Raw genomic sequence first — 72089 nt, 5'->3', positions numbered from 1 at the left:
GAAGAAGAAAAAATGTGTGTAGAAGTGTAGAGATGACAAGGGAATAGGCTCTCTCACTTGCTCTCTCACTCTCGCACTCATTTTGTAGGTACTTAATACGTGTTTGATTATTGAATGACCACATTTCAATTATTTTTCCAGTTTAACTGGAGTCCAGTCGACAAATAAAAATTTAATATATTAAAGTTTACAAGGGCTGGAGCGATAGCACAGTGGGTAGGGCATTTGCCTTGCATGCAGCCTACCCAAGCTGACCCCGATTCTATTCCTCCACCCTTCTTGGAGATCCTGGCAAGCTACCGAGAGTAACTCACCCTCAGAGCAAAGCCTGGCAAGCTACCTGTGGCACATTCGATATGCCAAACATAGTATCAAGTCTCACAATGTTACTGGGCCCAGCTCAAGCAAATCAATGAACAATGGGAGGACAGTGCTACAGTGCTAAAGTTTACAATGTAATGATGTTATGGATTATATGTACAGTTGTGTGTACGTATATACCTTGAAGAGACTACAACTCAATCTAATTTATAGTGGACACTTATAAAGCAACACTTTAAGACATAAGACACAGCCCTTGTCTGAGTGAAGTTTAATCAGAACAAGGGAGAACAAGCAAAGGTATAGGACTCCTTCAGAGGAGGGAGACCAGAACATGGAAGATGAAATCTCTGAGTTACAGCTCACAAGGAAGACATATAAGTGAGACTGGAATATACATTGAAGAAAAAAAAACCCTCCGGAAAATATTTTATATGCCCCCTTGCCACCCTGAACATGGGACGTCATTAGACAAATGCAAAATCTATGGTTTAGTGAAGGGAGTCAGAGAAACAGTAAACTTTATGTTCAACTCATGGATGTTTAGCTTAATTCAAATTCTCTACAAAAGGGAGAGCAGAAGGAAGAATAGGCTCACTCCAGATGAAAAACTCCACTCTTTACTGCTCATGCAAGATATATGACTGTCAACAAGAAACTAATGAGGCCAATGAAAAGGCATGACAAAAATACCACACTCAAAGAAGAGCAATGAAGACTCAGCTCTGACACAGATGTTGAGATTATCTAATAGGAAATTTTAGATAGCTGTAATTAATATGTTAAAGACTTTAATGGAGAAAGTGTAGGAAACAAGCAAGATCAGATGAACAATTTCCTTACAGAGACTAAAATTTTAAAACGGCATTAAATACAAATGCCAGAATTTTTTTTAAGTAACAGAGGAGAAATTTTTCAAAGTTCTGATCAGTAGCTTTGGTCTAGCTGAGAAATGAATCAAAGATGCTAAGTCAATAGAAATTGCCCAGTCTGAAATACAAAGAAAAATTAGTGTCTGCACATACACACCCTTCAAACAGCATATTTAAAATTAAAATAAAGACAATAAGAAAATCTAAATGTCAGCTAGAGAAATAGGACAGATCACATACAATTGAACCAAATAAGAATTAATTGTCTTCTTATCAGAATTTATGCCAGCTAAAATATAATGGAGCAATATCTTTCAAGCAATGAAAGGATAAAAGAGCTATTAGCCAGAAATCTCTACACAACGCAATTTTAAATGAAGAAGAAATACTTTCTAAGTCAAATACTCAGTGAATTTGTAGCCAACAGATATGTTCTACAACAAATGTTAAGTGAAGTTATTTAGACAGAAGCACTATAATACAAGACAGAGATATAGATCTACCCCCCCAAAAAAAACTAGAAAAAGAATAAGTGAATTGATAATAGTGTTTCTTGTCTTTAGTTACTTTAAAAAATAAGTGACTGTCTAAAGAGAAAGTGTTATCCATGCATTGTCTTTATGACATATAAGAGAAAAATATATAACAACAATAACTAAAGATAGAGCAGAGAGCTGGAGATAGTTTAACTTCTAACTACATATGAAAAGGTATAATGTTATTCAAATGCAAAGTCACATTAACTAAATACACAATCTCTGTTAACTAACTGTATTTTCCACCCTACAGCAGTCACAAAAATAAGTTTAATGCCTATAAATCATGTCAATAGAAAAGACAGTGGCAAGTTCTAAATTTTCACTAAACATAAAAGAAATTAAAAGGAACTTATAACAAATACTGATGGAACACGTAGAAAATAACTAAGATAATCTATTTTTTATTTAGTTTGGGGTTTGGGACCATACCAGATGGTCCTTGGGTGCTACTCTGCTCAAGAGTTACTCCTACAGGTGCTGAACCTCAAATTAGGGTGTTCAGGGCTCCAAATATGTGGTGCCAGGGCTCAAATCAGGACCTCCCACATGGAAAACATTCACTCTAGACCTTTGAGTTCATCTCCCAGGTCCAAGATTATCAATTTTAAATTCAACCACGTCTGTGATGGCATTAAATATGATAGTCTAGTCACTCTAATCAAAGGACAAGATGGACAAATTCATTTTGTTTCTAAAAAGTAATAACATGATCTGGGCTGGAGCGATAGCACAGCGGTAGGGCGTTTGCCTTGCACGCAGCCAACATGGCCGACCCGAGTTCGATTCCTCCGCCCCTCTCGGAGAGCCCGGCAAGCTATCGAGAGTATCTCACCCGCATGGCAGAGCCTGGCAAGCTCCCCGTGACGTATTCAATATGCCAAACACAGTAACAACAAAGTCTCCAATGGAGACGTTACTGGGCCCGCTTGAGCAAATCGATGATCAACAGGAGGGCCTTTACCTTTTTTAATAACATGATCTAATAATAGGATGTCTACAAGAAAACTCCTTGAACTGTAAAGACAAATAGAGATTAAAAAGAAAAAAATGAAAAAGATAGAGTATCCAGGGAGAGTTGGGAGAGTTGTGTCAATGATAGAAGGTAGACTTCAGAGCGATGAAATTTACTGGAGTTGGAGATGCACATTATGGGGTCAGGGGAAGAGCTCAAAGGACTGGATCATGTGACTGGCATTCACAGGGCCCCAGGTTCAATATCTGACACCACTTTGCTCCTAATCATCTCTGGTGCTGCCCTGGTAGATCTCTGAGCCACTGAGAAGCTCCTGCCCTATCCCCAAAGAAGGTGGACATTGTCAGGGGTCAGAAAAATAGTACTGGCAAAGGACGTTTGCATTGCACACAGCAAACCCAGGTTCAGGTTGAATCTCTGGCATCCCATATGGTCCCCCGGAAACTGCCAATTGTGACCCCTGAGATCAGAGCCAGGAGTAAATCCTGAGAAGTGCTGATGTAGACAAAAATAAACACACACAAAAAAGGTGAATGTTGTCTAATTATTTATCTTATAGAAACTATACACAGTATATAAAGTATAATACAATAACAAAGGGGGCACTTCTCCAAGAAGAAATAAACAATCCAAATTGTGTATGTACCTAACTATATCATTGTATCACTGTCATCCTGTTGTTCATCGACTTCCTCAAGCAGCACCAGTAACATCTCCTTCGTCCTAGCCCTGAGATTTTAGAAATTGCCACATTGGAGGCTCTTTCAGGGTCAGGGGAATGAGACCCATCATTGCTATTGGGTTTTGGCATATTTTGGATATGCCATGGGGAATTTTCCAGACTGTCGTGCAGGCAGGATATTCTCGGTAGCCTGCCGGGTTCTCTAAGAGTAAGAACTATATAATAAGATGTCGCGCAGCCACTTCTGGGAGCTGGATTTATAGTCTCTGGGTCTTGGCCGTTGATGGGATAACACAGTCCCAGGGCACTTGGTGGATGTAACGCCTACCTACTGGAAGATGGGGGATCTTGGTGGAGGAGGCCCAGTCCTGACCGAGCAGGCTTGGAGGTCTCAGCCCCGGGTCCCACATGCCTGGGTTCTTCTGCCAGTTCCTTCATGCATGAAGCTCATCCGAACATGTGGAGTGTGGTCTTAAGCATGGCTGCGGCTGGTTCCAGAGGTTTTCGGCTTCTGGGGCTCTGCTCATACTTAACAACAATTTCAAATTATAAGAGGCCAAAACTAATAAAAGTGAAAGAAAAAACAGACAAATCCACAATTATAGTTGGAGACGTCAATGTTTTTCCCACAGCATTCAACAGAACAAGCAGAGAATCAGTAAGAATACAGAAAACCTAAACAACACTATCAATCAAATTGACCTAATTGATATTTATAGAAAGCTCTGCCCAAAAGCAGAAAACATGTTGCTTAAAAGCACATCCGCATTCATCAGGAAAGGCCATATTTAGGCCATTAAACAAACCTAAACAAATTTTAAAAGACAGAAATCATATAAAGTATGTTCTCAGACCATAATGGAACTAAACTAAAAATCAATAATAGAATTATATCTGTAATATTCCCAAATCTCCAGAAATAAATTGTATACTTCAAAATTATCTGTGAACCAGAGGAAATGTTAAGGAAGTGTAGACAAGATTTTACAATCAAAATTAAAACAGCATATCAAAGTTTGTGAGATGTAACTAAACTCACTTTTAAAAGGATCTTGTAGTACATGATTATATTAAGAAAAAAGAAAGGCCTCAAATCAGTAACATAAAGTTTATACCTCATCAAACAAGAAAAGAACAAATTAAACCCAACACAAATGGAAGAAAATAATTGAGAATGAAAACCAATGAAACTGGAAACAGAAAAATGAAAGCATAATAAATATTTTCAGAAAAGTAGAATTTGACCAAATTTATCACCATCAGAACTGCTCTAAAGGAAATTACTAAAATAAGATTTTTAGGTAAAAAATGTTCTTTTGCCAAAGGGAACACAGAGATACAATATATTGTTTTCCTGAGGCTGCTGTAATAAATGATTACGAAAACAACTTAAATATCCTATTATACTTTTAAACATTAAAATGGGCCTCCTGACTTTAAAATCATGTCAAGCAAAATTGCGTGCCCTTGGGGGACCCCAGAGGAAACCCAGAGGACAGCAGGTTCCTGCAGTCCTGAACCTCTTCAGGGAACACTCATTCCCTGCATCATGGCCCAGTCTCCATCTTTATAGCACCAGTGTTGGGTGAGTCTTTCTTACACCACCACGTCTCTCTGATCCCCCTTCCACATACAAGGACTCTGGTGATTACATTGGTCCCATCCCAAGCACCGAAGGAGAACCTACAAAAAAGGCAACTGAGCAGTGCAAGAGATTCCTCCACACACTGCAACACATGCTTTGCACGTAGCAGACCCAGGCTCCATCCCTAACACTACATAGTCCACTGAGTATCTCCAGGAATGACCCTGAGCACTGAACTCAAAGTAAGTCCTGAGCACCACCATGTACAGCCCAAAAACCAAAATCAAAAATAAAAAATATTGAACTGGTGAACAGAGAGGTAGTACAGAAGGTAACCTGCTGGCCAACCGATATAATTCCTCAGTACTATACATGGTCCCCATGTGTAGCAAGAAGTGATTTCTGAGCGCAGAGGCAGGAGAGAGTCCTGAGCACCACTGACTGTGGCCTGAGGCCCTCCATAAAATAATTACTATTTTTTCCTAATTTTATTAAGGCACCCTGATTCACATATAGTTGGTTTTCAGATATACCATGTTCCAATATCAAACTGACCACAAGTTGCAACTTCCCTCTACCAATGAATGTCCCCAGGTTCCCTCCCACCTCTCAGACTTCCTCCTTGACAGACACATTTTTAAGTTTGGTTGCAGTTTGTAAGTCATGATTAGATTACAGTATTGCTCGTCCTATATATGATAGATATATATCACTGGTGTGCCCAAGAAACGTGGCCCTTGGCCAGAAAGATTGCTCCATTGTTGGAAGCCTGCCTCATGAGCGGGTGGGGGTGAGTGGAGAAGACAGTTGGAATAGAGAAGGGATCACGAAGAAAATGAGGGTTGGAGGAATCGGTCAGGATGAGAGATGTGTGCTGAAAGTAGATAAAGGAGCAAGCATGATAACCTCTCATTACCTGCATTGCAAACCATAATGCTCAAAAGTAGAGAGAGAGTATGGGAAATATTGTCTGCCATGGAGGCAGTGGGAAGGTGGGAAAGGGAGGGTATACTGGGGATATTCGTGGTGAGAATATGCACTGGTGGACGGATGGATGTTTGATCATTGTGTGATTGTAACTCATACGTGAAAGCTTGTCACTATATCTCACAGTGATTCAATAAAATAAATATAATTTTAAAAAAAGAATCATGGATGGCCCTTGGCCCTGTTCTCACCCATCTGCCTCTTCTTACTTTCTCCCTTTATTTCTTTCCTTCACTGTTCATCTCATTTCTGTAATAAGGCAACAAGAGTAATAAATATCCCTCTTTCATTCCCTATTTCTATTATTCTATGACAGATAAGCAAGATAACCTGGTATTTGCCCTTCTTCATCTTCCTTCACTTAACTTGAGATCCTCCAGTTTTATTCAACTTGCAATAAATTGTATGATTTCATCATTCCTTTCACTTGAATAATATTCTATTGCATATATATTCCATACCTTCATTATCCACTTATACATCTTTGGGTTCTTAGGTTGATTCCTATCCTACCTAATTGTGCTAAGTGTTGCAATGAATAGTACTGTGAAAATGTCCTTTCCTGTCCTGAGAGTAGATACCAAGAATTACTGGTTTGTATGATCACTCTATTCTTACTTTTCTGAGAACCCTCCATACTGTTTTCCATAGGGATTGAACCACACAACATTCCCACCAGCAGTGGATGAGAGTTCCTGATGAGCACACCCCCACCAACACAGATCCTTCCCAGTTTTGTTTTTAATATGCACCATTCTCACTCTCTGAAGTGATATCTCATTGTCATCTTCATTTGGATTCTCCTGATAATAAGTGATGATGAGACTTTTTCATGTGCATATTTGTCATCCATGGTCAGTTCTTCTTCAGAAAAGTGTCTTTCACTTCATCTTCCCATTTTAGATAGGGTTTTGGGTATATGTTCTTTTGATCTCTGTGAGTACTTCATCTTGGATGTTACCCCTTCAGCTGATGTGTTGAGTGACAAAATTTTTCTCCTGCTCAGTTGAGTGTCTTATTTTTAATTCCTGTTACTTTAGCCATGCAGAATTTTTAAATTTGATATAGTATCATTTGTTTGTTTTTGTTTCTGTTTTCTCTGCCAAAAGAATTGCATGATTGGAAATACATTTGAGATCCAAACCTTGCACATTTCTGCCTATACTTTTACTCAATGTAGTTTATGGATGCTGGTCTGATATCAAGGTCTTTAAAATACTTTAAGTTGACTTCTTTGTAAGATGTGATATATGAATCCAGCTTCATTTTTTACATGTGATTATACAATTTTCCCAACACTTCTCGTTGAAGAGGACATCTTTATTCCACTTCATGTGCCCAGCTCCTTTGTCAAAAATTAGTTGACCAGAGATCTGTAGATTTGTCCTAAGACTGGATTCTAAACCATTGGTCAGAGAGTTTATCCTTAGTCTAGTACAAGGATGTTTAGATAATTATAGCTTTATAGTTTAGTTTCAACTAATGAGTTACCTTCAATTTCTCGTTTTTCAGGATGTCTTTTGCTATTCATGGTTTTTTATGATTCCATACAAGCTTTATTGTTGACATCCTAAGTCCTTGAAGAATGCCATCAGAATTTGGATGGATATTGTGAGAACTTTTTATCAATTTAGGTATGATAGTCACTATACCAGTATGAATTCTTCCTGTTTATGAACATGAAATATTTTTCCATTTCCTAAGGTTTTCTATTTCTTTCTTAATTTACTCATAGTTTTCATGATATAGATCTCACACCTCTTTTGTTAAATTGATTTCTATGTACTTGATGTTTTTGGACACTAAGAATGGAGTGTACTCTTTGAACCCTTTTTCTTCTTGTTCACTATTTGTATATTGGAATGCAACAGATTTTTGTGTGTTGACTTTGCAGCCAGATATTAACGTGTCATCTCTAAATGTATCATTTCTTCTTCTTTTCCTCTTATTACTTTTTATTTATTTATATTTGCATCCCTTTTATTACTTTATCTTACCTGATCACTATTGCTAGGACTTCTAATGATATGGTGAGTAAAAGTTGAGACAATGGACATCCTTAATCTTGTGCCTGATCTCGGAGGGAATACTTTTAGCTCTTAACCATTGAGAATGGAGAATGGTTAACTTACTATGGATTTTTTATATATGTTCATTACTATCCTGAGGAAAATTCTTTCTATCTCTACTTTGCTGATAGAGTTTTATCATTAACGGATATTGAATCTTGTCAAAAACTTTTAAACTTATATCATGAGATCTTATCATTCCTTATATTGGTGCAGTGTATTGTGTTAATTGATTTGCATATGTTGAACCATTTATATCCCTTGGAAGAATCTCACTTGATCATGGTATATGATTTTTTGGATATGCAGGATATGCTAATATGTTATATTAAGTTCATCAAGTTTTATTGAGGATTTTTGTATTAATGTCTGTCATTGAAATTTGCCTGGATTTTTCTTTTCCATGTTATCCCTTTTTTAGCAAAGAGCATAATGTTGGTATCATAAGAGCTATTAGGACAGATTCTTCAATATTTGGGAAGAGCTTGTAGTTGAGATATTTTCTTCTCTCTTGTTGCTTTAACTAGCCTGTCTCTCTCTTTGGTTCTTGCCACGTTAATTACAACATGTCTTGGATTTTTCATTTGAGTTTGTTGTGTTCAGCACTCTGGGCTTCTCAAATCTGTGCAGCAACTCTGTCAAGAGGCTCAGAAGTTCTGGTCTTTTATCTCTTCCAACAGTCATTATTTTCCTTTCCCTTTTTTCCTTTCCTTCTAGTATTTCTATAATGCGAAATTATTCCTCTAGCTGTTATCCATTAAGTATCTTCCATTCTCTGCCATTCTTTAACTTCTCTTTTCCTTTGTCATTTCATTATCGTTGACAGCTTGTATTTTGTCTTCAAGTTCACTATAAAATTCTCTGAATTCAGAATCTGTTGCTATAGTTTGCTATTGTATCCTCTACCTCCTCAATTCCACGTATTTGTATGGTTTCCTTCATTCTTTGCATCAACTATTCTTTGAGTTGATTGCATTTCTCTTCCAGTGATTGCTTAGTTTCCATTGCCACTGCATAGAGTGTTAATTTGAGGTCCTTCTTATGATGGCTCAAGAATTTTAAGGAACTTGAAGCTTGCCTAGACTTCCTACCTGCCAGTGCAAATAAATTCCTTTTGTTTTCCCATTGTTCTTAGAGTTCTGTGGATGCTAACAGTGTAGCTTTAACTTTCTGGTTATCTGAGTACTACCCTGATTCATTCTTTTACACTAACAGACAACTGCATGTGTCTCTGATTTTCTATTTCCATTCCCCTGTACTGGCATTTCAGTGGGTCAGGCAGATGCAGATATCATTCTTCCCTTTTAGCTGTTGGTGCTTTTATAGGGAGATGCTAGCACAGAATTAAGACCCTGCAGTTTCCCACCTGCACTTAGAGTGCATGAGGTGGATAGAGAAGTTTTTATTTTTAAAACATAGAGTCAACATTGGGGGTGGAGCAATAGCACAGCGGGTAGGGTGTTTTCCTTGCATGCAGCCAGCCTGGCCGAGCCGGGTTCGATTCCTCCACTCCTCTTGGAGAGCCCAGGAAGCTACCGAGAGTATCCCGCCCACACAGCAAAGCCTGGCAAGCTTCCCGTGACATATTCGATATGCCAAAAACAGTAACAACAAGTCTCACAATGGAGACGTTACTGGGCCCGCTCAAGCAAATCAATGAACAACAAGAGGACAGGACTACAGTGCTACAGAGTCAACTGAATCATAAAAATTCTGCATGAATCCTGACGCCTCTTGGTTTAGCATAATAGGGTCACAGTTTCCAGCACTTAGGATATGGGCATCTTTGAAGGGAGGGGACATAATTTTGTCCATCCCATACAGATGAAAAAGAACAGGAAAGGTCTGACTTTCTGGTAAGTCTAAAAGAATATGGACCGTTGAAACAGTAATGAAAATTTTTTTCTTCATAATGTTGACCCGTTTGACCATAAGATCCCCTAAGCACCTTCAGGAGTGATTCCAAACCACAGAGCCAGGAATTAGCTCTGAGCACAGCCAGACGTCGTCCAAACACCAAAATAAATAAAATAAAATTCATGAGAAGAATGGCACTAAGGCAATTTTGGAGGTAAATGGAGTTAAAGTTCAGATTTGTGCCTTTTCCAACAAGAGCCACATGGACAATTTTATGTTAGATATTAATAAAGATTAATAAGGATTTTAATAAAGATTTTACTACTATAATTTCTAGGTCCTTGAGATCCTATTTAAAAATGTATAACTTCATGGCTAATAAGGAACATGGAATAATCCTAAAATATCTAATTAATCAAAAAATGGTTAAGAACAGAGATGAAAAGGAAAATAGAACAAATGTGACAAATAGAAAACAAATTGTAAGATGATAGATTTAGGTTTGAAGAATGCCATTTGAGAAATTTATGGTGCAGAAAATTTACATTAATGACCTACAATCATGGGCCTTCTGATCAACAGGATGGTAGATGCCTGCTCACCCCTCTCAGACAGACCCACGGTGCCACACCCCAGCCACGGGGAGATCCCTCATGCGTGATGCACCAGGAAGTCTCCTGGGATGACCAACCTTGTTCTCTCAGTGATGAGACTACCACATGCTTGCGTACATACCTACACAAGCACACACGAGCACATGCGTGCTTGCACACACAAGCACGCACACATACACATCCATCGCACACATATGCACACCTTTCTGGGACTATTTTCTCCAGTAACAATGATGGGTCTCATTCTCCTAATCTTGAAAGAGCCTTGAATATAGCACTTTTTAAAATCTCAGGGCTAGGGCAAAGGAGACGTTACTGGTGCCTGCTCCAGGCAATCGACGAACAACAGGATGATTGTGATTGTGATCGTGATCAGGAAGCTGCTTCTGCAAGTGTACACTACACCCCTCACAATGGCAGAAGAGCGCCTTCATCTTCAAGAGCCCGAGCCAATATCTGCACGTGGGCCTGCAGTTGAGCCTGGGGGCAGGGGGCCAGGGGGTGCTACAGTGGCCACAGCCACACTCTCCACAGCAAAAAGCAGCAGTTGCCTGAGGGGTGTCACCGTTCCCAATACACACAGACTCACTTGCACCCGGAGCTTCCCACACACGTGGCGCTTGTGCACATTAACCACAATTCATCTCAGGGGGGTTCACACTGAGAGGCCCACAATGGGCTCCCTGGGACAAGAGAGGCAAGCGGAAATTAAACATGGGGTTTAGGGGGCAAAATGGGACCCTCAGGAGGAGAGAATAGGAGCTTACTGGCTTGTTAACAATGGGGGACCCTCCTGCCTTCCTTCCACACTTTGCTCAGCAAATCTTCTGCTTTCACCAGCTAAAGACCGGCCACCAAAGGAAGAGAGGCAACAGGGAAACAGTCTCAAAGCCAGGGCCGTGGCGTTTCAGGAGGAATGCCAACACATCAGCTTACTTGATTTCAGCCCCAGCCAAATTCAGGCAGCATCTAAAACTCCCACCACGCTAGTCTTCCAGATGCATGCAGGCAGGGAAACAGCGGGCCGTCAGGGTTGGGAGTAGCAGAGGAGTCTTTGGCGACTTGCATTTTTAAGAGCACGAGGAGCTGTTTTATGTGTGTTTCGGAGGTTTCAAACACTCCTCGCTTTTGGACTGACTTGTTTCTTGTTTGGGGGCCATCCAGAGGTGCTCAGGAATTGCTCCCAGTGGTGCTGTGAGAAGCACGGAGTAACTGGGGTTAGTCCCAGGTCTCCTGCAAGCAGAGCAAACACTTTCGTCTTTTGTGGGGTGGGGGTGTCTCTCTGGCAATTCAAAATCTCCCTTTAATAGGAGGCTTTGTCAGTCTTTATCCTCTTCACTGTTCTCCAACTTTACTCTGCATCTTTTTTTTGGGGGGGGGGGTTACACCCAGCGATGCACAGGGGTTACTCCTGGCTCATGCACTCAGGAATTACTCCTGAGTAACTGGGGGACCATATGGGATCACTTTATCACTTGACTTCCCATTTATCATCAATTTGCTCGAGCAGGCGTCAGTAATGTCTCCATTTGTCGCTGTTGCATACTAGTGTAGCCCAGTGGCGTCTGTTCATTCTAGGAACATGAAGTGCCTCAAACCGATCATTGACGAAGAAGTCTGACCATCTGGTAGGTGTGCGGCCATGCGGTCTTTTGACATCCCATGAAATCCAGTCAGTAACAGGTCTAGTCCAGCCGTCGTCTCCAAATCTCATTACGTGACCAGCCCATCTGATTTTCAATGCCTTGGCAAACGAGACAGCGTCCCTGATTCTTGACCGTCGATGGAGGTCGGAACTCCGGATTCTTTCTCTCATTTGAGTGAAACGTGATATTCCAAGCATAGCTCTTTCAATTCCTCTTTGGGAGACCCGAAGTGAATAGCGTTCTCATCCTGTTTGCATAGGTCTCTGAGGCATATGTTAATGTAGGAAGAACAGTGGAATCATAGAGATGTGCCCAGAGCCGGAGGTTCTTTGCCCTCTTACCATATGGGATGCTGGGAATCAAACCCAGGTCGGCAGCATGAAAGGCAAATGTCCTCCTCGCTGTGCTATCGCTCCAGCCCCACTCTGCATCTTCTTGCAGAGGAACTTCACAATCACAGATACCTTCTCTGCCACAGAGAACATGAGAAGCAAACCCCTAAGCATCTTCACCTTCCTTTTTACTGGTCTCCACCACCCAATCAGTTGCAATGAACACCCTGGCAGCTGAGAGCTCAAAGATGAATAGGACCCGGCCTCTACATCCAGAGCCCTTAGCCCAGGAGTGAGTCCTGGAGGGTCAACTCTGTGAAGGCCATGAAAGCCTGGTAGCAAGGGCCATGGCATACAGAGACTTTGGAGAAGACCTGGCATTGCCAGCCCATGACTGGTCCCGGTGGAGCCCGTTAGGCAACCCTAAGCAGGGAAAATCTTGTTCCTGTAAAAAACCCAGTAACCATTCTACGCTCACATAAGAATCCGTTTCACAAAGCAACTGGAACTCTCACACATTGCTGCAGAAATGCAAAATAGCTTGTCCAGCAGAATAAACTGCTTTGGCAATTTTTTAAAAAAACTGAATTGTTTTTGATTAATCACCGGCTTGCAATGCAATGTAATTTTCTGGAAGTCAGCTTCATACTTCAATGAGAGTATAGACCTCACCCCACTCACCCACACTCTAGAGCCACTTACAAGAGCAAACTCTCCACTCCTACCTATTCCTTCCATCCCTCTTAACCCCATGCCATCTGGGAAACACCATATTTTTGTTAGGTTGTATTAGTCTGTTCGCTTTGCTGTTTACAGTCCACACACATAAATAAAACCAATTGTCTTTCACACTCTTACTTCACTTACAATGATCAACCCATTTTGTCACAAGAGGCTTTTTAATAAGAAAGTCTTGGCTTTTTAATAACAAAGTCTTATTCCATTGAGTCTAGCAACACGGTTTCTGTATGCGCCCATCTGTCAACGGGCATCTAGGTTGGTTCGCATTTAGGCTGGTATGGATGATGTTACTGTGATCACAGGGTTGGAGATATTTTTAAGTTAGTGCTTTTATACTCTTCAGATTAATGCTTAGACTATATCATATCACATTTCCATTTCTATTCTTTTTAGGAAACTTCCTATTTTTGTCATAGAATCTGCACCAGCTCACGTTTCAATGCACAGGGGCTGGAGTGATAGCACAGTGGGTAGGACATTTGCCTTGCATGCAGCCAACCCAGGTTCGATTCCCAGCATCCCATTGAAATGCAACATTTCAATCCACAGTGTTTAAGAGGCTCTTTCCCCAACACCCTTGCCCACACTTTGTGCCCACACTTTCCATCTTCCCAACAGAGGCCATTCTCGCCAATGTAAGACAATAGCTAACTGTAGTTTTCATTCACATTTCCCTGATAATCAGTGACGATGAACAAAAGGATCTCTTTCTCATTGCAATAGTCTTGATTGGCACCATTGTCTTTGTTTCAAGAGTGTTTATTCCCATCTCTCGTAAGGTTGTCACACCATGTTCGCCACCAAGTGCCAAGATCCCTTTATCACTGACTATTGGACTCCCTCCACCTACCCTCACTGGTGACATTGTTTCTAACAATCTGAATCAAAGCATTGGTTTAAGATTGATATTGTCTGTCTTTGCTTTGTCTCTATATCCCATATATGAGCGTGAAAATATGAGAAGTGCTTTTTTCTTTCCAATTTATTTTAGACAGCATAATCCCCTCCAACTCTATCCATATTGTCTCAAACAACAGAATTTTTTTTCTTTGTTTTCCAAATTGTTTAATTTAAATATAAACTTACCACAGAACCAAGCAGCCCTACTCCTAGATTTTTGTGCACTAGAAATCAAAACGTATGGGTGGAACAAAGTGAGCATGAAAAGCATAATTGACACTATTGTAAATCATTGTATTTCAATAAAAGTGTCAAATAAAAATTTAGGGCTGGAGAGATAGTATAGTGAGGAGGCTGCTTGCCTGGTATGCAGCTGATCCAGGTTCAATTCCCAGTACATGTGGACCCCTGAGCCCCACAGGAGTAATTCCTGAATGCAGAGCCAGGAGTAAGCCCTGAGCACAGTTGGGTGTGGCCCAAAAAACCAAGAAGAAAAAAATTTGAAAATAAAATATTAAAATGTAAATCAAATGTCTGACCACAAAAGTATCAGTGCTTAAATGTTCATAGTAGCTATAGCCAGTGTTGCTATAATTGAAACATCTCAAATGTCCATCAACCTTGGGTAAGACAAAATTGTGGATCATTATAAGATCAGTATACTCATAAAAAAGGAATCAAACTAGATATATCAACATTGATGAAATAATATAGTGACAGAATAATTATTAAAGCACAGAGGCCACTTTGGATTTGAAATACTGTGAGAATTTAAAATTCTGAATATTTGAGAGTAAATGTTGAAACCCAAGAGCATTTCTTTTCTTTAATCAGAAAAGCAGCAGAATAATAGCCAGTCAAACAGGTAAATACTCAACAGACCATAAACCAACCCAGGTTTGCTCTCTGGTTGATGTTGTTTTCCTGAAATCTATGGCAAGCCTGGATACTGATAGGGTAATTTTAAAGAGGCCAGACTAATGCCCAGCAAATTACACTAATAAAATTAATTCATGCTATAATAAAATATATGACTCTGACTCTAAGTGTCTTATAAACAGCCTGAATGAGAGTTGATGTCCAAGCCTTTGCCTATATACATTGTACTAATGGCAGCCAAATACTGAAGTTTTAGGAGATCTAGACCAAAGGCAGCTTAAACTACTCGTTTTCTCCAACAACAGAATTCTAAGCAAAAGTCAACCCACATCTCTGAGTGCTAGTGTTTCGTTTAGCCATTCAAATGTTGGAATAGCCTGAGCGCTCAGCTGAATAGCTTCCGTGGTCTTGAATTTTCCATGGGCTTGGCCTGGCAAGGTTCCAGATAAAAGGTGCTAGTCCTTAGAGAAATAAATAGAGTTTATATTTTCCCCTTAGGGAGGAGACAGGAATTACATTTTCAAGCATCTCCAAAGCATCAAATATTTGCATATTTGCTTATACTCACAGTAAGAAAAGTATACTGTTATCTGAGAAGAGACATTTTCAGCATATTTATAGCTTATGAGATTTTCAGTTATTTAAGAGTAAGTGATTTTGGCCAGAGTCAACAGAATCTGAGGATCAGTCTACAGAACTGAGCTTTCCAAAGTCCTACGGGATGGTAGTGGAGACTTCAGGCATGCAAAGGGCCGGGGAACCTGGGAGTGGGGGAGGACAGAAAGGGACATTGAGACAATGGTGAAGGGGAGTGAGTGCTCTGGTAGAGAGTGTGATATTGGAATGCTGTATGCATGAAACCCAATCACAAACATTATCATGGCTTCTGGTGTGTCAAAAACAAAAAACCATCTGAGTTTTCTTTCCCCCAACTTTAAATTATACTATAAAAGCCGTAGTAGTCAAGACAGTGTGAAATTGGAATAGAGACTTTCAGAGTAATAGAATAGAATAAGAAATAGACTTTCAGGTATATAGTCAACTAAGAAGCTGGAAGTATGAAATGGAGAATGGAAAATCTCTTCAGCAAAGGGTGTTGGAAAAACTGGTTAAACACATCTATAAATTAGCACAGACCTTTACCTCACACCTTATACAAAAGTCAATTCAAAATGGATTAAAGACCTGAACCCATAAATTATACTTAGGAAAACATAGAATCTTTCATGAAATTGAGACTAGAAGCATCTTCAATGACTCAGTGCCACTGGCCAAGCAAACATATGCAAGAATTAAAGGGAAAAAGAATAGTACCACATCAAATTAAGATTCTTCTGCACTACAAAAGAAACAATTACTAGAATAAAGACATCACAAAAACTCAAATATTTGTTCTTCACTCATTTGATAAAGATATAATATCCAAAATAAATCACTTGTAAAATCTAGCAAGAACAAAGCAAATATCCCAATCCAAAAAAACAATGGGGAGAAGAAATGGATAGCCACTTCCTAAGGAAGACATACAGATGACCAATAGGTATGTGATAACATGGTCTTCATCACTTATCAGGGAAATACAAATTAAAACAATGAGTCATCACCTCCCACCAATGAGGCACGTAAAAACACACACATAAGAAAAAGAAAAAATAATTATTACTGTCACAGGTATGGGGCAAAGGAGCCCTCTTCTACTGCTTGTGAGAATGTCGACTGGTTCAGTCTCTTGGTCAAACAAGAACTGAGCTTCCATAGCCAGCAATTCCACTTCTTGGTATCTACCACAAGGGCCCAAAGACTATTTCCAAAAGATATTTGAGCTCCAAATCCATTGCAATACTCTTCAAAATGGTCAAGGAGTGCAGAAATTCACATTCACAAGAACAAATGACTGGACAAAGAAATTGTGGGAAAGAGACACAATGTGACACTTCTCTAGTATAAGGAAAGATGAAATTATGCAATTTGCCTGCATAGATGGGACTGGAGGATATTATGCTTAGTGAAGGAAGTAGAAAGATAAAGACAGACACAAAATAATTTCACCTATGGAACATTAAAGGAGCGATAGCACAGCGGTAGGGCGTTTGCCAACATGGCCGACCCGAGTTCGATACCTCCGCCCCTCTCAGAGAGCCCAGCAAGCTACCGAGAGTATCTCACCCGCACGGCAAAGCCTGGCAAGCTACCTGTGACATATTCGATATGCCAAACACAGTAACAACAAAGTCTCCAATGGAGATGTTACTGTGCCCACTCGAGCAAATCGATGAACAACGGGAGGACCGTGACCGTGACCATGGAACATTAAGAAACATAATTTTCTAAGCCATGGAGTAATCCTCCTGGTACTTATCTCGGCTATTCTTGGGTATTAATCTACTATTTTGTTACTTTATGTCCCCCAGATGAATGCAATCTTTTTATGTCTGTCCCTCTCTTTCTGACTCATTTCACTTAGCATGATACTTTCCATGTAGTACCACTTGTATGTAAATTTCATGACTTCATCTTTTCTAACAGCTACATGGTACTCCATTGTGTAGATGTACCAAAATTTCTTTAACCAGTCATCTGTTCTTGGGCACTCAGGTTTTTTCCAGATTCCGGCTATTGTAAAGAGTGCTGCAATGAACAAACAAGTGCAGATGTCACTTCAACTATACGTTTTTGCCTCTCTGGGATATATTCCCAGGAGTGGTATTGCTGGGTCAAATGGGAGCTCAAATTCTAATTTTTTGAGAATAGTCCATACTGTTTTCCAAAAGGGCTGAACCAGTCTGCATTCCCACCAGCAGTGAAGGAGGATCCCTTTCTCGCCACATCCGCACCAGCACTAGTTGCTTTTGTTCTTTTGGATGTGTGCCAGTCTCTGAGGTGTGAGATGATATCTCACTGTGGTTTTGATCAGCATCTCCCTGATGATTAATGTTATAGAGCATTTTTGCATGTGCCTTTTTGCCATTCGGATTTCGTCTTTGAGAAAGTTTCTGTTCATTTCGTTGCCCCATTTTTTATGGGGTTGGATGTTTTCTTCTTGTGGTGTTCAACCAGTAATTTATATATCCTTGATATCAACCACTTGTCAGATGTGTATTTGGTGAATATCCTTTCCCATTCTCTAGACTGTCTAGGGGAAAAGGCAGCTCTGATAGAGCAGGGAGCACCAAATAAAAGGTGTTTGGAGGATCCTCCCAGGATGGGAGATGCATGCTGAAAGTAGACTATAGACCGAACATGATTGCCACTCGATGGCTCTTTTGCAGACCACAACACCCAAAAGGAGAGAGATAACAAAAAGGAATGCCCTGCCACAGAGGCAGGGTGGGATGGCAGGGATGGGGGTGGAAGGGATACTGGGATCCATGGTGATGGAAAACGGGCACTGGTGGAGGGATGGGTGTTGATCATTGTATAATCGAAACCCAAGCCAAAAATTTATAAGTGTACAACTGTACCTCATGGTATTTCACTAATAAAAATTAAAAAACAAAACAAAAAAAAGAAACATAGTTTTGAAATAACATATGACCAAAGGCAACAGAGCTAAAGAACTGGTCTACAGAGCTGTGTTTACCTGGGGAGTGAGGGGTAGGAGGGGTCCTTGGAAAACTGGTGAAGGGAAGCAGACAGTCTGGTGGTGGACGTAGAGCTGGAACAGTATTTACATGTAATGAGCATTAATAGTACTGCAAATCATGGTATCTCAATAATAACAACAAATATTTTAAGACATTTTAAATATATATTTAAATATAAATTTAAAAAGTAAACTTATAGGCCTTTTGTTGCCTTTGGCTTGGTTTTTGTTTGGTTTTATGTTAGTATCTTTTATGTTGTTTTTTCCATAACCTCCCCTGAAGTAAATGTCTTAGGTCATTCCACAACTTCGCCAATAACCCTTCAGAATCCACTCACTGGACTAGAGAGAAGAGTACAGATGTGAAGTCACATGTCTCCCGTGAAGTGAGCCCAGTTCCCCAGTTATGGGGCCCCTGAGTACCACTGGGCTGAGCATGACTACCACTGCAGCCTATGTTGAGCATTGAATGGTAGGACCCACTGGCCAAGAGTCACAGGGACAGGGTTCCCAAGTCTCCTGAACACTCCGAGGAGGCTCTTCTCAGAGAAGCAAAGGGCACTTACTCACCTGGGATGGTTCTGGTACGTTTTCCTCCACTATAGGTTGCATTTATACCAAATCAAAGTTTCTCAAGTGTTAATAGAGATCAAAATCACCCAAGGAACTAATCTAAAGGCATATTCTAGGGATTTTTCCCCCAATAAGTTTATTTCTGAGAACAAAGCTGGGGCTAAGGAGTCTGCATTTTGTGCAGTCTCCTGAGCTCAAGTTAGCTCAGAGATCTAAACCACTCGATTAGATGATATTTGGTGTCCAATCCCACTTCAACTGGCATTTTATGATAATGTGACTTACAAGCAAGACTAAAGCTACAAGTGATAACACTGAAGCCAATTTACTGTCAAGACTTGAGTCTGAACAAAATTATAAATTTAAAAACAAATTTTAGGGAAATGACTTTGGGTCCATAGCAAGAAAATATGGATTACTTTTTAGCACTTACACTTAAACAACTAGACAGCTTAGAAATACATTATTTTAAGTGTCCTCTATATTCATTCTTCACCTATGAAAAAAATTGTTATTTTACAGAAAATCTGCATTTAATCTAACAGGAATGAAACATAAAATATTTTGCATGGCTATTTTCCTGAGAAATATGCAAGTAAGATATTAGATATTTAATACAGATAAAGACCATTGATCTAATCGGAGACAAACACCCAAGAATAGCCAAAATAAGTACCAGGAGGTTCACTCCATGGCTTGGAGGCCAGTTGCACATGCTAGGGGGAAAGGCAGCTCAGATAGAGAAGGGAGCACCAAATAAAGGGTGTTGGGAGGATCCTTCCAGGATGGGAGACGCATGCTGAAAGTAGACTATAGACTGAACATAATTTCCACTCAATGCTTCTTTTGCAAACCACAGTACCCAAAAGGGGAGAGAGAACAAAACGGAATGCCCTGCCACAGAGGCAGGGTGGGATGGGGGGTTGAGGGGTGGGAGGGATACTGAGATCAGTGGTGATGGAAAATGGGCACTGGTGGAGGGATGGGTACTCAAACATTGTATAATTGAAACCCAAGTACAAAAATCTGTAAGTTACAACTGTACCTCCTGGTGTTTCACTAATGAAAAAAAGACTATTGATCTTTACATCCATGGGCTATTAAGGCACTAGAAACTCTACAGACCATCGTTATGCCCAACTACCATTCTCCCCAAATGCGTCTACCAACTCTAGCTGAACCCTGAAATTCCACAATGACGGCTTCATTCCTTTGTTTTAGATTTTGCCCATGTCTCCAGATAGTCCATAAGTGTCCATGAGGGAGAGACACCCTAAATCCAGGTGATGATAAGTGGTTCTCATGTCCTGGCCTGTCCATGAAGATTTCAGTCATTGGTCTTGACATAATGACCAAAGTGAGACTACAGAGGATTTTCATCTCAAGTTGGGGGCTTCCTTTTGAGTAGAGTAGGCCTCCATCTACTCTGTCATTTTCAATAGTCTTTCACTCAACATTTTGTGCCAGAGTGCTCAGGTTTGCTGAGTAAGGGACAAAAACAAGAAAGGGAAAACACTTTTGAGGAATCATAGATGAACTGCACCCCACTTTACAAATTTGCCAAAAGTTGACAATGGTAGAAAAACAGACTGTGCCCATTTTCAGGCCAATTACAGGCTCCAGAACATGCATGCCACATCCATAGTGGAATCATTTCCACCAACTAGGAAAATTAATTGAAGTTACTTGTTCCACCATGGATAGTCTCAGCATGTGAGTTATTAAAAAATGGGGGGAACATCCCAGGAGACTACACAAGGAATGTGGAGAGAAGGATGAAAGTGCAGTGTACCAATAGTACCTCAGAAAATCAAGTACCTTGGAATCAGCTTAACCAAAGAGGTGAAGGACCTATACAAGGAAAATTACAAAACACTACTTCAAGAAATAATAAAAGGCACTAGGAAATGGAGACACATCCCCTGCTCATGGATGGGGAGGATTAACATTGTCAAAATGGCAATACTGCCCAAAGCACTATACAAATTCAATGTGGTCCCTATCAGGATACCCAGGACATTTTTTCAAAGAAATAGACAAAACACTCCTGAAATTCATATGGAACAATAAACACCCACAAATAGCTAAAACAATCCTTGGGAAAAAGAAGATGGGTGGTATCACCCTCCCCAACTTCAAACTGTACTACAAAGCAGTAGTAATTAAGACAGCATGGTATTGGGCTAGAAACAGGTCTGCAGACCAATGGAACAGAGTTGAATATTCTGTCACAGACCCCCAAATATATGACCAATTATTCTTTGACAAAGGAGCAAGAAATGTTAAGTGGAACAAGGAAAGCCTCTTCAACAAGTGGTGCTGGGAAAACTGGATAGCTGCACTGCACTGTCCTCCCGTTATTCATCATTTGCTCGAGTGGGCCCAGTAACGTCTCCATCATGAGACTTATTGTTACTGTGTTTGGCATATCAAATACGTCACTGGTAGCTTGCCAGGCTTTGCCATGTGGGCAAGATACTCTTGGTAGCTTGACGGGCTCTCCTACCTGCAAAAAAAATGAACTCTGACCTCTGTCGAATGCCAGGCACAAAAGTCAGCTCAAAGTAGATTAAAGACCTTAATATCAGACATGAATCCATAAGGTACATAGAGGAAAATGTAGGCAGAACTCTCCGCGACATTGAAGCTAAAAATATCTTTAAGGATGAAACAGCACTGACCATGCAAGTGGAAGCAAACATAAACAAATGGGACTACATCAAACTAAGAAGCTTCTGCACTTCAAAAGAAACAGTGACCAACGCACAGAAAGAGCCCACAAAATGGGAAAGAATATTTACCCAATACCCATATAATGGGTATTGGGGAAATACCCAAATACCCAAACAAGCAGATGCCATTGGGCTACACTAGCACGTGACAGGGACGAATGGAGACAGTACTGGTGCCCACATGAGCAAATCAATGAGTAACGAGATATCAAGTAACCAAGTGATCAAGTGCCCCATCTGATAAGGGATTAATATCCAGGATATACAAGACACTAGTAGAATTGTACAAGAAAAAAAACCTCATCAAAAAATGGGGAGAAGAAATGAACAGAAGTTTCCTCAAAAAAGAAATACAAATGGCCAAAAGGCACATGAAAAAATGCTCCACATCACTAGCCCTCAGAGAGATGCAAATCAAAACAACAATAAGATATCATCTCACACCACAGAGACTGGCACATATTCAAAAGAACAAAAGCAACCAGTGCTGGTGTGAATGTGGGGGGAAAAGGACACTCTTTCACTGTTGGTGGGAATGCCTACTAGTCCAGCCTTTCTGGAAAACAATATAGACAATCCTTCAAAAACTAGAAATTGAGCTTCCATATGGCCCCGCAATACTACTTCTGGGAATATATCCCAAGGATGCAAAAAAGCACAGTAGAAATGAAATCTGTACCTATATGTTCATTGCAGCACTGTTCACAATAGCCAAAATCTGGAAACAACTCAAGTGCCCTAGAACAGATGACTGGTTAAAGAAACTTTGGTACACCTACACAACGGAATACTATGCAGCTGTCAGGAGAGATGAAGTCATGAACTTTGCTTATAAATGGATAGACATGGAGAGTATCATGCTAAGTGAAATGAGTCAGAAAGAGAGGGACAGACATAGAAGGACTGCACTCATTTGTGGAGTATAAAACAACATAACATGAGGCTGACACCTAAGGACAGTAGATACATGGGATTGATAGATTGCTCCATAGCTGGAAGCCTGCCTCATGAGCAAAGGGGAGAAGGCAGCTGGAATGGAGAAGAAATCACTAAGAAAAAGATGGCTGAAGGAATTGGTCGGGATGGGAGATGTGTGCAGAAAGTAGATAAAGGACCAAACATGATAACCTCTCAGCGTCTGTATTGAAAATCATAATGGCCAAAAGTAGAAACAGATTTGGGGGAATCATGTCTGCCATGGAGGCAGGGGAAGGGTGGAAAAGGGGGATATATATGCACTGGTGGAGGGATGGGTGTTTGATCATTGTGTGATTGTAACCCAAACATGAAAGCTTGTAAATATCTCATGGTGATTCAATAAAAAAAAATTTTAAAAAAGAAGGTACAGTGTACAAGACTCTATGGTGGATCTTAGGTATCCATCCCATCACAGCAAATAACAAATACATGGATTGCAAATGAGACTATGGCATAAAATGAAAATCCGTTGTCTTTGCTGAGGTCCACTGAGAAGAAGACAGAAAACAATGTAGAACTTTGTCAAGACGGGCAGACTCAGGATAGAAAAAATACTATCTGTGGCCCAGAGGTCTAGGAATGGACTCACTATAAGAATTCTATGCAGCAGGAAAACTGTCTAGAACAGAGGTACTGGAAACAGGGGAAAACACATCCTGTTCAAATTACTAGGTTGAAGAAAGGAAAAAAAACATGTAGGAGCCAAAGGTTTTCTGCCATTTGTGAAAAATCAATTTAGGTGACTCATATTTTCTTTGCTTTTGAAAGGAAGTTTGGCATACCCTCAGGAGCACTTTAGTTCTGCAATTGCTGGAGTAAATAAAAGAAGTGTTACATAACTCATTTCTAAAAGAACAAGAGAACTATATTAACAGATTGACAGTATTCATAGGTTAATTAGGAAATCTGTTGGTGCTGTTAAGATACTTGGCATATTTTAATTTAGACTGACGTTCCTTGAGATATAGGTATAAGTGATGCGTGTTCAATAATAGTGAGATGTCACTATGTCTGAGAGAGAATGATGTCTGGAGACAGCCTAGACTTGAGCAGTATGGAAAATGTGATCTGGATCATTCTGATAATTTGCCCATCCAACCTCTGCCTTGGAAAGGTTGGACTATGAAACCGACACAGAGGACCAAGAAGAGAAGAAATGGAGGGGTGAAGGAGAGAGGGTTGTACAGCTGGAGTGAGCTGGTTCAAAGTAACCATCTACCAGGTTGGTTCACTGTCTTATCTACGGTCTTTACCACCAGAAAGAGTGTTGGAAAAGCATTCTTAAATATGCAGTGTGCAGGGCCAGAGCGATAGAATAGCAGGTAGGGCATTTGCCTTGTATGAAGCTGACCTGAGTTCTAATCCACAACATCCCATGTGTTCACCCCAAGCACTGCCAGGAGTAATTCCTGAATTCAGAGCCAGGAGTAGCCTCTGATCATCTCTGGGTGTGACCCAAAAAGGCAAATTTTAAAAAAATTTTAAATAAATAAATGTGCAGTGTGCTGTCCGTTAGACTGAAAATTATGGACACAAGGTAAAGGTAAAGGCCCTCCCGTTGATCGTCGATTTGCTCAAGCGGGCCCAGTAACGTCTCCATTGGAGACTTTGTTGTTACTGTGTTTGGCATATCAAATACTCTCGGTAGCTTGCCGGGCTCTCCGAGAGGGGTGGAGGAATCGAACTCGGGTCGGCCATGTTGGCCGCTTGTAAGGCGAACGCCCTACCTGCTGTGCTATCGCTCCAGTCCACACAAGGAGAACATAGATTTTTAGCAGGAACACGAAGACATTTCTAAACAGTCTCCTTCACACTAGGAGATAACTCAGAAATTCCTTGCCTCTGAAAAGAATTTTTATACTATCATCTCCCTCTCACCCACAATGGTCAAGGATGAAAGTTTGGAGCCAGAGTGATAGTGCAACAGGCAAGGCATTTGCCTTGCATTCAGCCGACCCAGGTTTGATCCCTGGAAACCCACATGGTCCCACAAGCACATCCAGGAATAACCCTGAGCATTGCTGGATATGATATAAAATGCAAAAAATATAACACACACATATATATAGATGAAAATTCTTATCCCCCTCAGAAGAGCATATGTTCAAGGACATAGAGATAGAGAGCCCAAGGGCTATGGAGAGGACCCAGACAATGGCATCTGAGTCATAACTCTTTGTTGGCAGGCCCAGTGGGCATCAGCCAAAAACTGACCCCATCAGGAGAGTCTCTGGATGGCAGACATGTAGCCCAGGACAGACTTGGGATCAGAGTTCTACATGGTTTTGTCATGGCCCCTGGATCCCTCTAGGCTTTCTGTCCTTCCATCTACAATCTCAGCTTTGCCTCCTCAGATGGTGGAACACTCCTACTATGCTCAGAAATGAGAAGCCAGGGGAGTGCTCCCCTAGGTTTATGCTCTGGGAAATTGCTCGGAAGCCACTTATCAAAGCTTGCTGGGTTCTATGTCTATTCAGCCTGCGTCTGGGTTCCTTCATAGGCAGCTAAGATTTTATTTCTCCCATCTGCAAAACAATCACACTTCCTCTTAGATGCAGAGCCTCCAAAATGTGGTATATTACAGAGATCATTCTCCCTTATTGGTCCTCTTGACTCTAAGCTTCTTCAAGTCCTTTATTATCATGTGAATGCCATGTTTAGAGGAAGCAGAGGTACCCCATTTATTCCATACTCCGTGCTTAACTGGCTTTTCTGAAACAGAAATACAGTTCATGGATGTGAAAAATGTGTGCGCCAGCCCTAATGTAATCGCAACATTACACTGAAACATGAAAACCAGGAGGGCCCACGAGCTCTAATCATAAACAGGTGAGATGTGTCCTCACTGAAGACATTTTCCCAGATATGACCACCCACAATTATATGGGCTCTTTTCCAGCTCAGAAAAGGAGACAAGAGTAAAGCCAGTGTCAGCCATTCTCGACTGTTTGTGTCTCCAGTAATAAGGCCATCATTTGCAGCCTGAGTTAGACCATTTGTCACAAAGCTTAGCCACTGTTATTTTAGGGTAAGGCTATAAAACGGCACAGCCAACTAAATTGTACCATTGCCAGCACTCTGGACACTTTGTCACTGCAGAATTCTGAAACTGTAAAATAGAGGATGAAGATTTCACCTGTAACAGGGAAGGAAGTCATTTCTTGTCATCAGCCTTTAACATCATGACGAAGCTAAGCAATCCCATTGTCTGGGTTATAGCTCTGTGGCCCTTCAGGAGCACTGGGCTGACTTAGGACCCTACCTAAATGAGCAGTGCTATGTTGAAGTCCACTCCTGACACGGGCACTAGGAAGATGAGCAAGAACAAAATTGACAATAACGACAAAGCCTAATGCCCTGGCATCATCCTCATGCCCACTAGAAGAGCAAAGCTGTAAGGAAGACAGTTTTACAGGAAGTCGCCTCCTTGGCTCAGCCCATGCTAGAAGACCTCCCATAACCCCCACCCCACCCCAGAACCTTAACTTCAGGGTGTCTTGAGCCTCATGCATCCACTTTCCTTCCACTGCAACTTAATGCTTACGTCATTGCATTTCCCAGAGAAATGTAATGTAAAGGACAGCAAAGAATAGGAACAAAATGTGAAGATGTTCTGCAAATTTTAAATATACTGTTTTCCTGTAATAGATTTAAGCACACTTGCTGCTACAGTAGTGGTTTAGGGGGTTCTTGGTTTTGTTGTGGGGGATTTGGGGCCACACCCAACTGTGCCCAGGGTTACTCCTGGCTCTGCACTCAAGAATTATTCCTGATGGTTATCAGGGGACCATACATGGTGCCAGGTGTCTAACCACATGCAGGACAAGTGCCTTGCCTGCTGTACTATCTCTCTGGTTCCCCCCACCCCCATAATATTGTTACTGGAGAATAGAAAAAAAACTGTGGACTCTCTAGGAAAAAGAATAGGTCTCTGATTGGGTTTCATCGTTGGCAATCATCTCAACAATAAAGAATTTAGTTAACATGTGCTCCATCCATTCTCATTGGAGAATTACAAATTTAAAGCTCCAGATACCACCCCCTGCCTACCTTAATGGTCAAAATCCAAAACGCCAAGGGCCAAGAGGGTGTCCAGGAGCAGACGGTGCTGGTGGGAATGCAGAGTGACAGTAACAATGGAGGTTACTGGGTTTCTCACCCAACTAAATACAGAGTCATCTTAAGAGCCAACGTTCATGAGCCTGGAAACTAAATCAATAGTCATGTGTGCAGGTGATGGGTTATCTTTTAGCACTGAAGAAACAAATGAGCTGGGACCGGAGACATAGCCCCATGGGTTGGAGCACATTCTTTTGCTTGCAGAAGTCCCAGGTTCAACACCCTCCACCACACACACACACACACACACACACACACACACACACACACGTTCAAGCCATGAGTTTAGCTGGGAGAAGCCAAAATGTGGATGACTAATGAACAAAGCCAGTCTGAGAAGTTTCTGGAGAAGATGGAACAATAGAGACATCATCATATCTCTGAAAAAAAAAAATCCCTATTTGTCAGAGATTGGGAAGCCTGGGATGAGCCTTGCTGTGAAACAATCTGAATGAGTCTGTAATAGTCAGGACAAGTCACTATACGTTTGTCAAAGCCCAGAGACTATTGACAACCAAGTGAACCCTACCGGAAACTATGGACTTGGGGTGGTAAGTGGGTGCTAGTGAAGGTTCACTGATTAAACAAAGGCACCACTTTAATGAGGGATGCTAAATGGTGAGAGCGCTACGCCTGTGTCTTGAAAGGGAGGAAGGGATGGAGGAGATGTCGGCTGTGCTTCCTGCTTAGTGTTGCTGTAGACACAAAAGGAACCTAAAAAGTAAAGTCATTTTCCTAAAGAGCAAATCCATCTCAGGGCCAGGAAGAGAGCTCCAATAGGAGAGCACCCACCAAGCATAACGAAGCCCTGAGTTTGATGCCCTGTGCCATAGGGCCCCTGCCAACCCCATTGGGTTTAGCTCTGTTGGTCCCTGAGGACTTCTACACCCTAAGCACCAAACCATCAGGTCCAAGTCACTAGGTTAAGTATTGTCTTAGATCCCTGCCCAGCTCCCTTGGATGTAGTCTCTATGTAGAATGAAATAAAATTTAATTTAAAACAATACTCAATTTGTCTTAGGGCTGGAGCAATAGCACAGTGGGTAGGGCATTAGCCTGGCATGCAGCCAACATGGCCGACCTGAGTTCGATTCTTTCACCCCTCTCGGAGAGCCTGGCAAGCTACCAAGAGTATCTTGCCCACATGGCAAAGCCTGGCAAGCTACCCATGATATATTCAACATGCCAACCACCGTAACAAGAAGTCTCATGATGGAGATGTTACTGGGCTCACTCGAGCAAATCAATGAACAATCAATGAATTCAGTTTGTCTTACCTAAGGGTCCGGAGTCTACCTGCTGAATTTCCCAAGAAGCCTGGTTCATTTTTCCACCCTGACACCCCTCACCTTTCTACACCATGCCATGGAGGGTGATTGTCTCTAGCCAGACGTTTGAAAGAAGGAAAAGAATTATTGGAAGAAAGGGAGAAAGGGAGGGAAGGAGAGGTGCCATCAACGGAGGACTGAGCCCTGGAGGAGGAACAACTAATAATGAGCAGATCTGGAGCGATAGCACAGTGGTAGGGCGTTTTGCCTTGCACGCAGCCAACATGGCCGACCCGAGTTCGATTCCTCTGCCCCTCTCGGAGAGCCCGGCAAGCTTCCAAGAGTATCTCCCCCCTACGGCAGAGCCTGGCAAGCTCCCCGTGACGTATTCGATATGCCAGACACAGTAACAACAAAGTCTCCAATGGAGACGTTACTGGGCCCGCTCGAGAAAATCGATGATCAACGGGAGGGCCTTTACTTACTTTACTTTTACCCAAAAAATGAAGACAAGGTTATTTTATGACTTCAAACAACATGCATTTGTGATTTTTGGTCTGTGTATATGTCAAGGCTTCTAGCTTCTCTGGCTAAGGGGCTCCCAAAGTAAGGATTTGACCAGGTTGCATTTCCTCTGAGGCTTGACTGGGGAAAGTTCCCTTCCAAGGTACCCAAATCCCCTTCCAAGAATTCATGTTCTTAGAGGGTCAGAATTCAGACCTTGACCTCTTCCAGGTGAGAAGCAAAGAGCATCTCTGAGCCCCAGAGAGGGACTTTCACCTGATTCAGTTGGACCCACTCCAGACCCTCTATTTAATTAACTCAAAATTATTGGATTCACTGTGATGTCCAAGCCCACTCAGATCAGGACTGGGCCTCCTCCCGCCAGCTTCCCAGTTTTCCTGGAGCTTGGCAGTCACACCCACAAACTACCCCCAGCGCCATGTTATCTCATCAACGGCCAAGACCCAGAGACTATAAACCAAAGCTCCTGGAAGAGAGCAATGCAGTATTTCCTGGAGCATGCGGCCACATTCGTGGCCACATGATCTATTGTACTCTAGCCCACTTACGCATCAAAAGTAGCACACGTTTGTTTGGCTTTAACATACTTTCTTGTAGTCTCTTTAACATGCTTGCTTCTATTCTCTTATATATAGGTTTAAATGGCTCCATATTGAAATACAATATACAACAACCTTCACACACTTCCCTCTTCTTGTGTTGGGAAGGTGCTCGATGGTGGCACTGGTGTTCGAATATTATCTGCAATGAACTTTTGTGAAATACTTTATGAAAATAAAATATAAAAAAATGCAAAAAAAGGTATTGGTTTTAGAATCTGAATAACAAAATCTGTTCATCTTTTCCACATAACATAAACACAGGAGGGTCAAGCTACCACCTTTGCTATATTATATGGACCAAAAGCAAGCCCAGTTCCCACAAACTCTCACAGAGGTTACTTCCTGGGAATCACCTCATGATACAGCCAAAATAAATTGCAATTTTTTTCTTAAATAAAAACTAAAAGGGAGAGTTGAAGAGATAGCACGGGGTGGGTGGGAGGGGGGGGAGTAAGGTAAGCCAGTCCTGATTCGATTTCCAGCACCACAAACAATCCTCTTCCTCATTCAGGCCCCACCAGGAGTCTCGAGTTGGGAGTAAGCTCTGAGCAGCACTGGGTGGGGTCAAAAAATAAAATAATAATGACAATAATAATAATAATAAAGAGAAGTGAGTTGGTGGTGAAGGAATTCTAATATGTCGCTCTCTTGAGAATTCCTATGTCATTTTCCCCACTGAATTGTAAAGGAGCTGAGAAATTCATTTAGGACCTGGCCAGGAGCGGGACACTCTCTAATCTTTAACCAAGAATTGAGTTTCCCACCTGGGAAAGAGGTGTAAATGTGGTGGCTACTCTGGTGACTTTTGCCCCTCAGACACACTGTCCTTTATAAGATGGGCTGAACGCATGTTTGTGAAATGCACAGGAATCCTATTTTCAGCAGGAGTCAACCACCTTCCCACCAGTCTTAATCAGCTCCATCCGAACCATCTATGTGCCTAGAGAGTGATCCGGAGCCACCAAGAGAAGCCAAGGGAAAGATTTTGTTTTGACACACACTGATGGGATTTTTTCCACCAGGAAAAAATCTTCAAGGGAGGCAACTACTGCTCTCCCAGGCCGGGGTCATCTGCGACCTTGTCTGGTTCCCTGGGCATCAGCAGCAGTTGGCAGTTCGAAGTTTCAGTGCAGAAACCAGGTGCTGAGGGCATGGGGGCCCAGTAGATACCGAGGGAGTGGCACACAGCAGCTGGAGGGAGAATGCAGCTGACAGCAACCCATGCCAGGGGGTGGAGGCAGTCGGGGGGAGCGGCCCCCACTGCACGCTTGGCACTATGAGTACCAAGAGCACACTGCTGCCAGCTCCAGCAGGGCAACTGCCCTCGCGCCAAGAGAAGCCAAGACGTGGGTCCCAAACATGTGACTCTGAATTAGAGATCACCATGTCACAGTCCAACCACTGCACAACACCTTCAAAAGAGACATAGAACAAGGACAGGCTTGGAAAGGGGCCACAAGGGAAGAACTACCCATGTAGATAACAGTGACCTCACAGGTAACATACCCATGTAACAGTTCTCCTACACGCACTTTCTGTGAGTATAACTCTGTAGAGGCAGAGTCACAGGAGCTGGTCCATATAGTTACCTACATACGAACCTGTCTCTACACCGAGGATTTGAACACCAGAAGTATGCTGACCCACAGATGCTTCAGCACACATGAGTTCAACCAACCACTCCAGCTGCAGATGTGATTTGGTTGAATTGGGGAATGCAGAACCCACAGAAAAGGTAGCCCCACTCTAAGTTATAAGCAGATTTGTCCACGTCGCTGGGACCAGTGACCACCACACCCCACCGCCACCACCACTGTTCAAAGATACAAACTTTTAATTTACAAAACTAAAAGCTTCATTTCCAAAAGGATCTTTTGGGGCCAGAGAGAATATAGGATTTAAGATACCTGCCTTGCATGCAGTTCACCCTGGTTTGATCCACAGCACTGCATATGGTCCCCAGAACACTGTTAGGTTTTAGCCCTGAGCACAGAGCCAGGTGTCAGCCCTGAGCACAGAGCCAGGAGTTATCCCTGAAAACAGAGCCAGAAATCAACGCTGAGCACCAATGGGCAAGGCCCAATCCCACCCTCCACTTCCACAAAATAAAAATCATTTGGGAGACATAGTCTTGAATGCCTGCCCTGCCCTTACCCCAACCCTTCTGAATTAGGCCCTTCAGGGTACTGGGACCAGGTCCTGCATTTCAAATAAGCATCTTGGGTGACTTTGTTGTGACGAAACCCAGGCCATGTGCCGACTGCCCAAACAACAGCTGCACGAGACTGTTTGTGTCGCGTTGATTAACAGTGCTTTATCGACAACAGGCATGGGCTTTGAGTCATGTTTGAATGATCTCATGATCCACTGAAGAAAGGGGGGGAAAAAAAAAGAAACACCTGTCTCCAGCTCCAGAAGAGAGAACATTGTGCAGGGAGTGTGAACTCTGCAACCGTAGGTTTCTCTGCAGATTCAGGCTAGCCTTGGGGTTGGGGGAGCCCCATTAGACTCCCTCTGGACCGTTAGAGCCCAGAACAGAAATTTCCAAGGCCCTCAAGACATGGAGAATGAATAAGCCAAGCCACCAACTGATTGGTGGATGAGGGAAGGAAGGAAGGAAGGAAGGAAGGAAGGAAGGAAGGAAGGAAGGAAGGAAGGAAGGAAGGAAGGAAGGAAGGAAGAGCAGAAAAAAATCGATTGACCTCCCTAACAACAAACAAAGCAGCTGGAGGTGGCAGGAGATCCGTGTGTCATCAAAACTTTAAAGGGCTCATTTCATTTCCTTTTTCCTCCGCTCAAATCCAAATAAAATCGCTGCTCCTTCAAATGCAGAGGGGCCCTGGGCACAACCTCCCTTCTCTCAGGCACCAACCTGGCACTCTGCCACCTACACCACAAAGAGACATAAACTTGACGCTGAAAATCCTTGCAAAGCCACATTTTTACTGATGACTCTCAAAGAGTCCCCCAAAGGGGCTCTAAAATGACAGATACGGAAGAAAACTGCCCAAACCCAAGCCTAGCTCCCTCGCTCCCTCACAGATGCTTTCACCCTGCCCCAGAGCCCACCACACAACACACACACACACACACACACACACACACATATACACCACACACCACCTTGCGTCTCTTTCCTCACCCCCAGCCAGCACTGGCTCCTCAGTGTTAACGGATCACACTCAGGCTCCCCACCACCATCGACACCCTCTGCATCTAAGGGTTCTCCCCTCGCCCACTTCCCAGATATGTTGCAAAAGGCCTCCTGGCAGGCTGGAGAGAACTCAGGAGACTGAGCACATGTTTTGCACGCAGGAGGCCGGGTTCAGTCCCTGTCACTGGAGGGTTGACCCCCTGAGCACAGGTATGGGGCAGTTCCCCCTCCAAAAATAAGGGGGTTCATGAGCTACAAATTCTCTGAGATGAGAACGATGCCTCTGATCAGTACAAACTTTCCCCACTCCAAACTTCCCCATCTGGTTCGTCTGGGAGGTTCAATCTACATTCCCTACTCACCAGTCCTGCCAGACTCTATTTCCACACGAGCTTCATTTTTCAGCCTTATGACATATTCTTCCACGCTATTCTTGGAGCCTCTGCAATTGCTCCCAGTCCACCTCATGGGTGTGTCCTCTGGGGCAATGAGAACATCCTTGAGGGCAGATGCTGGCTTTTCTCTGTCTTTCGGATTCCTTTTATAGCGAATCTCCATATATTTTCAGATTGGGTCGCTGGATAAATATTTGCTAATTTCTAAGAGGGCTCCAGATAGCACTTCCGCCTTTCTTTTTCCAAGAAAGAGCCTGCCTGGGAAATACAAAGGCAACCAGTCTCGGGTGAAGACAAAGGACAACGGTGTGTGTAAGTATATGATGGGGACAATCATTCGAACATGAAATGAATCCTTGTGGAGTCATAAAATAAACGGCGAGCGATCTGAACTTCTCCTGCAGATTGGCAGCGGATTAATTCTCCTGACACCACCAGGAAGGGTTTCAATGAAAGCAGGTTGAGGAAGAAGGTGGTGTTAGTCACTGCCCATGTCCAGGTACTCCAAACGAGAGCACTGTGACCGGCCACTGGGCTATCTCTAACTGTCCTGTCAGACTTGCACTGCAGTGCCCAAGGAGCACAGACTCGGGGAGTACATCTTTTCTTTCCAGTCCCCTAATATTCCTGAGAAAGATCTAGTAGGAAGGGCACAGAGAGCATCAGAGTGGCTCAGAGTCAGTCTCAGCTGGGGGCTTGAACTCATGAGTATTGAATGGTGCAAAAAAAAAAAGTGAAATGAAGGAAATGGCAAAAAGGGGGAGGGGAGGAGTGGAGAAAGGAAGGGATGGGGTGGGGAGGGAATGGGGGAGGGAAGGAGGGATAAAGTCAAATCCAGGCAAGGTAAAAGGCAAGGCAAGGCAAGGCAAGACTGGCAGAATCATATATGGGTTTGCCAAGGGGTTGAGGAGTGTCACACCCAGAAGTACTCAAGATATACTGTTGGCTCAGGGATCACTCCTGACAGTGCTCTCTGGTGGTACCAGGGATCAAACCCATGTCCAGCACCCCACTTCCTCTTTTCCTCCGGGCTTCACTATGTGTCCTGGGATGAGGGTGGGGGGCTATTCCGAGCTCTGCACTCATTTCTGGATATGCTAACCATGTGTGCTGGAAACCAAACCCAGTCCTCCTGCATGCAAAGCAGGCACTCAGTCCTCTGAGTTCTCCTTCTGCCTCCATCCTTCTGTTCACTGGCCACAGCCAGCAATGTGCTTAAAGGACCATGTGGGGCCAGGAATCCAACGTGTGTCCGTTGCAATCAAGGCTTGACCCTCAACCCCAATGCTATCTTTATTGGGTGGGGGGATCAGTCCCAGCGGTACACAGAGATTACTCCTGGCTCATGCACTCAGGAATTACTCCTGGCGGTGCTCGGGGGACCATATAGGATACTGGGAATTGAACCCAGGTCAGACACGTGCAAGGCAAATGCCGTACCCGCCGTGCTATCGCTCCAGCCCCCCAGTGCTATCTTTGGATCTCAAAGCAAAGCTATTCTTGAGGATCAACACCAATAACATTGCCGTTGTTGTTGTTGTTGTAGCCCCACCAATTGCAAAATGCAAGTCAGCATGCCAGGCTGGTCAGGGCCAGTGAACCAGACCGGACCAGAGCCCTCCCACCCTGCGGTCAAATGCAATTCACATCGAGCAACACTAACGCTGTCTGTAAGAGATGGAGCCCCTCTCAAATGGGCAATTACCTGTTCTCCTTTCATTCCTTTTCCCTCTTTCTCCCCGCTAGCATTAAGGGCTGGGAGGCCATGGAGGAGACAGAGGAGACAGCAGTTTTATTTAGTCTGGCGAAGAAGGCAGCTTTTATGCATTTTCTGAGGTGTGTATAATTACAGGTGCAGTTAATGTGCTTAAGAGCTTAGGGGAAGCAATTGTATATGAAAGATCACTTCCTAACCGACAGCTTTATTGCAGCTGGTCCCCGCCTCTGGCTCCGGAACGACGCACACTCCTCCAGTTCTTCCCATCCCTCTCGTCCTGGAGGTGCTTAGCGCTGAGAAGGTGCTGGAAACTGCGGAAATGTTTGAGTGACGTGCGGCTGGACCCTGAGACTTACCTGTGGGCTTAATACGCTTCCTCCAGCCCCTGCTCGCTCACTGGGGAGGAGCAGCTTAGGGAAGGGGGGCTGGGGGAGGTCGTCTAGGACAGAAGGATCTGAATAGCTGATGCCGTCCTGCAGGCAAGAACTGAGCGTCCATCTGTCCATCTGAATTTCCCGAACACAGGCCAGGCAGGAAGGCCCGTCAAGCCACTTCCCAGGGACGATGAGAGGCGAGTGGTATGCGGTCCAAGAGGCGGAAGGTTCTAGAAGATGCACCTGGGATGGAAGCTCTGTGCCCGGGCACTGCAGACGCATGTTTGTTTCTCTGTCATATGCCTTCCATGGAGGGCAGCGGAGCAGGCAGACACCTGCCTCCGTCCAGGGCTGCTGGACCCCAGGGAAGGACAGAAAAAAAATACTAGGATCCTCTGCTGTTTCCTGGGGCCAATGCAGAGATCCTGGGAGATGGGGGAAGGAAGCAGAAGGAAATGGAGAGAGAGAGAGAGAGAGAGAGAGAGAGAAAGAAAGAGAGAGAGAGAGAGAGAGAGAAGCGTGAGGGTGAGAAATATCTACCACGGAGGCACTGGCAACTCTCTGCCTCTGTCTGTCTTTCCTTTCTCTGTCTTTGCCCTTTTTGTCTCTTGTGAGTGGCACTTTCTAGCTATTTCTCCATCTGAGAGAGAGAGAGAGAGAGAGAGAGAGAGAGAGAGAGAGAGAGTCTAAACCTCAGCAGAACCACGACAAGAATACTGAAAAGCACAAAGATCCCCAGAGACAAGCTTCAACTTGAAGTGTCTGCTGCCCTTTAAAGTTTGTGTCCGGTGGGCTGTCACTTACAAAGTGAAAGCCTGTTGCATTTTTGTGAGTGCAAGCACGATTCCTGACCTCCTCTCTCTTGTCCTCACTCCATGTCCAGTGACATCCGAGCCAAGAGCACCCTGTGTCTTCCATGCAGTTGTAAATGCTGCAGGAGCAGCAGTGGCCAGGGACCGGGGCCAGGTGTGACCACCAGAGTCAGCCTCGGCCTGTGTCTCTCTTACTGCAGTTCTCTTCCATTTTCCAGAGAAGTAGAGACCGGCATCTGTGATTTATTTTCCAGGGCTCGTGCCTGGCTCCTTCCTTAACTAGGGTCATTGACATGGCTTTTCATCTGAATCCCTTTCCTCAAAAGCATGCCATAGTTTGCTCTACTTCCAAAATAGTTCATTGGGTTACGTCTCACGAACAAAAGAATGCTAGGATGAAATGTGCCCGTGGGTTAGGCAGGGCTACAGAAGAATCAATGACTCCTGTCTTTCTGCTTTTCTGTTCTAAAGGGTGGCTTTCATTCTCAGAGTTGCCTCCTGACCCAAAATGGCTGCTGAAGCTCCAGGCAAAGGACAAACATGCACATGCACACACACACACACACACACACACACACACACACACATGCACACACATCTATATTTGTATATATTCTTTCTAGATATATATATCTTACTATATCTATGCTTCACACAAATTACTAGTTCTATATAAGTTCCATACATATATATAGTAAGTTGTATAAGTTGTGTATATGTATATATACTATATATAAAGATTTACTATATATGTAAGTTCCATAAGTAGATATATATATATATAGTAAGTAGTATGGAACTTCCCAGAAATTTATAATTTATATCTATATACACACACATATATATACATACATATGTTTAGTAGGTTGTATAGACAAGATTGGGCGCATTCAGGGTGGTATGGCTATAGACATATATATATATGTATATATGTATATATATATGTATATATAGCACAGCAGGTAGGGCATTTGCCTTGCACATGGCTGACCAGGGTTTGATTCCTCCATCCCTCTCGAAGAGCCCGGCAAGCTACACAGAGTATCCTGCCCACATGGCAAAGCCTGGCAAGCTCCCCATGGCATACTCAATATGGCAAAAACAGTAATAACAAGTCTCACAATGGAGACATTACTGGTGCCTGCTCGAGCAAGTTGATGAACAATGGGAGGACAGTGACAGTGCTACAGGTTGTATAGAACTTACTATATATACATAATTATATATATATATGATGTCAAAATTTAGCCACATGATTATATTTACAATGGGGGAAGCCAAAATGACCTTTTTACTGGGTGAAAAGGTTTCCACAGTAAAATCAAGATTCCCCTTCTAAGGAGGAAGGGAAACAGAATAGAGGGGGCCAGGCCACACCGAGGCTCTCCCCTCTCTGCCTCCCCTGCCGCCCCACCCACAGCTCTGCTTCCCATGAGCTCCCATCCTCCTCCCCAAGTCCTGGGCCAGTGAGCATGTGCTCCAGCAGAGGCGTGGTGGGGGGCAGCCATCCCTAGAAGCCAGGGTGGTACAGGTTCCAGTCATCCATAGGAGGGCCCCTGGTTCACATTCCCGGTCACTGTGTCCTTGGTCCTCCCAATGCCAGCCCAACAGGTTGCCCCGTCCCCTCCTCCCACCACACACAGAACCAGGGTCTCAGGAGGCACAGCTGCTCCCCCCCAGCGCCCACAACTGTACGACTTCTAGCACTCAGATGCACCCCGATTCTGCATGAGAACCCTAGCCAGGGCACCTCCTGGAGAATGTTCTACATGATATGTGACGAGGCAGTTGGGCAAGGGCACCCACAGTTACACACACACACACACACACACACACACACACGGCAATTCCTTCCCAGGGCCATCCCGGGCAGCATGCAGAACGTGACTACTCAGGATAATCAAGCTCTGACCGCAGTCTTTGGGGCTCTAGTTGTAACACAGGGGCCCGGAGAGCAAGTCATTTGTCACGCGCAACTGTCCTGTGCTAAGCGGGAGAGCTGGTCCAGGGGCTATGGCACTGACTCACAAACAGTAGGTCCTGCTTCAGTCCCTGCACCGCATATTCCCCTGAGCACAGAGGCAGCACAAAGTCCTCAGCACCACAGGATGTGGCCCAAAACAAATGAGAAAAAACAAATGAAAAGTCACTGTCACTGTCACTATCCTCCCGTTGTTCATCAATTTGCTCGAGCGGGCCCAGTAACATTGTGAGACTTGTTGTTACTGTGTTTGGCGTATCGAATACGTCACGGGGAGCTTACCAGGCTTTGCCATGTGGGCGAGATACTCTCGGTAGCCTGCCGGGGTCTCCAAGAGGGGTGGAGGAATTGAACTCAGGTTGGCCGTGTTGGCCATGTGCAAGGCAAACGTCCTACTCACTGTGCTATATCGCTCCAGCCCCAAATGAAAAGTATCAAGATTAATTATTTTTCAAAGGGGGCAAGAGAGCTAGAACGGGGGGGTAAGACACTTGCCTTGCACACAGAATTCATCACAAACCTGCTTCAAATCCCTGGCACCTGCACCATCAAGGGTGACTCCTGAGCACAGATACAGGAGTAATCACTGAGCCTGGTGGGTGTGACCTCCCCAACCCCCATTTCCTCCAAATATTATCCTGTGATAATAGGTTTTCAACCCATCTGATTTCCAACACCTTGGCAAACTCTCCACACGCATGAAGGTAACAGCAGAGGAACAAAAGCATGCGGGTCCCGGGGCTGAGATCTCCAAGCCTGCTCGGATCAGGGCTGAGCATCCTCCACCCAGATCCTCCAAATTCCAGGAGGCAGGGGTCACACTCACCAACTGGCCCCCTGGCGCTGTGTAATCCCATCAATGGCCAAGACCCAGAGACTAAAAAACCCAGCTTCTGGAAGCGACATCTTATTATCTCATTCCTACTTTGGACAAACTGGCAGGCTGCCGAATGTAGCCTGCCCACACGGCAGAGTCTGGCAAACTCCCCGTGGCGTACCCATTATGCCAAATACCAGTAACAATGATGGGTCTCCTTCTCCTAACCCTGGAAGAGCTTTTAATATGGCACTTTTTAAAAAATCTCAGGGCTAGGATGAAGGAGACGTTACTGGAGCCTGCTCGAGGCAATCGACGAACAACAGGATGATTATGATCGTGATCGTGGCAAACGAGGCAGTGTCCCTGATCCTCCATTGTCGATGGAGGTCGAAAATCAGATGGGCCAGACACGTAATGAGATTTGGAGATGACTGCTCAACTAGAGCCGTTACCAAATGGATTCCACAGGACGGCAAAAGATCACGTGGCCGTCCGCCTACGAGAAGGTCAGACTTCTTCGTCAAGACCCTAATGAACGTTTTGATGCTCTTCATGTTCCTAGAGCGAGCAGACGCCATTGGGCGACACTAGCACACGACAGGGATGGATGGAGACATCACTGGTGCCCACTCGAGCAAATTGATGAGCAATGGGATGAGAAGCAATACAAGTAATAATAGATTGATAATTGATTAGATTGGATTAAATTAGAAACATAGATGTCTAGAGAGGCTGAATATTAAAAATAAATATATTGGAGCTTCTCTATCATAATATCTGAGATCTCAGACCATGGGACAATTAATAAAGACCAAGAGCATAATAATAAGCATCTTGCCATTACAGACTCCTCCTTTGCTCGGGGAGGTGCAGTTATTTGTTGGAGACACATGACAAACCCATTTTATGTTCCCGTACACTGAGTGATATCATAAAGGTAAGGTAAAGGTAAAGGCCCTCCCGTTGATCGTCGATTTGCTCGAGCGGGCCCAGTAACGTCTCCATTGGAGACTTTGTTGTTACTGTGTCTGGCATATCGAATACTCTCGGTAGCTTGCCGGGCTCTCTGAGAGGGGCGGAGGAATCGAACTCGGGTCGGCCATGTTGGCCGCTTGTAAGGCGAACGCCCTACCGCTGAGCTATTGCTCCAGTGATATCATACTCAGCACAAAACATTCCCAGACTGGTTCAATTAAACTTTAATTTTTTCCATTAAAATAAGGAAATGCATGCTTGCAATGTTGTTTCTTTGCAATATGTTAGCATGAAGATATTTACCTTACTTTAAAAATAATTTTCATAAATATAAGTGCTTTCATAAATAAGAAAACTATTACATTTTCCTTTGGAGGCATTTTTGTTCCTTAATTTTATGTATGAATTTGATTTCATTTTAAATTGATATGATGCTTATAGTATAAGAGCTTATAAATATTTCTTGTTTGGCAAACTAAGTAAATATTTAAACATTATCTTGACAAAAGCAATAGAATAGCATTTGCCAAGTGCTGTTTAACAAAAGAGCACCAAAAACTTACTTAAAAGGAGAATTTTCTTTTATCAAGTAGATGTAGAATATTCTGGATTTTAGACATAATTACAATGGAGCCAGAGAGATGGGTTCGACAAAGTCCGACTTTATCATAGCTGACTCTGGTCAATCCCTGGCACCCCATATGGTCCCCCAAGCACCACCAGGAGTGTTCCATGGGCAAAGAGACAGCAGAAGCCCTGAGCATTGCCAGGTGGAACTCAAAATCAAAACAAAAAAGTTCAAATTTAACTTTTTACTTCAAGAATTCTCAGTTTTGTATAATGGCATACTTAAACTCACCCAGTACTATAGAAGCAGGCTTCCTTTTCCAATTTTTGGCCAATGGAAACTTTTTCCAGTAAAATATTTTGAGTAGTCAGAATAATAAAGAACACACTTTGAAAAGCGTTACCTCCCCAACATCACACAATATCTCAAAACAACTGACCAATTTTAATCTATTCATACCCATGTTTTCTGAGCACGTTCTAAGCTCTAGGCTGCAGATTCCAGACAAGCGCCTGACCAGTTGTACAGTCTCTCCAGTCCTTGCCCATGTGGTTCTTCATGGCTGCTGACATAGTGTCTGTTGGTGGTGATGGTTGTGTTTGTCTCTGGTGATGGTGTGTGGGACATTTAGGCCACACCTAACAGTGCCCGGGGGCTACTCCTAACTTTGTGCTTAGGGGTCACTTCCAGTGGTGATCTAGGAATCTTGTGGTGCTGGGCATTGAACTGGGGTTTATCCCCATGAGAAACATGTACACACACCTTTGATTCTTTTCCCAGACCCCTGCTGTCTGTTTGGACTTATGTTTTATTATTGAGAACTCTGTTTTACCCTGACATCTTATTATTATTATTATTCTCATACACAAGAGCAATAGTACCAGAGAGGGGCCAGAGCGATTACACAGTAGGGAGGGTGTTTTACCTTGCATGCAGCCGACGCAGGTTCAATCCTCAGCATCCCATATGGTTCCCCAAGCACCACCAGGAGTAATTTCTGAGTGCAGTGCCAGGAGTAATCCCTGAGTACTGCCAGGTGTGACCCCCCCCCCAGAAAAAAAATAGTATCAAAGAACTTCCTAAAGTCAAATATAAGTAATTTGGGGGTTTTCAATTTACATAACACAGTAATCTAAGTAGCATTAATATGATATCTTCACCTGAGCTTCCTCTAAAATTAGCGCTTCCAAATACAGACGAAATATAGCAAATATCCTTTTTAAAACTCCAAGCTGAACTTTTAAGAAAGTAAAAATATATGCACCTACACCCAGTCTCAAAGGCTGAAAGTGAGCAGGAAATAAATATCAGAAAGTTAAGACCCTCTATGTTGGGGCATAAGTTACTTCGACCAAAATGAAGAACCATGGAGAATGTCTCACTGGTACAGATTATGTCAGTAACTCTGGGGCGGGGGGTGACTCTGAGACACCTGGATGGAGCCAGGACCTTGAATGACTAAATTTGGGGGGGAGGGGTAGAGCTTCCCTAGCAACATGTAGGGGATCTAGGAGCAGTTCCTACAATACTCCATCAACCTCTCCTGACAGTTCAAGGCTCAGACCCAGCAGTGCCTGCACACGCAAAACACGTGTTCCTACACCCTGAGAGCTATCCCCCTTGCCCCCCAGAAACTACACAAATAGAACGAATTTGAGGGGAGAGGGGAGACTCCACTTACTGACCAAGAGAAATCTCAAGGAATCTTTTAATAACTGACATGAATGTTGGCTGGATAAAGAGAAACTTAAGAATTTGCAGCAGTGAAATTTCCCTTACTCCACTTTTGGCTTAATTTTAGAGACACCACTAGTGCAGAAGCCCTACTACCAAGAAAGAAGATTTTAAATGTTTCCAAAATGCTAATGTTCTCAAGAGAGCTGGAAGAAATCAACTCAGAACAACCCAAAAGATGGACCCCAGGACAAGGTTGTCCTGTCACCACTACTATTCAATATGTACTGTAGTCCTTACCGTAGCAATTAGGGAAGAAAGATATATTAAAAGGGCATCCTGTTAGAAAAAGAAGTCAAACTCTGACTATTTTAGAATGAAGTATTACTGTACTTTAAAAAAAAAAAACCCTAAGGATTCCACCAAAAGAAGCTCCTAGAAACAATAGACTTACACAGTAAAGTCTACAAAATCAATGCCTGAAGAATTACACGTTAAAAGCTCCAGATACCACCACTCGCCTACCTGAATGGCCAAAATCCAAAACACCAAAGATCAGGATGGTGTCCGGAAGCAGATGGTGCTAGTGGGAATGCAGAGTGACAGTCACGATGGAGGCTACTTGTTTTCTCACCCAACTAAATACAGATTCGTCTTTGGAGCCAAATTCATGAGCCTGGAAACTAAATCAATAGTCATATGTGCAGGCAACGGGTTATTCCTTCAGCACTGAAAAATGAATGAGCTGGTACCGGAGACATAGCCCCATGAGTTGGAGCATATGTTTTGCATACGGGAGTCCCAGATTCAACACCCACCCCCCAACCACACACACACACACACACACACACACACACACACACACACGCATGCACACACGCACGCACGCATGATCAAGCCGTGAGATTAGCTGGGAGATGCCAAAACGTGGATGACTAATGAACTAGTCTGAGATGATTCTGGAGAAGATAAAACTGTAGAGACACCATCACACCCCTATTTAAAAAAAATCCGTTTGTCAGAGATTGGGAAGCCTGGGATGAGCCTTGCTGTGAAACAATCTGCCTGAGACTGTAACAGTCAGGACATATCATTGTACGTTTGTCAAAGCCCAGGGACTATTGACAACCAAGTGCACCCTAATGAAAACTATGGACTTGGGGTGGCAAGCGGATGCTGGTGCAGGTTCACTGATTTTAACAAAGGCACCACTTTAGTGGGGGCTGTTAAATGGTGAGGGGGCTATGGCTGCCTTGGAGGGGGAGGAAGGAATAGAGGAGATGCCAGAGGTGCTCCTAGAAACAATAGACAGTACAGTGGCAGTCTACACAATCAATGCATGGAAATCCGGGGGTTTTCTATATGCAGATAATGAAATAGAAAAGGGGAAATTTTAAAATGTAATATTATTTACAATGGTGCTAGAAATTTCCAATTACAAAAGTAACTCTTATAACTAGGAATCAGCTTAACAAAATAGTGAAAAACCTTATAAAACAAAAACTAAAAAACTCTACTAAGAGAAATAAAAGAGAGAAGCTGGAGCAATAGCACAATGGGTAAGGCATTTGCTTTGCATGCAGCCAACCCGAGTTTGATTCCCAGCATCCCATATGGTCCCCTGAGCATCGCCAGAAGTGATTCCTGAGTGCAGGAGTAACCCCTGAGCATCGCTGGGTGTGACCCAAAAAGCAAAACAGAAAAAAAAGAAAGAAAAGAAATAAAAGAGCATGAGAGAGAGAGAGAGAGAGAGAGAGAGAGAGAGTGTTGGGGTGGGGGGGAAGAGGTGCCTCCCAAACCCAGAAAAACAAGAAGCTCACTAGCACCAGCAGAGACATGCTAGTATTCCAGAATTTAAAGTCACTCCAAGAGGTCATAGCCAAGTCAGGGACAGGTCACAGACACAAACACCAACAGAGTTGATGGCCCCGGAATGCTTGGTGATCCAACAATTACTTTACAAACGAGTATATTTAAAATAATTAGTCACAGAAGGGGGAAAGACATGAAAATAAGAAACTATAACAAATGACATTTAAAATGTCACCCAGATAGAGTGTCTAGATATAAAAATATAGTCATGCTAATTCAAAACTCAGTGAACAGATCCAGAGATAACTCAATGTGCTGAACACTAGCTTTGCATGCAGGAGGTTCAGGTTTGACCCTGTGAACTGTGTGGTTTTCTGACCATCACCAGTAGTAAACTCCCCCACTCCACACACTCACACCCCTTTCCCTCACCCCCTCCCCCACCCAGCATAGACCCAGGAATAACACCTGAGCCCCATCAGGTGTGGCCCAGAAACAAAATACATAAACATAAAAGGTAATGAATCAATAAACTAAAAAAATACATTAGACACAGTTGAAGAAGGAAACTAAAGAAGGAAATATATTTCCAGGGAAATCATAAATACAAGGCAATGACTTGGATGAACACAAATGATACAACTAAAATAACCAACAAAATTTTTAAAACAGGTTTGGAGAAAGGTACAGAGAACGGAAAGAGAGAATATGTTCATATTTGAAGAGAGACAGAAATTCTCTAATTCAGGAATAATTGCAAAACATTAACCATCGCCTCGCTCCCATAGTTGCCGCCACGTCAATCCACCCACCCACTCTGCTCCTCAGATTCACAAGCTAAATCTCCCACCGCTGAAATTCAGGAACACAGCCGTTCCCTGGATGGACACTCTGAAGCACCCTCTGGACAGGAGCAAGCTGAGTTCCTGCTGAAGCTGACCCAGATTCGATTCCCAGCATCCCATAGGGTCCCCCGAGCACCACTGGGAGTAATTCCCGAGTGCAGAGCCAGGAGTAACCCCTGTGCATCGCCAAATGTGACCCCCCCAAAAAAAAACATAATAAATATAAGTAAGCCTAGGGGCCAGGAATGTATCTCAAGAGGTAGAAAGAACAATCCACCTAGAATGTTGGAAGATTGTGTTTGATCTCCAGCATCACATGACCCTGTGGAGCATTACCAGGTGTGGCACCTGTACAATGTTTTTAAGTAAAATTAGACTTAATACCTATAGAGAAAAACCTATTACAAAGAGAAATTATTTTTCATGAAGTATGCAGAAAACAAAAAAGTGCCCCAAAAGAAGAAACTACTAAGTTAGTAACTAATTTCTCAAGTTCAAAAATAGAACCTGAAAAATGAGGAAGTTTCTAAAACTGCTAATAATGTTAAACCTGGTTAAACTGTAGTTGAAGAATGAGGACAAATAAAGATATTTCTAGTCAAGCTAAGATAGTTTTTTTTTGTTCGCAATACATGACTAATAAAAATATTACTTCAGTGAAGGGAAAATTAAGATAGAGGGAAATATAGAAATTTAATAAGATGGAACAAAGAAACTGGTAATATTTGGTTATTTATAAAGAAGCATGGACTGAAGCAAGAATAAGAATGGCAAAAGTAAAAATGAGATAAAATTAAACTATTGGACCTATATATCATGAAATATAGGTGGGTAGTTTTCCATAACACCATCTTAGGTTTTAGTCTGATATTACTTGTTAAAAATATTATAAATATAAGGTTTAACTCTTCATGAATACAGTGAAGTACATTACACTTTGAGGGGGGGCAGTAGATTAACACATAATAGAAGCATCACATGCAAAAAAAAAAGTACAGGGCAGAAAAAATAATAAAGAAGATTTAAAAAAACATTACCAATAAAATGAAAACTAGATAAAACTATGTACAGGCTGATCAGTAAAAAGCAAAAGTAAATCTGTATTTATAATAGCTATGTGTCTACCAAGGAAAAGATTCACAAGTTACTTTCTAAAAATCAAAATCTGATTTGTTTATGAAAGTTTTGTAACTATATTTCATGGTGATTCAATAAAAATTTTTTTAATTTTAAAAAATCTGACTTGTTTTTACAAATCTCATTTGTTTTTATAAGGGCTAATCTTAAAACATAGTATAACAGAAAGATAAGAAATAGAAGTATAAAATTAAGAGATCCTAGAAAAACAAAACCAAATGAAAGCTGGTATTTTTTCAAGACATGAAAAAAACAAACTTTATATCAAGAAGCTTGAAGAGGAGGAAAACATGATCACAATATAGTAATAAAGGAAAATTTCATCAGGAAAACTTTACAAATTTGAAATTTATGTATCTAATAGTACAATTTAAAAATATATAGAACTATTAGAATTATGATAAGAAACAGACTTACAAATACTATAGGATAATCTTGCCTATGGTCTCAGCATGGTAGTGGCTGGTTCTGGATGTCTTCTGACTCTCCAATCTCCAGAACCCTAAAATTTTGGCACCATCTATGGTATTCTTTAGTGCAGCTTAAGCAGAGCAAGACAGAGGTAGAAAAAAAAAACACAAACTGTAATTCAGAGACTTTTCTCACTCTAAACAGCAGTCATCAGGCTTTTTCTTGAATGCTTTCTTTTTTTATTTGAAGCCCCATGCTTTACAACACTGTTCATGGCAGGGTATCATGAGTACGTTATTCCAACATCGCAGCTTTCATCAGTGTCCACTTCCCTCCACCAATGTCTCACAGATGCCCTCCTATTCACCTGCGATCAACTCAGTTCTGTAGCTCAACTCTCCGTTGGCTGTTCCCTTGCCTTGTCCCTTTTATCCCACATGTGAGACAGATCACTCCGTACCTGTGCCTCTCCTTCCGACTCCCTTCACTCAGCATGAAGACCTCCAGCTCCATCCTTGCAGCAGCAAATCGCATGATTGTGTTTTATCAAAAACCAAGAGGTGTCCCATTGTGCATGTATGCCATAGTTTCTTTATCCAGTCACCTATTCTTGACATTCATGTTGTTTCCAGATCTTGGCTACAGTGACTTGTGCTGCAGTGAATATAAGAGCACAAAAGTCTCTCCAAAATAATGTTTTGGGGCCCTTGAAATAGACATTAAGGAATGCAATTGCTGGGTTGAATGGAAGTTCAATTGTTAGTTTTCTGAGAAGTGTCTGTGTTGTTTTCCAAAGAAGTTGAACCAGTTGACCTTCCCACCAACACTAGACGAGGGTTCCTTTTCCCCCACATCCATACCAACTGTAGCACTGTAGCACTGTCGTCCCATTGTTGATCGATTTGCTCAAGCAGGCACCAGTAACATCTCCATTGTGAGACTTGTTGTTACTGTTTTTGGCTTATCCAATACGTCACAGGGAGCTTGCCAGGCTCTGCTGTGTGGGTGGAATAGTCTCAGTAGCTTGTCGGGCTCTCCAAGAGGAATGGAGGAATCAAACCTGGGTCAGTCGCATGCAAGGCAAATGTCCTACCCACTGTGCTATAGCTCCAGCCCAGATAATCCATACTAATAGTGGCTGCTTTTCTTCCTTTTGATGTGTACCACTCACTGGTGCAAGGTGATAATACCGTTGCTGTTTTGATTTTCATTTTTACTTACATGATGTTGAGCATTGTTTTATATGCTTATTGGCCTTCTGCTTGTCTTCTTTAAGGGGATGTTGCTTCATTTATTCTCTCCCAGTGTTTGATTTTTTTATTGTTAAGTTTTATAAGTGAGTGCTTTATATAAAGGACTTGGAATTAAGTCTTGTCAAGTGAATGGTGGGAACATATTTTCTCCTTATCGGACTGTTTTGCTAGCATCGTAGTCTATTCACAATACCCAGTTAGAGACAAAGCAAGTATATGTGAGACAGGCTGGTACAGTAAAGGGTGACAGACACCAGCAGGTTTAGAAAATGGTCGCTAACCTCAAGCCTATGCCACGCACGACTATCATTTATTACTGAAGGGTAAGGTAAACATTCATTTATGCTCCAGGATGAGATCACAGAACATGGTAAGAGAGATGTCAAGAATTACTTGTACTTCCACCCCATCCCCGGCAGCAAGGTGGCCGCCGCCTTAGAGCTTATTGGAAAGCCATATATAAGCCAGCGGTGATGGGGCAACTGCACTCTCATGGGAAAGGGGGCAGTACTGGCTACTCCTTCACGCCCTACTGAGGCCACGAGCGGCTCTCCAGCATGGCCATAACTCCAGAGACATGAAAACCAATCTCGTAATTATCTGACTCTTGGCAGAAATCCCTCCAGACTTAATTAGTAGAATATCAGAAATCCAAAATCATGTGGCTGCTATTGCGGCCACGCGACATCATATGGTTCTCATAACCAGTTATAGAAAACAAATTATTTCACAATGCCTTTTCAGCAGTTTTGATTGTTGGGTGGAAATTCTAAACAGTAATGGTGGCTCTTTTGTTGAAATAATGAATGTAATCAAAGTAGAGAGAGAGAGTTAAGTAGAAATCATCAGCCTCACAGGCATTGGGAGGGGTGGAAGGGGGGTATAAGGGGGTTCTTAGTGGTAGAAAATAAGTACTGGTGAAGGGAAAGGTGTTTGATCATTGTATGACTGAGACTTAAACCTGAAAGCTTTGTAACTTTTCCCACAGTGATTCAATAAAGAAATATAACAAATAAAAAATAATTACTTGTACTGGAGTAAGTTCAATGAAAAGGGAGAAGAATTTCAAGAAAAAGATGCATAGTCCTCTCTCAGAAACCAAGAAAACCTGTGGCTTCCTCATGTTCTGGGAACTGAGGACCCTATGCTACCTCACAAGTCTCCAAGCCTTCCCCATTCTCCTCTCCTGGCAGACCAGCTCTCTAAACCTATCCATCCACCTGCCGAGACACTCCACACTCTGAATGTACTTGTGCATACATCAGTCTCTCTCAGTTCCATAATTTCAAATTACACAAAGACTCAAACCAGACAGAGTTTAAGTTACCCAAATTTTTCAAAAGATGATATCACTGATCACCAGGAAATGCAAATCAAAGCCACAATAAGAAACCAAAAAAAAAGGATATTTAAAAAAAAAAAAACGGTAGGCCGGAGAGAGAGCTCAATATATTGATTGCCAGTTTTGCACAGAGGAGACCTGAGTTTGATCTTGGGTGTGGCATAGTCCCATGGGTACCACCAGGAGCAATGCCCAAGCACAGAACTGGGAGTAGTTTCTGAGCACCTCTACATGTGGCATGGAAAAAAAGAAAGAAGAAAGAGGGAAGAGCAGGAGGAGGAGGAAACGGAGGAGGAGGAAGAGGAGGTGGAGGAGGAGGAGGAGGAGGAGGATAAAGGAGAAGAAGAAGAAGAAGAAGAAGAAGAAGAAGAAGAGGAAGAGGAAGAAGAAGAGGAAAAAGAAGAAGAAGAAGAATCCAAAGAGGAAGAAGAAGAATCCAAAGAGGAGGAGGAGGAGGAGGAAGAAGAAGAAGAAGAAGAAGAAGAAGAAGAAGAAGAAGAAGAAGAAGAAGAAGAAGAAGAAGAAGAAGAAGAAGAAAAAGAAGAAGAAGAAGAAGAAGAAGAAGAAGAAGAAGACAAAGAGGAAGAAGAAGAAGAGGAGGAGGAGGAATCCAATGAGGAGGAAGAGGAAGAAGAAGAAGAAGAAGAAGAAGAAGAAGAAGAAGAAGAAGAAGAAGAAGAAGAAGAAGAAGAAGAAGAAGACAAAGAGGAAGAAGAAGAAGAGGAGGAGGAGGAGGAGGAGGAGGAATCCAATGAGGAGGAGGAGGAGGAGGAGGAAGAAGAAGAAGAAGAAGAAGAAGAAGAAGAAGAAGAAGAAGAAGAAGAGGAAGAAGAAGAAGAAGAAGAAGAAGAAGAAGAAGAAGAAGAAGAAGAGGAAGAAGAAGAAGAAGACAAAGAGGAGGAAGAAGAAGAAGAAGAAGAAGAAGAAGAAGAAGAAGAAGAAGAAGAAGAAGAAGAAGAAGAAGAAGAAGAAGAAGAAGAATTTAAAGAGGAAGAAGAAGAAGAGGAGGAGGAGGAGAAGAAGGAGGAGAAGGAGAAGGAGAAGAATTATTTTAGTGATAATATGGGGAAAGGAAACTGTTAGAGACAAATGTAAGTCGTTTCTGCCTCTATGAAAACAGTATGGAGTTGCCTCAAAAAAATTCTAAATAGGAGAGAGACCATAGTGGAGTAGTTCCAGGTAGGTTCAAGTCACTGAGCTGAGATTTTTGGAGGCTTCTCAGCATGAGGGTGGGCTGAGTCCTTGTCCTGCCAGAAGACACAACACCCACCCACATCTAACTTTCTCCAGCATGTAAATGGCCCACAACTAATCTTGAAGAAATGCCAAGCTGCTAAATTATTCCAGCTTCACAGCTCCTGGAGTGTGTGGCCATATATGCATACTCGGCCATGCGACGGCTCCAAATTTCACAGCACTGACAGCATAGTAGGTACACAGCAAATTAGACCGGAAAGTTGGGTAGTAACCCACTAAGCTCAGAGAGTGAAAACAATCACACGGCACGCTCAACTAGCACCTAAGTTAATCCTCAGTTAATCCTCAGCAATGACCTTAGTGACACCACTGTAATATATGTGCATATATATACATACATATAAGAGCGTGTGTTGCAACAAGCAACATAAAGTAAATTATTTTGTTTCTGTCAAGGGAACAGATTTGAGGGTAGGTGGGAAACTGAGGACAGTGGTGAAGGGATGGTCACATTGGTGGGGAGACAGGTGTTGGAACATTGAATACCTGAAACAACTAGCTTATGAATAACTTTGTAAATCAGTGTTTAAATAAATTTTCAAACATTTAAATCAAGGTCACGGTCCTCCTGTTGTTCGTTGATTTGCTCGAGCGGGCCCAGTAACGTCTCCATCATGAGACTTGTTGTTACTGTATTTGGCATATATAATACATCACGGGGAACTTGCCAGGCTTTGCCGTGTGGGCGAGATACTCTCGGTAGCTTGCCGGGCTCTCCGAGAGGGACAGAGGAATCGAACCCAGGTCAGCTGCGTGCAAGGCAAATGCCCTACCCACTGTGCTATCAATCCAGCCCAACATTAAAACAATTCAAAATAAAACTACTTTGCAATCTAGCAATTCCACTTTAGTGTATTTCATCTGAAGAAAACTAAAACACTCATTCAAAAGGAGAGGTGTGCTTCCATACTCACTGCAGCCTTGTTTGCAATCATGAAGACATGGAAGGAATGGAGTATCCACATGGAGTACAATTTGGCTACAAGAAAGAATGAAATTTCTCTACTTGTGACAAACTGGATGAACTTTGAAAACTTTACACTAAGAGGAATAAATCAGATTGACAAATACAAATAACATCCTTGGTCCCTTATGTGTAAAATATGAACAAACAATACCAAGTTCAGGTACAGGGAATGACTATTGTTGTTTTAGAAATGAGAACTGGGTGTGGGAAAAATGAGTATAGGATGTGAAAGGTGAAATATAGCGATCCTGCGATGTAATGTATATCTGGTGGTTACAGTCAATAACACTGTGTTGAATGTTAGGAAGTTGTTCAGAAAGTAAATCTTAAAGGTCCTCATGGAAAAAAATAAACAAACAAACGATAGCTACAGGTGGGGATCTCTGTTAACCAGACTTATTGTGCTGACTGTTTTGTGATATATGCAAACAGGAGTCCCTTGTTTCATACTCATAGAAAGTATGAAAGAGTCCCTTGTTTCATACTCATACTCAAAAGCCTTGCATGTGGCTGACCTGGTTGAAGTCCTCAGTACCACATATGGTCCCCTGAGCATCTCCAGGGGCCACTCCTGTGCATAGACCCTGAGGGAGAGCTCCGGGACTAGATGTGGCAATGCTTCCCCGAAATGAGAAAAGGCAAGTACTTGAGTCCCTAGATAGCTTGGAACCAGGAATCTACTACTACTGTCTAACCAGCTGAGGCCACGGAAGGGTGGTTCTCCAAGACATATAGGGTCAGAAAGGCTGTGATCAGAGAACCTGTAATAACACTATCCTCTACCTTGAGTCTTGATGAGTCACTCCACTCAATTTTCAAAAGGAAAATTAAAAAATTTGCAAAAGGACATAGTAAGGTTGATGAAAAAAAAAAAAAAGAACTTACCTAGTGGGAGACATGTCATTTCCTGGCTATTCATCCCACAAATGTTGACTGAATACACACAGTAGGTAGGGGAATGGAAACAAGCAGATAGATACCACGTTGTGTCTGAAAGGAACTCAGAAGACAACAGAGAATGTTTTTGTGTGTGTGTGTTTGCTTTTTTTTGTTTTGGTTTGGGGGCCACACCCAGCAATGTTAAGGGCTTACTCTCGGCTCTGCACTCGGGGATCACACTTGGCATTGCTTGGGGACCATATGGGATGCTGGCAATCAAACCCAGGTTGATACCACCGTAAGGTAAAAGCCCTACCCTCCAATCCCTAAGAGTTTGTTTTCAAAGGAAAGCTATGATTACAGGCGCTATAAAAGACATTGATCAGAGAAACCGCCCCAATTTTTATGCTTGCGAAGATTTTAAGACGCCCTGAATACAGTAAGTGCTCCCACTTTCCCAGCTGGGCTCTGGAAATTGTAGCCAACCCTGCTGGCACTGTCTCCTGTGTTAGCCTTGGGTTTCTTGTTACAGCCCCAGACCTGCTCTCAGTCTTAGAAAAACATCCCCCCAGAGCAGGGCGATTAGAAATGCATCCTGCATCTCTTTGTTTTGCTGTGTGGATGGGGACTGGATGGGGATTAACCTGCTGTGAGTAGACCTCCCCCAGTGGCAGTCACCAGTCGCGGGTGGGACAGGGCGTGTGGCCTCAGCAGCAGATCAGTTTCCTGGGCAGCTCCCCTGCAGCTGGCAGGTCACACTGTCCCCGTGCCCCAGGCTCCTGGGAGAACACCACCAACCTGAACACCGCAATCTACCACTCAGCTCCGTGTCTACAGGGAAATCCAACCCGAATCCCTGGCTGGGGGCTAGGGAGGAGGCAAGACGCCGGAAGGGGAACACAGCGACCGCACAGAATAAGTGCTACGCGAATCCTGAGCTCCTAATTCCCAGTCCCGGGTGAGAAATCGGAAACCCTCCCCCCCAGCAGTTGGTGCTCTCCTTGGCGGCCGCCTCCCCCATCACCTGTTTCCAATTATCCCTGTTTGTGCGGTGAGTCACTGCTGAAGGTCAGAGAAGGGAGAAGCCTCCCATTTCCCTTGTCTTGAAAGGGGTCTGGAAGGTGCTCAGGGCCCAGTATTGGGGAAAGGGTGGTCTCAGTGTCCCCGGAGGGGGTTGTGGGTGGCATCTAAGGGCAGCATTAGCCAGGACCCCCAGCAGACCTGGGTCTGGATGGGAGCCTGCTCCCCCCTACCAATGGCTGTTTTGTGTGTTGTGCTGTTTGATTGGCTGAGAGGAGGTGAGGGAGAGAGGGGCGGGTTCCGTGGGGAGAGTCTGAGGCTTCATATAAGCCGCTGGGGCTTTGGGACATCGGCCCACAGAGGTTGGAAACCCGATCTGACCCCGGCCGCCTTGGCCCACTTCCAGGGAGCTTCATTACCAAGAGCGACAGAAGGGCTGGCTAAGAGGTTCCCGGGTAGGCCAGCCCTGCATAGGGAGCCTGAGGTCAGCAGGGACCCCATCCCTGAGCAGAGACTGTTAGGCCCACCCTTGCCGGTGGCTGCAAATCAACCAGCTTCCAACTGGCGGAAGCAGGGAAATGAATGGAGGGGAAGGTCCAGGCAACAGGGTGTGGATGCCACCCCAAGTCCTTTCTCCCAGTTTCCCCCTCAGGACAGCAAAGGAGTATCTTGCCAATCCCCACCCACCCACCCCAGACCCCCCACCCCCAGGAGTTGAAAAGTGTCCCGACCTCAATATAGCAGCATCTCCTGCCTGCGTGTGTGTTAAATGAGAACACAAGAGCAATTTAGCAACAACTACAGTAACCACTGTTTCCACCAAGGAACTGTCAACAGTTGCCAAAATTAGTCCTGAGCGGAGGATAAGAAACAGGATATCTGCACGGGCTCCAGGAACCTACTCAGGAGGTGCTTCGGAGCCACCGAGTGGAAAGGGATCCGGCTGCAGGAAAGGAACAGACAGCAACGATGCTCGGCAAGGGACCAAGGGGACAGAGTCCCAGCATATGTCACCGGCTGCATGGGACCAGGAACACAATGGCACAGAATTGTACCATCTGTGGGGATGGCGTCACTGAAATCCAATGGGTGGAACCGCCAAGCTTGGATCAAGAGAAGCTGCAAAATAACTGGCCTGTGAGCCTCAGATATGCCCAAGGGCTGGAGGCAGGCGGAGGCACAGCAACCCACCCACCCCCCACACTCCCCCCACCCCAAGCCCAGAATCTGTGAGCAAACTATGCAGCACGTGCAAAGGGTTCTCTGTGAATGGGGGCATCATCCTGGATGTTTTGGGGGTGGGGGATGGTGCGGTCCAATCTGATAAGAAGAGGCTTCTCCTGGAGACCAGCCTTTCCCACCTGCGGTCAGAACGGGGAAATGAAGGAAGCCCCTCAGGACAGACGACCACCCACTGGACAGGTCAGCGCCGGCTTGGGAGGCCAGGCAGGGGCTTCCTGCAAGGCGGCAGCTGGAATGCAGGAGGGTGAGCAAACACACTGTCCCTTCATACTGCCCCGCCCAACCTTGCCTCGAAGCCCGGACCCTCGAGTCCGACTTGGGACCTGCACGCCTATAAAATGATGAACGTGGGGGGGGGGGGGTGAAAACCACGCGTGTCATGGTGCCTGGTAAACGCAGAGTGGAAGGAAACATCAGGGCAACTGCAATTCAAGAGAACTAAAGCGTCAGGGCTGATGTGAGTCCCTGCTGCCTCTGGCACCAAAACTCGGGGCTGAGGTTTTGGCAATTAAAAACCCTGAGCTTGGAGGTGGAGAACAGCGGGTAAGGCATCATGCAGCCTTTCCAGCTTGATCCCTGGCACCTCCCAGTGACCCCTGACCGCACAGCTAGGAATGAGACCTGAGTACAACTGAAGTGGCAAATAAAAAAAAAACACTGTGCTCCCATAGTTCATCGATTTGCTCAAGCGGGCCCAGTAACATCTCCATTTTGAGACTTGTTGTTACTGTGTTTGGCATATTGTATATGTCACGGGTAGCTTGCCAAGCTTTGCCACGCAGGCGAGATACTCTCGGTAGTTTGCCGGGCTCTCCGAGAGGAACGGAGGAATCGAACCCAGCTCGGCCGGGCTGGCTGCGTGCAAAGCAAACGCCCTACAGCTGTGCTATCACTCCAGCCCCAGCCAAAAGAAAAAAAAAACCAATAAAATTAATTACAATTAAAACTCTGAAATCTGTACTATACATATTATCATTGTAACTGTGTTGGTTTTCTGATTTGGGTCATTGTGCTATTTGTGGAAAGGAAGGATCTTAGAAAATAACAGAAATATTTCAAGGTAAAGGGGACACAGCTTACTATCAAGTTTCCAAAGAAAATGATGTCTGTGTGTGTGTGACTTGTAGATGAAGATGTATTTCTATGTGTAATAAGATACAGATGTTGGAACTGATGGAGATCGACAGATAGGTATGGTTATAAATTAAACATAGATATGGATATAAATTATACATTAGTGTATAGATGGCATAGGTTATATAGATACAGATTAGATACTGATATTAATAAAATAGAAATAAATATTGAGAGAGAGGTATAGAGAGAGGAGGAAAGAGAGGGGAAGAGAGGTAGAGAGAGAAAGAGAGTAAAGAAACAGAGACATACACAGAGACAGAGAGTGAGAGAGACAGAGAGAGAAAGAGAGGGAGAGGGAGAGAGAGGAAGAGAGAAGGGGAGAGAGAGAGAGAGAGAGAGACTAGGACTAGAGAAGATCCATCTACCAAGAGAACAGGCAGTGTGGTAAGCATGTCAGCATCTGGAGATTTTTGTGCTGGGAAGAGTAACCAGAAATCCTTTGTTCTATTCTGGAAATTTTTTTATGTCTGAAATTTTCCCAAAATAGAATTAAAATACGGGAAAGGTGGAAAACGATGTGGAGACTGGGCACTGTGTAGACTCAACCTCACACTCCCCATGAGCTGTCCTTGCTGGGTCCCCAGGCATCCATGGCCCCTATCCACAGCAGGGGAGAGGTGTGGGAGGGTGTGGTCAGGCACACAAACCCCTAAATCCATTGAGGTTGAGCCCTAGCTTTGCCTCTTGATGGGTGTGTGACTTTTGACAAGGCACTCAGCTCTCTGTCTTCCATTTCCCATTTATAAAAAGAGGGAAATACGATACACCAAGTTCATGAGGACTTAAGTACATAGAATGTCCTTGTTCTGTATCAAAAAGTACATGTTCTCATGGGGTCAGAGTGATGGTACCCCAGTAGGGCGCTTGCCTTGCATACAGCAAGTGAGGGTTCAATCCCTGGCACCCATATGGCCTCTTGAGTCCTGCCAAAAGTGCGTGCAGAGCTAAGGGTAAGTCTTGAGTATCGTGGCCCAAAAACATATCCTATGTAAAGCACATATCCTATGTACACACCACTTATTCTATGTAAAGCACTTCATTAACTCTTCTTTAGCACAGCGGTAGGGCGTTTGCCTTGCTCACATCCAGCCTGGCCAAGCCAGGTTCGATTCCTCCACCCCTCTCAGACAGCCCGGCAAGCTACCGAGAGTATCTCGCCCGCACAGCAAAGCATGGCAAGCTACCCGTGACGTATTCAATATGCCAAACACAGTAACAACAAGTCTCAAAATGGAGACGTAACTGGGCCCGCTAGAGCAAATCGATGAACAACGGGAGGACAGTGTTTGTTTTGTTTGTTTATTAAAGTGCCTAATTAAACCCTGTATTCTCTCTCTCCTATCCTCGAGTTTGTTTCTCACCTAACTTCACTGACTCTCTATTGTTTATAAATTGGTATGTATACAAACCTTCCCAAGCTTTTACTATGAACACATCCTATGAAAGCAGAAAGAACACAAAGGTTTTCATTCTACGGAGTATGTCTGCATTCCCAAGAGGAGAATAGTCCTGAGAGGTGTCAGGATCAAAGGGAAATGTAATGCTGCATGTAGATTCAATTATTCTCTGCAGCAACCACCCAGGGGAGCTAGGAACCTCACCCCAGATCATAGACTGCCCAACAGCAATGCTGAATCCAACAAGAATGGAGTAACACTTTCAAAGTGTTGGAAGGAGTGCTGAGCTACCATCCTCTGCTTATTCAAATTGCCATTCAAAGGTAAAGGATAATAAAAGTATTCTTAGATATGCACAGCCTCTTCTACCTGAAGGCCCAGCAAACCACAGCCACGCCCGTCACCGTCATCCTCTGACTGAGAAACGCCCCAGTTCTACAACTGAACCTCATCAAACTGCCAAGTCACCAGACTGTCTCAGATTTGGACCTGTCTTGGATTTGCTCCTGGAACTTTTGGCTGAATATATGAGGGCATGTAATACCTCAGTTTTTCTCAGTACTGTCAGCCCAGTAGGATCACAGCAAATTGGAACAGAAAGTTGCATAGACAACTATGAAGCTCAAGAAGTATAAATAATAACACAGAACCTAAATAATAGCACCACGGTACGTCTTCAGACCATGACTAGTCACATCATGCTGAGATATAAGAGTTATCACAAATTGACTGTTATTGATCTAAGATTTGATGAGTCCATTTGCCTTGTGTTGTAACAATGGGAAGTAAATTTGATTTTTGCCTGCAAGGGGGAAAGCTGAGGTGGTGGGTGGGACACTGGGGACATTAGTGGAGGGAGGGGCACACTGGTGGTAATATTAGTGTTGGAACACTGGATGCCTGAAACAACTGCACTATGAATAATTTGGTAAATTAAAGGGTTATACATTTTTTAAAAAGTTAAATTTTTAAAAATGCACAGCCTCGGGGCTGGAGAGATAGCACAGCGGGTAGGGCATTTGCCTTGCACGCGGCCCATCCGGGTTCAATTCCCAGCATCCCATATGGTCCCCTGAGCACCGTCAGGAGTAACTCCTGAGTGCAGAGCCAGGAGGAACCCCTGTGCATCGCCAGGTATGACCCAAAGAGCAAAAAAAAAAAAATGCACAGTCTCAAAGATTGAGGGGTTGGGGAGATAGCTCAAAGGGTTGGAGCATACGCCTGGCCTGTGTGAAGCCCAAAGTTTGAGTTCTGATATTGCATACCCACAGACACTGCACCCAACTACTCCCCCCCCACCCACTGCATGCCTGCAGGCACTGCACACCTTGGTACTGCATGCCCACAGTTACTACACACACCTAGTACTGCATGCCCCTCGGGCACTGCATGCTCCTGATACTACAAGTTCTGAAATGTGTGGCCTTCATGGTCCCCAACATCACTGATCCCAAGTAGCTTCTCATCACAAAAGCAGTTCATTAAACCATTCTGTCTACATGGTCAGGTTGAGTATCACTGACAGTGGCCCCCAGAACTCCTGAGCATTGTTTGAGACCCCCTCCCCCAAAAAACCCTATTGAAAGAAATTTTGGATAAATAACTCCTAAATGAAAATAAAACAAAAGAGATTATGGAAAGAAAGATGATCAAAATTTATTGTTGCCTCTAATTTCTCTTGAGTAAAAACTGGGTTAAATCTTTTTTTGAGAAAATATATTTATAACAAAAGAACAAAGTTGTAGCCAATATGATATTTTTGTGGGTAGTATTTTAGAAATATATAGAGAGAGAGATAAACACACACATATATGAAAACCAACATAAATAAATAAAAACAAGTATGAATTCAATTCAAAGGCAAACACCAGAAAAGCAAAACTAGAAATTTAAATCCTTATGATGCCAAAAGAATTTCACTCTATCCAATGGAAAATTGGATATATAGGGAAATATTGGAATATATAGGAAAACATATGGAAAATACATAATGCACCAATAAGTCTGATTAGAGTAGCAGTTACATTAAATCTAAATCAGTTAAGCTGCTGAATAAAGACAGAATCTAGTTAAATTTTAAACTCTAAAGAGCAATTATCTGTTGCCTGCATTGATGTGCTTAAAAGCAAAAGTAGAGGGACCAGAAAGATAATATGGGGATTAAGGTGCCTGTTTGCATGCAGCTGGCCCTGGCTCAATTCCTAGCACCAAATATGGTCCCCTGAGTACTGCCAGGAGTGACCCCTGAACACAGAGCCAGAAGCTAGTCCTGAGTGCTGCCAGCTGAGGCCCAAAAATAGAGAATAAAAATTCACAGAAAGGCAACAAAAGAGATAGTACAGCAGATAAGACGTTTGCCTTGTATGTGGCCAACCCGGGTTCAACCCCCAGCATCCCATATGGTCCCCTGAGCCCTCCAGGAGTAATTCCTGAGTGTGGCACCAAGAGTAAGCCCAGAGCACAGCTACATGTGGCCCTAAAACAAACAAAAAGAAGCTTCACAGAAAGGGAGCCAGTAACATGCACCCCCTTGTCACGCTAAATAGTAGCACTGTAGCACTGTCCTCCTGTTGTTCATCAATTTGCTCGAGTGGGCAGCAGTAACGTCTCCATTGTGAGACTTGTTGTTACTGTTTTTGGCACATTGAATACGCCACGGGGAGCTTGCCAGGCTCTATGGAGCATGCGGGATACTCTTGGTAGTTTGCCAGGCTCTCCGAAAGGGACGGAGGAATCGAACCCCAGTTGGCTGTGTGCAAGGCAAATGCCCTACCCGCTGTGGCACCCCCATTTTGCACTTCCGGAGTCAGCTCTGCTAGCTGTTCAGGAGACTAGCACTCAGGAGACTAGTGCTACTGACTTCTGCTCCTGGGTTTCCAGAGAACTGCAGCTTTGTAGGAGAGAGAGTGTGGTTTACGGGGAGGATCGGGGTGGGAATAGTAGAGGCCAGCAGCACCCCTCAATCTGAGTGAAAGTAGAGAGCTAATCCAAGGAAACCCAGGTACCAGTGAATCCCTGGGCTCCCTGTTCTTTGCAGTGCCCAGATTATTGGTCACTTCCAAGCACCAGGGAGAAGCAGCAGCATGTAGAGGTAACCTCTCAGGGCCCATGTCTCCACCCAGCTGCCTCCTGGACCACCAGGAGAGCTCTGAGGAAATCCTAAGGCCTGTGCCCCATGTGCAGTCTGAGTGGGGACCCCAGAACTGGCTTGTAGTGACACCAATGATCCCTAAAGCCAGCCAAGTCAGAAAGGCATCTGCAGGACCCTGCCCTGGCAGTCAAGGCACAGAGAGCAGTGGCCCAAGGCCAACACTTGAAGTACCCCCCTGCGTGTGCGTGCACACACACATACATACACACACAGTGACCCTGAGACCTCATCACAGCCTGTCTTGCTGATACCTGCTGGCTGGCTGGGTTTGCACGAAAAGGAATAGCAGGAAATAATCACTTCCTGTCATCTTGCAGAAGGTCCCAAGCATTCACACACAAACAAACACAAACACACACACTCATACTCTGACACTTTCACACACTCGACATACTCACACAGAAACACGCACACAAACAAAATTGCTGACACAGATTTATACACATACTCTAACACATTCAAACACACACATAAACACACACACCATACACACTCAAACATACACACATATACATGCACACACTAAACATACTGTCACACGCACACATAATCAAATACTTGCACACTCAAACATACACATACTTGGATAAACATGCATGCACATACACTCACATACATGCACATACACTCACACACACTTGTGTACACATGCACACTCACACCTCCATGTATATATGCAGAAAGAGAGGGTATGTGCCCTCTCATCTGTCCTAAGGTCTTCTTTTCTGAGTTCTATTCTCACTTCGTAGCCTTTTAGTTGTTCAGTTTCTGCGTGTCTGTTCTCTAATTCCTCCAGAGTTAATTTTGGAGAGATGAGTCCTGGTTCATTTGCCATCTGGCAGAACCCCAGAACCTGAAAGTGTGTGCTTCCTCCTTTTTTCCCCTTAAGATATCACTCCACTGGGAGAGAGAGCAGAAAAACCACTAGATGGACAGAGAGGAACTGCCCTCATCAACCTGGAAGGGCCTAATCCAAGCTAGTAGCAAGGATGCACATTGCCAACACTCGGAAGGGCTCAAAAATGAGCAACACTAGATACTTCCAGAATTGGGCCTGGGCCCAGATGTGACCGAAGCAACAGGGCTGGGCACAGCTGTTGGAGAAGCTCAGAACTTGTCTGTCCCTCCACATTGCAGGACAAACTTCAAAAACATCCTGGCCCCAGAAAGCTGACCCTAGTCTTGGTATTTAAAGCAATAGCACAGCGGTTTGGGCGTTTGCTTTGCATGCAGCCAACCCAGGTTCGATCCTCCATATCCCACATGGTCCCCTGAGCACCATCAGGAGTAATTCCTGAGAGCAGAGCCAAGAGTAACTCTGGAGCATCACCAGGTATGGCCTAAAAAGACCAAAAAAAAAAAAAAAGACTATGTCATTGATGTTTTTCCACTGGTAAAACTGGAGAAGCTTCTCTGAGACCACTCCTACATTCTAGCACCTTCCCCCATCACAGGCCCTTCTGAGTCAGAGCTGGTGGGGGGGGAGCAATAGAACTTAGCACAGGTACTGTATAAACACCATGGGCATGGGGTGAGCTTATACAAACCCCATGTTGCAGTCTGGGAACAAGTGCCTTCAATGCCCAGAAATTTCACCAGACCTCTCCTGCCCATGGGTCCACGGGGAATAACATTTCTCTCAGAGAAACATAAGCAGCCCCAGAGGAAAGGCCAGCTTCATGAAAAAGAATCCCTTGCAGATCCTTGCAGGAAGCTTACATTTGACAAGCCCCACCAGGCAGCTCTGTTATTCCCACTTTTTATTATTATTATTATTGAAATGAGAATTTACTGGTCTACAAAACTCGATTTCATAAGTTGACCCATCTCTGTGGCTTCCCTTGCATCAAGTATTGAAGAAGACAAGCCAAAAAAAAAAGAAGGAAAGAAAGAAACATTAGGTTTTGAAAACACTGCAAAGCAAGGACTTTTATAAATGGACAATAAAATGGTCCTTATTAATGTTCTGACGAAAGGACTAGCAGAGATGGAATGAGTTGTGGGCATGATAAAACTATGAACGTGACTGAATTCTGGACACGATCGAACTATGTCCATGAGACAGTTATCTTTCCTTCTGTCGAGCTCCAAAAACAAGACAAAACTTGCTAAGCCTGTGACTCACGACCCCCACGAGGTCCTAATTTCATCTCCATTCTTTATTTTTATTAAATCAACATGAATTACATTATAAAGTTATTTACAATTGAGTTTCAAGCATACAAAGTCCCAACACCAATCCCTTCACCAGTGTCTCCTTCCCTCCATCAGTGTCCCCAGTTTCCCTCCAAATCCCCAGCTTGCCTCTATGACAGGGATTATATTCTTTTTTCCCCCTTTTATTCTTTCCCACATTTAGGCTCTGGGGTTTATAATACTGCTTCTGAGAGGGTATCACACATGCCAAGTCATCCTCTTTCAGAAGCCCGCCATGGTGCAGGGAGACCACTCCCCTCTATCTCTGTCCTAGTGGTCCCTTCCCTAACCTGTGCCCCCTTCCCCGCTTCCTACCCCCAACTGCAAGCTTCATACTAGGGACCCATCCTCCTACTCTCTGTTTCTATTGCTTTTGGGCATTAGTTATTCCTCTACTATTGTGAGTTCAAACGTGGATGTGTACAGTGTCCGAGAACCACCCCCCAACTGGCCAATGGTGACAGGTGAAAGAAATAACAGGAATGAAGGAATGGGGCCACAGGCTGGTTAGTAATCAGTGGCTGTTTATTTTTCCCCTCTCACAGCATTAGTTATTAGTTATATAGAAATCGCCAAGGATAGAAGTACACATAGGTGACTGGTTAAAGAAACTTTGGTACATCTACACAACGGAGTGCTATGCAGCTGTTAGAAAAGATGAAGTCATGAAATTTATATACAAGTGGTACTACATGGGAAGCATTATGCTAAGCAAAATGAGTCGGAAAGAGAGGGACAGACATAGAAAGATTGCATTCATCTGGGGAACATAAAGTAACAAAATAGGAGACTAACACCCAAGAATAGCCGAGATAAGTACCAGGAGGATTACTCCATGGCTTTGAGGACAGCCACACACGCTAGGGGAAAAGGCAGCTCAGATAGAGAAGGGAGCACCAAGTAAAGGGTGTTGGAAGGTTCCTCCCAGGATGAGAGATGCGTGATGAGGGTAGACTATATACCAAACATGACTGCCACTCAATGTCTCTTTTGCAAACCACAGCATTCAAAAGGAGAGAGATAACAAAAGGGAATGCCCTGCCACAGAGGTAGGGTGGGATGGAGGGGATAGGAGGTGGGAGGGACACTGGGATCAGTGGTGGTGTAGAATGGGAACTGGTGGAGGGATGGGTATTCGATAATTGTATAACTGAAACCCAAGCACAAAAATTTGTAAGTCTACAACTGTATCTCATGGTGTCTCACTAATAAAAATTTTTTAAAAAGAAGTACACGTAGGTGTGGCTGAACATTCTCATAACAATAAACAGATATAAAGCCCCTTCTTCAAGGGAAGTTCTTCTAGAATATTAACTCAAGGACAAAATCTCATGTGGGGATTTTGTCTAGAGTACTAGGAGATCCAATAAAGAGTGGGATTCCATCTAAGGGTATATTCCTTTCTCCTTTCCTTAGCTAGTAATCCATTTAAACAATCATATTGAATACTAATATTCCTAGTCATTTTGTATGACAAAGTAAGAGATATAGTAAGCTTAAAGAGTGGGTCTTCCTAGGAACATCTCACTATATCCCAGACTATAGTCCTCAGGCCAGGTTAGTCTTCCCTAACCCCAGCAGGGTCCTTGTTCAGTTACTTCTTTTTGGGTCATGACACAAAGTTTGTTCCATGACTGTGCTCTTGACTTAGTATAAGTTTTATGGCACTTGGCCTGTCCCTTTTCGATGCCAGGGTAGCTTACAGCTTGCTCTGGGTTCATCGAAGTCCCTCACTGGGACCTTCATTCTGGGGGTGTTAGGGAGTAAAGACAACTGAGGCTTAAGTCAATTAAATATGATGGATGCCCAGGAGTAAATATTATTCGGAGTCAATTAACTCCCATATTACAAAAGCATAGCATCAACTGTCTCCCTGTGTCTATACAAAAAGGACATTGCTAAACCACGCAAAGGACATAAAAGAAAAACAATATAGGTTAGGAGTGCCTGATGTAATTGGGTGTGCCTCAGGAGCACTATGATGGGTGCAACTCAATAAACCTAAGCTCTCTGTGGGAAGAGCAAGGACAAACCAATGTTATCCAACACACTATGCTACTTTATATCCTATGAGTTTGATCATCCCGTGTCTGTCCCTTTCTTTATGATTCATTTCACTCACCATGATGCCCTCAAGATGTAACCAGATGTATCAGAAAACTGCATAACTTCATCTTTTCTTAAGGCAGAATAGTATTCCACTGTGGATATGTACTATAGTTTCTTAATCCAGTCATTTCTTCTGTGGCACTTGGATTGTTTCCATATTTCTGCTATTGTGAATACTGCCGCAATGAACATAGGAGTGCAGATGTCTTTTCTGCATTGTTTTATGGAACCTTGGGACATATACTGGGAGTGGAATTGTTGGGTCATATAGAGGTTCAGTCTATAGTTTTTTTTTTAGGAATTTCCAAATGGTCTTCCAAAAAGACCAGACCAGTCAACCTTGCCACCAGCAGTGAAGGAGGGTCCTTTTGCCTCCTGTCCCTGCATCCACATCAACATTATTGTTATTCTTTCTGATGAATGATAGTCTCTGTTGTGTGAAGTATCATTTTTATTTTGATTTGCATTTCCCTAATGATAAGTGATACAGAATATTTAGCCATTTGTATGTCTTCTTTGAGGAAGTTTCTGTTCATTTGTTCTCCCTATTTTTGATAGGATTGGATTTTTTCAAGTAAAGTTCTACCAGTGCTTTGTGTATCTTGGATATTAACCCTTATTAAATGAGTAGTGGGCAAGGAATTTCTCCCAGGATGTGGACTGTCTTTGTATTATGACCATCATTTTATTTGAGGTGCAGAAACTTCTTAATTTAATGTAGTCCCATTTATTTATCTTTGCTTCCACTAGTCTAGTCAGAGTTCATTCGTTCTTAAAGACACCTCTAAGTTCAATGTAATGGAAAGTTCTGCGTATGTTTTCCTGCGTATGTACATTATGGATTTAGGTCTGGTGTTTAGGCCTTTGGTCCATCTTGATTTTTGTGCATAGCATTAGAAACCGGTCTGAGTTCTTTTTTATTTTTTTTTCTTGTGTATGACCTGTTGTTCCAACACGACTTACTAAAGAGGCTAAGCTTGCTCCACTTCAAATTTTTTGCTCATTTATCAAAGATAACTAAGCTTACAGCCTGTCTCTGGATTTTCAATTATATTCCAATTATGTATGGGTCAGTCTTTATTCCAGTACCATGCTGTTTTAATTACTATAATTTTGTAGTATAGTTTAAAGTTATGCATCTCATCTTTGTTTTCCTGAGGATTGCTTTGACTATTCAGGAACTTTATTGTTACATATTAATACCAAGAGAGTTTAATATATATCTTTGAAAAATGTCATGGGTGTCCTTATAGGAATAGCACTGAAACTGTATAATGTCTTAGAGAATATTGCCATTTGGACTCTGTCAATATTTCCAATCCATGAGCAGTGGTCATGTTTCCATCCCCTCATGTCCTCTTTTTTTCTTAAAATAATGTTTTGTAGTTTTCTATTTATAAGTCTTTCACCTCTTTAGTTAAGCCAATTCCTAGGTACTTGTATTTTAAGGCACAATTGAGAATTATGAGATTGGAACTTATTGGGGGGGGGGGGGTGGAAATGGAGTTGTTTTCAAATCTCTTTCTCTTCTATTTCATTATTTGTATATAGAAAAGCCACAGACTTTTGCATTTCAATTTTGTAGCATGCCACTTTACTACACAAATTTATTATTTCTAAGAGCTTTTAATAGAATCTTTAGGATTTTCTAAATATAGTATCATGTTGTCTTCAAATAATGAAACTTGACTTTTAGCTGGATACCATTGTATCTTTTTCTTGTCTAATTGCTATGGCAAGTAGTTCCAATATTTTATAGAATAGAAGTGGTGACAGTGGGCAACTTTTTCTTGAGCTTGATCTTCGGGGAAAAGCTTTAAGTTTTTCCTCACTGAGTATAATGTTTGTTGTGAGCTTATGATAAATGAATTTAACTATGCCAAGGAATTTCTTTCAATTTCCATTTTATTGAGAGCTTTTGCCATGAGTAGGTACTGTTTTTTGTCACATTCTCTGCACCCATGATATTATCATAAAATTTTTATTTACTCTTTGTACTGGTATGTTTATTAGAGTGATTGGCTTTCACACGTTAAACTTCCCTTGCATCCTGGGCTGTATCCTTCTTAGTCATAGTGTGTAATTTTTTAACAAGTTGTTGGATTCTGTTTGATAATATTTTTTGATCATCTTTGTACCTATATTTATCAGGGATATCGGTCTGTAATTCTCCTTTTTTATGTGTTGTCTCTATCTGCTTTTGGTATTAGGGTAATGTGCACATCATAGACTGTTTGGGAATGTTTCTGTTTTTTTTCATTTCCTGAAAGAGCCTGAAAAAATTCACTAGTTAGCCTGTTTACCATTAGCATCCAAATGTGTTTTGTATAAGTATCTAGAACATTATAGAAGGTAGGATTTAATTTTCTAATCCATTCTGCCACCCTGTGTCTCTTAATGGTGCATTTAGGTCATTTACAATGAATGAGACTGTTATCATGGAGTTTTGTCACATCGTTCTGTAGAATTTTGGCATATTTGTGAGAGTTGTCTTGTCTTAAAGTAGCCCCATCAGTTTTTCTTATAAAGCTGGCTTCAAGTCAATGAAGTTCCTGAGCTGTTGTTTATCCATTGCGTTCTGTATCATATCTTCAAATATGAACAAGATTCTGGCTGTGTAAAGTATTCTAGGTGAGGCATTCATTTCATTGAATTTATTTTTTACCATCACTTAATCACTTAACTTCCCGTTAGTCGTCGATTTGCTCGAGCGGGTGCCAGTAACATCTCCATTTGTCCCTGCCGCGTGCTAGTGTAGCCCAATGGCATCTGTTCGCTCTGGAAACATGAAGATCCTCAAACCAATCATTCATGATCTTGACGAAGAAGTCTGACCATCTGGTAGGTGGGTGGCCATGCGGTCTTTTGACATCCCGTGGAATCCAGTCAGTAACAGCTCTACTCCAGCGGTCATCTTTAAATCTCATTACATGACCAGCCCATCTGATTTTTGACACCTTGGCAAACGAGACAGCATCCCTGATTCTTGATCATTGACGGATGTCAGAACTTTTTATTTTTTCTCTCATTTGAGTGAAACGTGATATTCCAAGCATAGCTCTTTCTATTCTTCTTTGGGAGACCTGAATAGCGTTCTCATCTTGTTTGCGTAGGGCCCAGGTCTCTGAGGCATATGTTAATGTAGGAAGAACAGTGGAATCAAAGAGATGTGCCCTGAGCCAGAGGTTCTTCATCCTCTTAGGTATTTTTTTTGACGTTCTTGAAGGCATTCCAAGCCGCTCTCTTCCTCCTGCGCACCTCAGGTGCCAGGTCATTTGTCATGTTGACTTCTCGACCTAGGTACACATAGCTGTTGCATTCAGAGATGGTCGTTCCGTTGAGAGCGAATGGGGCATCAGGAACGAGGATGTTTCTCATGAACATTGTCTTCGTAAGATTCAGCTCTAGTCCTGCCTTTCCACACTCACGGTCAAAGTCGGCCAGCATTTGTGCCGCTTGGCTGATGTTTGGTGTTATTAAAACAATGTCATCAGCAAAGCGGAGGTGGTGTAGTTACCGACCATCTATCTTCACTCCCATTCCTTCCCATTCCAGTCGTCGCATGATGTTCTCGAGGGTGGCACTGAAGAGTTTCGGTGAAATGGTATCACCCTGCCGTACCCCTCTCTTGCCATCAACGATTACTTCTTTGTAGAATGGTGAGATCCTGGTAGTGAATCCACAATACAGCTCACGGAGGATCCTGATGTATTGGGCTTGAATGCCCTGATTGGCTAGGGCTTCAATGACCGCTTCCGTCTCAACAGAATCAAAAGCCTTCTTTAAATCAATGAACGTTAAACAGAGCGGCATCTTGAACTCCCGAGAAACCTCAATGAGCTTGGTTATCATGTGGATATGGTCGATGGTGCTGAATCCTTTGCGGAACCAGGCTTGCTTGCATGGTTGTCCTTCATCTAGTGTTCTGCCAATCCTATTTAGGATGACTCGAGTGAACAACTTGTAGATGACAGACAATAGGCAGATCGGGCGATAGTTGCCAATGTCATGGATGTCTCCCTTCTTGAACAGTAGTACAGTCCTGCTGGTTTTCCATTGGGACGGAACCTTGCATTCAGACAGGTAGTGAGTGAAGAGCCGAGCCAGTGTATTGATGAGTACTGATGGCAGGTTCTTCAGGTGTTCAGGTCTGACCTTGTCTGGGCCGGGTGCTGTTTGTTTCCTCACCGACGAAATGGCGTGTCGTATTTTGGAAGGGAGAACGTTGGGAACAACATATCCATCCTGTGGAATTTGGTATGTCGGCAAGTGGACATGGCTATCGAAGAGATTTGAGTAGAAGTCATGGATAATCTTCTCCATTGCTGTTCTGGACGATGTGATGGATCCATCAGGACGTCGGAGGGCAGTCATCTTGGTCTTGTAGTTGGAGAAGGACAAACGGGCGTTACGAATACTTTTCCCAGCTTCTGCCGCATCTACCAGTACTTCTGCTCTTCTCTCTTTGAGGTCTTCCTTGATCGCATCTCTGCACTGCTTTGCGAGCTCGGACGTTAGCTTACGGTTGCCTGAGGCATGCGCCAAACCACGCTGGCGAATTAGCTCAAGAGTTTTCGAAGATAGGCGATTTTTTGTGGCTATCTCTCTCTTGGCGTTCCTCGCACATTCATGGAGGTGCTGAACCAGTCGATCGTATTCCTCGTCAATGTTGTCAACAATGGCATCTTCCCATGTTGCTGCAATAGGGCCAAAGAGTTCCCAGTTGGTGGTCGTTCTTGGAGTTCTCTTTTTGAACTTTGCAGCCCTTTCTCCCCACTCTATGAAGTAGAATTTTGCACAAAGGAGACGGTGGTCCGATCCCGTTCGAAATTTTGGGACAACAGCAACATCGGTCAGGCAAAACGGTCGATTGAATATGATGTGGTCTATTTCATTGTGAAATCGTCCACCGGGAGACTCCCATGTCCATCGTTTAGATTCTGCCTTCTGGAACTGTGAGTTACCATGGATGGTCTTGGTCGACATGATGAACTCAGACAGTCTCTCACCCTGTTCGTTCCGTTCTAGGCCATGGGTCCCGATGTGAAGTTCTTCAGCTGATCTTCTCGGTCCTATCCTGGCATTAATATCACCCACAATGACCTTGTAGAAGGTGTGGTCTTCTTTATAGAACTTCTCCAGCTCCATGTAGAACTTCTCAATTTCTCCTTCATCATAATTGGATGTTGGTGCGTAGACAACGAAGATAGAAACTGCAGGCAGTGAGCCACATCTATTCAAATGTAAACATCCGATTCGGGTTTGTAGGCATTCAAATGAATCAATGCTCTTGGCCAAGTTTGTGTTGACAAGGACACCGACGCCTCCGACACCTCTTTTATCGCATGTTCCGAGGAACAATTCTTCTCCAGTGTCAAAAACGGCATGGTGAGATTCGTGCCTTCTTGTCTCGGTCAGACCAATGATGTCGTACTTGATCATTTGTGCTTGTACCATCAGGTCCTCAATGGATGCATCTGATGCTAGCATACGTGCATTGAAAGTATAGACGATCATTTTTGTCTTCCTTCGTTGTGGCAGCCTAGGTCGGCCTTGAGATTTTGTCGGCCTCTCCTTTCTCATCCTTCTCAGTGCTGCCATGTCGGTGAAGCCTTCAGGGTCAGGTGAATGAGACCAGTTGTAGTTACTGGTTTTGGCATATCGAATACACAACGGATAGCTTGCCAGGCTCTTCCGTGCGGGCGGAATACTCTCGGTAGCTTGCCAGTCTTTCCGAGAGGGATAGAGGCTTTTTGGGCAACCTCTAATCACCCTTGTAGGTGTTACCATATTTGAACCCTATCAAATATGGTGCGACAATTCCGGAAGATGGGTATTTAGTGTCTTATGATGTGTCGCGAGGCCGCTTTGCGGCCGCGCGGGTCCAAAAAGCATCCTGGAGTGTGGCGATGGCTGGGTAGTGGAGGTAGTGTCCATTTTTACCATATTAAACAATTTTCTTAGAGCCCACAGGGTCTCATTTGATAAATCTGGTGTAATTCTTAAGGACAGTACTTTGGATGTAATTTCCTTTGTTGATCTTGCTCCAAGTATTCTGTCTCCAGCTATGACTTTCATCATTCTGATTAGGATGTGGCCTGGAGTGTTTTTGTTTGGGTCTCTTTTAGCTGATACTCTTTGGGACTCTTGAATCTGGATGAATATGTCTTGAACTCTGGAAATTTCTCAGTGATTATTTCTTAGACTAATGCTTCTTCATCAAAATTACCTTCCTTAATCTCTGTGACTCCAATAATTCTTGTTGTTTTTCTTGAATTTATCCCAGCGTTCTCTTGTCTGCTGTTCATTTATTTAAAAGGCTTTTTGCCATCTTCTGCTATTGTCTGGAGGTTTTCTGCAGCTCATCGTGGATCTCACTGATTCAGTCCTCAGTTCCTGTTTCTGTGCTTCTAACGCCTTTCTGTGAGTGTTTCATTGCACCTGGCAAATTCTTTAGTTCTCCCATTTCTGCTCTCATATCATCTTGTGTTTTACTGACTGACCACCCCGTTGTTTCCCTGAGCTCTGTAGACATCATTAACCTTTAGTTTCCAAAGTCCTTATCCAAGAAGCTATGCAGCTGGTTATTATTGGTTATTACTTGTTATTACCGTCTTCACTCACTAAACATAAAGGGGTTCTGCATTGCTTTTCCATTGTAACTTTTTGCAATCTGGAGGCGATTTTTTGTGTTGTTATATGGATACGTGACTAAAGCTAGGTCAATCAATGTATGCTCTCTGTGAGGTGTGAAGAAGTAAAGCATTGCAGAGTGTGGCTTCCTAGCTAGGTCTCATGCTTTGAGTTGTGGCAAAGCAGACTCCAATGTGAGAGGCAGGTAGGCTTCAACGGAGTTTTCACCTTGTGGAAAAATTACATTCGTATTCATTTTGGGCTTTTTTTGTAAATAATTTATTTTATTTAAACTTTGCAGCTTGCAAAGTTGTTCATAATACAGTTTTTACAGGCTTTCCATGTTCAAACGCCAATCCCACCAAAGTGGCCTTCCCTTCACCACTGTTTACCAAATCATCCTTCAATAATTTATTTTATATTGCTTGTTACAACCAACTGGCTAGAGGAATAATCAAAAATACTCTGTAAAAGAAAATTGTCATATCTCACCACTGGGTTGTTAAATCCTTGTCTGAGGATTTACTAAACTGTTTGTTGATACTTGAGCCACCGTGTTAGTGTTTTTGTTTGCTGAGTTTAGCTGACTCCTATGCTACTTCCCCGTGTAGGGTGCATCTACTAGAAAGTCAGTATTGATGAATTTGGAGGTGTCACGTGGCTGCATATGTGGCCACACAGTCCAGACATTTTAGGATCTATGGCCTAGGCCAATGAATTGAAAAGGCCTGAGAGTTCTCAGCCTGGACTTTGGGAGTACCTGAAAGTTTTCACAGTTTAGTATCTCTGCAGAGAGTAGTAGTGAAGTGGCGGAGTTGGCCTTGGCATGGCAGCAGCAGTGGGGTATGGATGTGGCTGCTGGGACTTCAGCAGGGCAAGGACTCAACCTGCCCCCTCCTGAGGGTCACTGGAGTTCCCAGCCAGGGAGATGGTGTGTCCATGAATTTTAGCTGCTTGACTTGCTTCTCCTTGGAGATATGTTGTGAATTGGTGGAGCAGGGTAGTGTATGTGAGTCAGCACGGTAGGGGATGTGGGAGGTGGGCGTGGCTGCTGGAGCTTCCAGAAGTATGGGCGGGAGGGGGGTCTTCCCGCCCCATTCCCAGTTTCCTCTCTTAAGTGAAGAGCAGAACAGTTAGGATAATGAGACATCCTAAAAGAATCTAAAGCGGAGGAAGCAGACAAATCCACATGAGGCAGCAGCCTGAAGAAATGAAAGGAAAAAGACATGTTTAAAATTAGAATTAGCTTTCCTATATCCAGAGGGGGGAAAAATGCATCTAAGGACACAGAATTTCTATTTATTTTCTTAAAAGGGGGAGGGGTCTGGGGAGATCATTCAAAGGGTTGGAGCACAAATCCCTAAATTCAATCCTTAGATCCTCATGACACCTGAGGTCCCCAGGTATAGTCTGGGTACCCTGAGTCCCCCTAAACTGAAAGCTTCCCATTGCTG

This window comes from Sorex fumeus, unplaced genomic scaffold, assembly GCF_029834395.1.
Source record: "Sorex fumeus unplaced genomic scaffold, SorFum_2.1 ptg000061l, whole genome shotgun sequence".
NCBI classification, from domain to species: Eukaryota; Metazoa; Chordata; class Mammalia; order Eulipotyphla; family Soricidae; genus Sorex; species Sorex fumeus.
Note: the sequence above shows the minus strand (reverse complement) of the source record.